Raw genomic sequence first — 72,089 nt, 5'->3', positions numbered from 1 at the left:
GCTGGGGTAGTTTTCTAGAAAAGTACAGTGGTGTTTGGGTAGTGTAGGAAGTTGTGGTGTTGTAGATGTAGGGTTTAGGGTAGTGCAATGGTGTTTGGATAGTGTAGCAGGTCATGCCGGAGTAGTATTTTAGGGTATAGGGTAGTGCAGTGGTCAATGGGTAGTGGGTAGTGTGGGTGGCCATGCTGGAGGTAGATTAAGGATTTTGGGGAGTGCAGAGGTGTTTGTGTGGTGTAGGGAATCATGCTGGGGGTAGTTTCACTGCAAGAGTACATGTGCGTATATGTCTGCAAACAAATCAACCAATCAAATCATTGTCTCCCAAGTTTCCCAATTGGACACTGACTGGTGTAGGAGGTCAAGCTGGGGTAGTGTTCTAAGGTAGTAGATTGCTGTTTGGGTAGTGTAAAAGGTCATGCTGTGGGAGATTCAAGGTTTAGAGTAGTGCAATGGCATTTGGGTAGTGTAAGGGGTCGTGCTGGGGTAGGTTTCAGGTTTAGGGTAGTGCAATTGTGTTTGGGTAGTGTGGGTGGTCGTGCTGGAGGTAAATTAAGAGTTTGTAAGGGTTTGGGTAGTGTAGGAGGTCAAGCTGGGATAGTGTTCTAAGGTAGTACAGTGCTGTTTGGGTATGAGGTTCCGTGACAATTGTAAGTGGTGTTTTCGACTCGTACAAATATGGTCGAGTCTGGTATCTATGAACCGCAAATGACGAGTTTAGTAAGTGTGCGCAGTTTCGCTGTGCTAACCTAAACGATTCGTCTGTTATGTGGGTATTTTTTTATCTGTACCCACGGGTTCCATCTTAGATACGGCATCCATTTTGTCTCTTGCCCTCAAGTAGCCAGCGAACGGACGTTGTCCGCTTCGCGACCCTGGGACTCCCAAGATATTTACGGAAGACACATGTTCTTTGTAAGTGTCTTTATGATGAGGGAGATGCTACTGTAAAGCAGATGGCGCCGCCTGAGGCTCATCTTGCTGCACGGACTTATTGTCTCAGCCGTGCATCTCATTAGGCACGTCCCTTTGATGCCTGTATCTCGTGTTTCCTGATACCTCCCCTTTTACACCCTTTCCGATCTCCCCACTGTCTCCGTCTTCCTCTGCACCTGTTTCTGTTCCTATTTCGATCTGTTTATTACCGATTGGAATGCACTAATGTTGGGAAGATGGGTTTTTGGCAGTTGGGAGCCGCCAAATGCTTCCGCACTTATGTTCCGGACCTTATGTGTATCAAAGTGACCAAAGCGACCCCTCTGGGGGATGATTGTGGGAACCGGGTCATAAACTTTTGTGTTCAATGTAACCCTATGGGGAAATTGTGTATAAAAGGAGCGATTCACAGAACCAATTTGAAGCAGTCTCCCCAAGTTGCACATGTGTTGCTTGTCGTGACTACTGTATTCCCTGCAGTAATAAACCTTGAATCTTTGACGCCGAAGGAAGTGTCCCGTGTCTCTGTGATTCGTACGCCGGAGCAGGTTACCCACGAAGGTTTCAGGTGTTGTGCCCTGGCACCGCTGGGTCCTAAATAACCCAGTCCTTTAGTTGGCGCCCAACGTGGGGCTGCATCAGTGGTACCGGTCCAAGCCCGACGATCGTGAGGAACTTCGTGTGAAATCTCCGAGGGAAGGTGCACCCCGCTTCATCGATCCTGTTGTCGAAATAAGTGGCCCAAAGACTTTTCCCGCGAAGATTCCCGCCTCCTGACGGCTGCGACGGACTGCTGCCCTGACTGTAGACCTGTTTTGGCGCTTGGCGTAGACCTTGGTAGAGCGAGACGATTGACGGGCCTTCCTGGCGACGCCATTGATCTTTGAGTTAAGTATTTGTGGGTCGCTCCCAGAGTCCTTGGTTGTTGACACTTTAGCGAGTGTTTTTGTTGTTGATGCTGCGAGAGTGTTTTTGTCGATGGCACTTTGCTAGCGTTTTTGTTGTTGTGTTGTTTGACGACTGCAGCCGCCAAAAACCGAGGGTTTTGTTCTTTGCTGGGACTTGGTAAATCCCGTAACCCTTGAAGTTTGTGAAACTCGGCTAGCGTGCAAGATGCCTGGTCGCAGTACTTTGTTTAGTTGCTTTAGACCTTGTGGTACGGATTCCCGACTGGAGGACTCGTGTCCGATACCTCCGGCTGGAACTCCCACTTATGAACTATACAGTAAACATGGGCTAGGCCCGATTACTTTTAATGATTATTGGATTAAATATACGAAGAAGGACGGTGACCTTCGTTGGCCACCTCATGGTAGCTTCGAGGCCCCGATCTTAGATAATTTAGATATTAAACTGTTCGAAAGAAAGTCAAGGCCGGCCATGTTTGATGCCTTTCGGTTGTGGCGTAAAGAAGCCCGACAGAAAGAAATCAGACAGACTAAACGAAATCAGCGAGATAATGTTGCCACCATGGTGAAGAAAGCAGAGCAATTTCAGCGTGACAAGGAGGTTAAGGATAAGGAAGTGTTTGATAGACTACAGCGTATGACCGTGGATAAATGTTATCCCGCTTTGCCTACGGAGTCGGAAAAGAAGGAAGAGTCAGTTGAGGATCCCTTAATGTCTTATCTTATGAAGTCGCCACCTCCGTATGTACAGGGTACCGCAGCTCCTGTGGTTCCTGCTGTACCTATTCCTCCGCCTATTCTTCCTGTGCCTGTTCCTCAACCTGCACCCGCTCTTCCGACTATTCCTGCTCCTTTGCCTATTGCTATCCCTACTGCTCCTCCGCTTCCACATACTCCTGCTCCCCCTACTGCTCCTGTTTTATTAACTCCTGCTGTCGCTACTGTTTCTACTCCTTCACTTGTTAGTCCTGTGTCCTATACTTCTCCCTCTACACGTTCTCGTAATTCTCCTCTTGCGGCCAGTTTCTTTCATTCGCTCGGACCTGTTCATGGGTCCGCTGGTTCCGATGGTCCTCAGAGACGTAGTCAGCTTCCTGGAAACAGAGAACGCGTTGCGCTATATAATATGGCGATGGGTTGGATGGTGAACCCTCTTAGAAGTCCGCCACGTGTTGTGCTCAAAACGTTTTGTCAATTCAATATACCAACCCAAAGATACGTGTTCGATGAAATGTGTAAGTTCCTTCGCGATCAGATATCGGCCGATGCACCTGACGAGGTGCTGACCGCTTTGTCTGATCTTCAGCTTCAGTTCTCGAACGGACTGATAGTGGATACCAACGTTCGACGTGCTGTTGAGCGGTTGCTATCTTTCCGTCCCGCTCCCATACCCCAAGCCTTATTTGTTGAGGATGTTGAAAGATTGCCAGATGAATCTTGTCAATTTCCTATGCGCGAAGTTCCGCCGGTATGGATGCCAGCTGACCCTAATGCTCACCCTCCGACATTGGCGCATTTCCAGAGAGTATGGATACATCTCCCATGGAAACGCTCAGAAGTGTTACAGGTGAAGCAATCTTTGCCTGACCCTCGCAAAAATCCTACAGGGTATTACAAAGAATTATCGCAGCTCGTAGATGCTACGATAATGAACCTTGCTGATATTGATATGCTGTTCGGCAATGTTGTTCCGCAACCGGTATGGGCTAAGATTCGTCAGGCAAATCATCCGAATGAATTAGGTGGTGATTGGGCGGCCATTATAGCGGCTGATGGGTTACAAACTGGTGGTGCTAAACCCGACCAGTTGATTGCTGCTCTCCCTCAAAGAATAATAACGTTAATGAAGACTCGTATGCCAGCTATGAGGGTAAATTGGGACAAATTATCAGCTTGTAAGCAAAAGAAGGACGAGAGTGTTTCCGACTTCTTTACGAGGTTCGAGGAAGCATTCATCGACCATAGTGGTCAGGATATGGGCACTGAGGGTGGTCAAAGGTTATTCGTGGACAAATTTGTCTCTAACTTATTGCCCGATTTGAGCAATAAATTAAAGAATTCAGAGAGTGCGTGGGCCGTTTCTACTTCAGCTCAGATATTGGCCACAGCACAATATTATGAGAACAGAGAGAAAGAAGAGAACGACCGCGCTGATAAAAAGACGAAAGAGCTTAAGACTAAAGTGTTGCTTCAACAAGCATATCCTCCACGTTCAAATCAGAATGCATCCCAACAGAATAGATCGCAGTCGCAATCGAATCGATCGCAGCCGCGTAATGATTCCTCCTCCCAAAGATCATCGTTAGGGTACAATCAATGTGCTTATTGTAGACAGGAGGGACACATTAAATTCAATTGCCCTGTTCTGAATGATCGCAATAGTGGTAATTCGTCTAAAGGAGGTCGTGGTGGTTCGCATCAGGTGTCACGCGGTAGGGGTCGTGGTGCTCAGAATGATCGTTCTGACAACTCATCTAATTCTAACAACTGTTTTGATCAACGTGGATCATCGCAAGGACGATCTGCGCAGTACAATGTAGATGATTATTACGTCGATCAGGGAACTGACGACAGTAATTACTAGGACAGCCAAAGACAAGGAGAGGGAGTGGTATCAGTTCCGGTTGATCAGAGAGGGCCTTACGTCGCAGTTGCTACATTGGGCGTCGTTGAGCCTTTTCTGTTGGACACTGGTGCAGCGAAAAGTTCTATTATGCATTCGAAACTCCCTGGCGCACCTTTGTCTGGCTTAACAAATGTTTCCGTTGGATTCTCTGGCGCCCCCGTTAGCAATCCAGTTTCGCGCCCTTTGCCCCTTACAATTGGGCCACGTGAGCTTCAAGCTCCGTTAATTTTGACCACTGGTTGTGGTGAAAATCTTTTGGGCCTGGATTTACTTAAACGTTTATATGCAACTTTGTATTGTTCTCCTGCGGGTGTAAAGCTTACGTTAGGAGAGAGGGTTGTCTCTCCTATGTATTTGTCTCTCGATAAGCTTCCACCGGAATTGAGTTCTCTTCCTGCGTCTTTGTGGGCAACAGGTCCCAACGATGTGGGCCTACTTGACATCTCCCCTTATGTTGTTCAGTTGAAATCTAATGTGCGATTGCCACGTATTCCCCAGTATCGTATCTCTCTTGATGGTGAACGAGCATTGTTAGCGATCATTTATGATCTGATCGAGAAAGATGTTATTGAAGAGACTCGGGGAAACGTGTGCAACAGCCCTGTACTGCCCATCCTTAAACGTACTGATCTTTCAAAACCGCCCGTTTATCGTTTTGTTATCGATTTACGGGAAGTAAATAAAATTGTGGTTCCTCAGTTCCCCGTTGTGCCTGACATCACGGCATTACTGACTCTGATTCCAGCTTCTGCATCGTGGTTTTCGGTGATTGATTTGAAAAATACGTTTTTCAGCATCCCGATTGCCGAGGAGAGCAGAGACCTTTTCGGTTTCTCTCTCGGTGGACGCAGCTTCCGGTTCAAGCGCGCTCCTCAGGGCTACTGTGAAAGTCCATCGATTTACAGTCAAGCCTTGAAGGGTCAACTGGATGCGTTTAGGTTGCCGGTTGGTGCGGCCTTAATCCAATACGTCGATGACTTATTGGTGGCTGCCGATACTCAGGACATTTGCAAAATTGCTACGGTGTCGTTGCTGCAACATCTCTGTGAGTTGAATCATAAGGTGTCCCCTTCTAAACTCCAATATTGTTGTCAAGAAGTAACCTATCTAGGTCACTTATTGTCAAAGGAGGGAAGGAGGTTGACCCCAGAGAGGATTGCAGCGATTGCGCGAATGGCTGTGCCAGAAACCCAAAGAGATGTGCGTGCCTTTCTAGGTATCACGTTGTACTGCAGGCAATGGATTCCTAATTTTTCATTGCTAGCGAAACCATTGGTGGCTCTTACGTGCAAGGATGTTTCAACTCCTTTACCATGGACGGATGAATGTCAGAAAAGTTTTTCTGAACTGCGTGATTCATTGTGTTCGGCTCCTGTGTTGGGTACTCCCGACTATAGCAAGCCGTTTACATTATATGTTCACGAGCGGGAAGGTTGTGCTTTGAGTGTCTTAACGCAACCTTTTGGTGGTAAACAGCGTCCATGTGCATATTTTTCCTCGACCTTGGACCCAGTAGCTAGAGCATTGCCGAGTTGCTTGAGAGCAACAGCGGCAGCTGCGGTCTCTATCCGACAATCAGCAGGACTGGTCATGGATAATATGCTTACGGTGATGGTTCCGCATGCAGTCGACACTCTTTTGAATCGTACGAAAACTCAGCACTTGACGAGTGCGAGATTGTCTGGGTACGAGCTGACGTTGCTGGCAAGTCATATTCAGATAAAACGTTGTAATGTTCTGAACCCGGCAACTTTGTTACCAATTAGCGCAGAGTCAGATGAAGTAGTAGAACATGATTGTTACTTGAGGCCCGAAGAAGAAACAAAAGGTCGAGTGGACCTTAAAAACACTCCATTAGAAGATCCAGATGGTACATTGTATGTGGATGGGTCATGTTTTAAGTTGCCGAATGGCGATGTGACTACCGCCTATGCTGTTGTAACGTTGAATACTGTTGTTGAGACTGCAAGGTTGAATCAGAATTCTGCCCAAGCTGCAGAGTTGATCGCTCTCACTAGAGCGTGTGTGTTAGCAAAAGGGAAACGTGTGAATGTGTTTACCGACAGCCAATATGCATTTGGCGTTGCACATAGTTTTGGACGATTGTGGAGAGAGAGAGGTTTCTTGACGTCGCACGGTACGAAGATACAGCATGGCCAACTTGTGAACGATCTTTTGGATGCACTGACGTTGCCTAAACAAGTGGCGATTGTTAAATGTAGTGCGCATCGTAAGGTGACGGATGATATTGGTCGTGGTAATGCGTTTGCAGACGAGATTGCTAAGGAGACTGCCCGGAACCTTAGTACTCGGATGTATGTGACGAGTTCGGTTAGGTGGCCTACAGAATCGAGCATGTGTGAGGACACTATCGAAAGTGTGAAAGAAATTCAGAACGGGGCCACCGAGACTGAAAAGGTGAAATGGAAAGAAAGCACGGGAAAGTTGGATGCGAGTGGTTGTTGGATTGATTTGTCAGATCAGAAAAGATGGTTGTTGCCTGATGCGTATGTGCTGGCCGTTGTGACAATGGCGCATGGTTTAGCACATATTAGCGCGAAAGGTATTTGTAAGTTGTTGTCCCCTGTGTGGAAGAACGATGGTATTACGAAATGTGCTGAACGCCTGGTCAAAAATTGTATGGTGTGTATGATGTACAATCCTGGCAAAGGAACCCCAACTCCTCCTGGCAGTTTTGCTCCCCCTTCATGTCCCTTTGAGGTGATCCAATTGGACTTCATCCATATGGAGAGATGCAATAACCTGAAATACGTTTTAGTTGTGGTTTGCGCATTCTCCCGATGGATCGAGGCCTATCCTCTCAAAGACAATACTGCTTTGTCTACTGCGAAAATCCTACTGAAGGAATATTTTCCTCGGTACGGAATGCCTAGAGTCGTGTGGTCAGATAACGGAAGTGAGTTTGTGGGTAGTGTGATGAAGAGTGTGTGTAAGGGCCTTGGAATTAATCAGAAATTCCACAGCGCCAATCATCCCCAGTCAGCTGGTTTGGTTGAAGGGTATAACGGCACCCTTAAATTAAAGCTAGCGAAGATTCAGGCTACGACTGGTCTTTCGTGGCCTGACGCTTTACCTTTAGCATTGCTGTCAACTAGGGCGACTGTACACTCCCGAGTAGGGCTTAGTCCCTATGAAATAGTGTTCGGTCGTCCTGCGAATGTGTGGGGGGTTCCTAGGCCAGGAATGTTCTGTGATCTTGAGTACCCAATGTTGATCGATTACCTTCATGACTTGACTGCTAAACTGAGGTTAATTCACCAACAGGTTCACGACGCACTGCCGACGCAGACGGAGGGTCCAGGCCACCAGCTCCAGCCTGGAGATTGGGTGGTGACGCGGAACTTTTCGCGCAAGAAAAACTTGGATCCGAGGTTCACTGGACCCTATCAGGTTCTCCTTGCCACGAGGACTGCTGTTCGTCTCGAGGGGCGTAAGAATTGGGTGCATGCCACCCATACCAAAAAGGTCCCTATCCCTTTGCCGGCAGACCCGTGGGTGAGGAGAGGCATTGCATCAACTGAAACAGAAGGATTGCCGGCGTTTGTACCTTTCAGCGACGCACAGCCTGTTGGAGAATCCTCAGCGCAGCAGAAAGACACTGTTGAACAATTGTCATCAAAAGACTCAAGACCAGAACACTCAACTGATCAACAGGACGCTGTCTCTTCAACGGATCCTTTGTTTGACGAGCAGACACGTCCTGGGAAAACTCGATACTTTTTCCGATCTCGTACTAAAGACTAATAAACGATCCTGTTTTGCTGTATTGACAACTGCATTATCCCGTTTTCCGTGATCAGTTTTGAACGTTTATATTATTGCAATTATCCCTGTGTATATACATTGAGCTTCATTTTATTGCTTCCACAGCCGAGAGACATTGTTTTTGCATATATATATTGTGCATTTAGAGGCCGTAGGGCCGCGCGCGTACTTCCTCCTGGATAGTAGGTCTTGACGCTAGGTTAAAGACCGTCGGTTCCTGGGAACTCCTAGGGATTGACTATTGCTACACAGAACGAAGTGCGTCAAGAAACGTTGCGGACGGTCGTAGGGAATGGCATTTTCAAAGCTGATGGATTCAGATGAAGCTCAAGCTCGAAGATTCAAGCTGCAGCAACTTAGTCGTACCAAATGTTTTATGTTTCAAATATTCGTATTGTTTTTGATTGTTTCTGCATTAATGGCGGGTGGGGTGTATTACATGATATTTTACCTCTTACCTCTTGTTGTACCTACTCCTACCCCTGATCCTAAACTCACCTCCACTGCTTCTCCTCATTCTTTTCATGTCTTAGCCGAACACGAGCAGGCTAGACATGCAGAATTCCGTAATAATTCCTTTATTCAGCTCCTTCATCAGCATCAGTTAGTGGTTAACACTACTAATTGTTGGGTATGTGGGTTGATGCCGCATACTACGGATAAGGGAATTCCATATCTGGTGTTACCATATAGTTCCCAAGGGTCTGCTCGAGCATTTCAAACAATGTTTCGAAGCGCACTGGGTTTCCACCCCATTCGAGAACCACGTTCCCCCTACTCTGGTCCTACCTCGTATCAAAAACCTTTGTCGATAGCAATAGAGGACTTAGACAGCGATATCTATGATCCCTCGCTTATTCCTGAAGAAGAGGTACAAGCTTATAGGGTCCTGAGTAGAGGCGAGTATAGTGTGTTCACAAGTGAAAAGCAGCTTAAAAGCTCACCTCCGATATGGGTCGTACCCCACATTGGTAATTATTGTCTTATGGGTCGTGGCCGAAGATCGCAAGCCCGACTTGGAGCGAGTGCTTGCATTGAAAATTACATTCTGCCGATGTTCTCGTCCCCTGTGTTTCTGGCTGCCAAGGGTACATACTTCATCTGTCATGATCGTGCATATGCATGGTTGCCCGCTGACTTCATGGGCTCATGCTTCATTGCAAATTTGTTGCCTCCGACGTTTACCGTAGATGCCGATTATCACAAGACTAGAGTTGCGAGAGGCGTAATTAGCGAAGAGGATACTGCCGGTCAAGAGGCAGGAGACTTTTTCAAGGGTTTCCTCCCGTTTTGGGGACCTATGGTTAATAGTAGGAACCTGAGACAGTTGACTCGAGTGGTAGAATCGACAGCTAATATTACTGCCAGTGCCCTTGGTAATATCACCACAGAACTTCAGGCGGATAGACTTATGACGTTACAAAACCGTATGGTTTTAGATGTCATCTTAGCAGATCGAGGTGGGGTATGTAAGGTGATCCATTCGAGCTGCTGCATTTTCATTCCTGATAATGCTCCGACCATTTATCAAGCCATCTCGAAGTTGCATAAGATCTCCGAATCCATACACGTGGATGTAGGGGATTGGACGCTGCTTGGATGGTTTTGGGGCCTGATGTCGACTTGGGGTTGGAAGATTCTGATGATTATCGGAGTTATTGTGGCGTTCCTGTTCACGTGTTGCCTTTGTGTGCAGTGCGGTCCTGCCTTATGTGGCCTCTGTGCTACAGCGTGTATGAGACAGCCGCCTGTTACCAATGGGACTCGATTGGACAGAGCTATGCTACAACAACATCTAGATGGTCTGATGAATATCGAGTATGATTCCGACTAGTGCTTGCCTACATGAGGGCAAAAGGAGCGTCTGAGGTTCCGTGACAATTGTAAGTGGTGTTTTCGACTCGTACGAATATGGTCGAGTCTGGTATCTATGAACCGCAAATGACGAGTTTAGTAAGTGTGCGCAGTTTCGCTGTGCTAACCTAAACGATTCGTCTGTTATGTGGGTATTTTTTTATCTGTACCCACGGGTTCCATCTTAGATACGGCATCCATTTTGTCTCTTGCCCTCAAGTAGCCAGCGAACGGACGTTGTCCGCTTCGCGACCCTGGGACTCCCAAGATATTTACGGAAGACACATGTTCTTTGTAAGTGTCTTTATGATGAGGGAGATGCTACTGTAAAGCAGATGGCGCCGCTCGAGGCTCATCTTGCTGCACGGACTTATTGTCTCAGCCGTGCATCTCATTAGGCACGTCCCTTTGATGCCTGTATCTCGTGTTTCCTGATACCTCCCCTTTTACACCCTTTCCGATCTCCCCACTGTCTCCGTCTTCCTCTGCACCTGTTTCTGTTCCTATTTCGATCTGTTTATTACCGATTGGAATGCACTAATGTTGGGAAGATGGATTTTTGGCAGTTGGGAGCCGCCAAATGCTTCCGCACTTATGTTCCGGACCTTATGTGTATCAAAGTGACCAAAGCGACCCCTCTGGGGGATGATTGTGGGAACCGGGTCATAAACTTTTGTGTTCAATGTAACCCTATGGGGAAATTGTGTATAAAAGGAGCGATTCACAGAACCAATTTGAAGCAGTCTCCCCAAGTTGCACGTGTGTTGCTTGTCGTGACTACTGTATTCCCTGCAGTAATAAACCTTGAATCTTTGACGCCGAAGGAAGTGTCCCGTGTCTCTGTGATTCGTACGCCGGAGCAGGTTACCCACGAAGGTTTCAGGTGTTGTGCCCTGGCACCGCTGGGTCCTAAATAACCCAGTCCTTCAGGTAGTGTCAGAGGTCATGCTGTGGTAGATTTAAGGTTTAGGGTAGAGCAATGGTGTTTGGGTAGTGTAGGGGGTTGTGCTGGGGTACTGTTTTAGGGTTTAAGTTAGTGCAGTTGTGTTTGAGTAGTGTACAGGGTCATGCTGGGGTAGTGTTCTAGGAAAGTACTGTGGTGTTTGGGTAGTGTAGGACATCGTGCTGGGGTAGATTTAAGGTTTAAGGTAGTGCAATGGTGTTTGGATAGTGTAGGGGGACGTGTTGGGGTAGTGTTCTAGGGTAGTGCAGATGTGTTTATGTAGTGTTCCGGGTCATGCTAGGGATACTGATTTAGGGTTTAAGTTAGTGCAGTGGTGTTTGTGTAGTTTAGGGAGTCGTGCTGGGGTAGTCTTCTAGGAAAGTGGTGTTTGGGTAGTGTAGGAAGTTGTGCTGTTGTGGATGTAAGGTTTAGGGTAGTGCAATGGTGTTTGAGTAGTATAGCAGCTCATGCTGGGGTACTCTTTTAGTATATAGGGTAGTGCAGTGGTCAATGGGTAGTATGGGTGGTCATGCTGGAGGTAGATTAAGGGTTTTGGGGAGTGCAGTGGAGTTTGTGTAGTGTAGGGAATCATGCTGTGGGTAGTTTCACTGCAATTGTACATGTACCTTTATGTCTGCAAACACATCAACCAATCAAATCATTGTCTCTCAATTTTCCCAAATGGACACTGACTAGTGTAAGAAGTCAAGCTGGTGTAGTGTTCTAAGGTAGTACATTGCTGTTTGGGTAGTGTAAGATGTCATGCTGTGGGAGGTTCAAGGTTTAGAGTAGTGCAATGGTGGTTGGGTAGTGTAAGGGGTCGTGCTGGGGTAGGTTTAAGGTTTAGGGTAGTGCAATGGTGTTTGGGTAGTGTAAGGGGTTATGCTGGGGTACTGTTCTAGCATAGTGCAGTAGGGTTTAAGTTAGTGCAGTGGTGTTTGAGTAATGTAGGGGGTTGTGCTGGGGTAGTACTCTAGGAAAGTACAGTGGTGTTTGGGTAGCTTAGGACGTCGTACTGGGGTAGATTTAAGGTTTGCGGTAGTGCAGTGTATTTGAGTAGTGTAGGGTGTCATGCTGTGGTAGTGTTTTAGGGTTTAGGGTAGTGCAGTGGTATTTGTGTAGTGTAGGGAATCGTGCTGGGGTATTGTCACTGAAAGAGTACATGTACTTATATGTCTGCAAACACATCAACCAACCAAATCATTCTCTCTCAATTTTCCCAAATGGGCATTGACTCACAGTGTGATTCTAGACAAATAACAATATTTCTTATAAATGGAGTAGTACGGTAGTACAGTGGTGTTTGGGTACTGTAAGGGATCATACTAGGGTAGGTTTAAGGTTTAGGGTAGTGCATTGGTGTTGGGGTAGTGTACGAGGTCGTGCTGGGATAGTGCTCTAAGGTACTACAGTGCTGTTTGCGTAGTGTAAGAGGTTGTGCTGTGGTTGATTCAAGGTGTAGAGTAGTGCAATGGTGTTTGGGTAGTGTAGGGGGTTGTGCTGTGGTAGTGTTCTAGGATAGTGCAGTGGTGTTTATGTAGTGTACGGGGTCATGCTAGGGATCGTGTTTTAGAGCTTAAGGTAGTACAGTGGTGTTTGTGTAGTGTAGGGGGTTGTGCTGGGGTAGTGTTCTACAAAAATACAGTAGTGTTTGGGTAGTGTAGGAGGTTGTGCTGGGGCGATTTAAGGTTTAGGGTAGTTCAATGGTATTTAGGCAGTGTAGGGGGTCGTTATTGGGTAGTGTTTTAGGATTTAGGGTAGTGCAGGGGTGAATGGGTACTGTAGGTGGTTGTGCTGGAGGTAGATTAAGGGTTTAGGGTAGTGCAGTGGTGTTTGTGTAGTGTAGGGAATTGTGCTGGGGTAGTGTCACTGCAAGAGTACATGAACTTATTTCTCTGCAAACACATCAAGCATCCATTCCATATATTTCATAACTGCATTTTACTATTAAAGCTAAACTCATTTTGGAAACACATAACCAATGACTATTTTCTAATTCTACCAAATTTTGAGAACACAATACGTTTTTAATCAATTACATGTCAGGAAACCCATGAAGTACCAAAATGCTTCTATCAGAGTGATTCCTAAATGCACACAGACTCACTGTGTGATTTTACACAAGCCACTCTATCCCTTGCATTTTACCAAAACACATTTACTAGTCTACAAGCCTTTAGGTGACACTACACATTGCACAACATTTTCTATTCCACATTAGTATAGAGTGCTTCTATCAAAATGATTCCTAAATGCACACAAGACTCACTGTGTTTGAGTAGTGTAGCAGGTCATGCTAGGGTACTCTTTTAGTATATAGGGTCGTGCAGTTGTCAATGGGTAGTATGGGTGGTCATGCTGGAGGTAGATTAAGGGTTTTGGGGAGTGCAGTGGAGTTTGTGTAGTGTAGGGAATCATGCTGTGGGTAGTTTCACTGCAAGAGTACATGTACTTATATGTCTGCAAACACATCAACCAATCAAATCATTGTCTCTCAATTTTCCCAAATGGACACTGACTAGTGTAAGAAGTCAAGCTGGGATAGTGTTCTAAGGTAGTACATTGCTGTTTGGGTAGTGTAAGAGGTCATGCTGTGGGAGTTTCAAGGTTTAGAGTAGTGCAATGGTGTTTGGGTAGTGTAAGGGGTCGTGCTGGGGTAGGTTTAAGGTTTAGGGTAGTGCAATGGTGTTTGGGTAGTATAAGGGGTTGTGCTAGGGTACTGTTTTAGCATAGTGCAGTGGTGTTTATGTAGTGTACGGGGCCATGCTAGGGATACTGTTTTAGGGTTTAAGTTAGAGCAGTGGTGTTTGAGTAGTGTAGGGGGTCATGCTTGGGTAGTAATCTAGGAAAGTACAGTGGTGTTTGGGTAGTTTAGGACGTCGTACTGGGGTAGATTTAAGGTTTGGGGTAGTGCAGTGTGTTTGAGTAGTGTAGGGTGTCATGCTGTGGTAGTGTTTTAGGGTTTAGGGTAGTGCAGTGGTTGTGCTGGAGGTTGATTAAGGGTTTTGGGGAGTGCAGTGGTATTTGTGCACTATAGGGAATCGTGCTGGGGTAGTGTCACTGCAAGAGTACATGTATTTATATGTCTGCAAACACATCAACCAACCAAATCATTCTCTCTCAATTTTCCCATATGGACACTGATTCACAGTGTGATTCTAGACAAATAACAATATGTCTTATAAATGGAGTAGTACGGTAGTACGGTGGTGTTTGGGTACTGTAAGGGATCATACTAGGGTAGGTTTAAGGTTTAGGGTAGTGCATTGGTGTTGGGGTGGTGTACGAGGTCGTGCTGGGATAGTGTTCTAAGGTACTACAGTGCTGTTTGGGTAGTGTAAGAGGTTGTGCTGTGGTTGATTCAAGGTTTAGAGTAGTGCAATGGTGTTTGGGTAGTGTAGGGGGTTGTGCTGGGGTAGTGTTCTAGGATAGTGCAGTGGTGTTTATGTAGTGTAAGGGGTCATGCTAAGGATCATGTTTTAGAGCTTAAGGTAGTGCAGTGGTGTTTGTGTAGTGTAGGGGGTTGTGCTTGGGTAGTGTTCTACAAAAATACAGTGGTGTTTGGGTAGTGTAGGAGGTCATGCTGGGGTGAATTTAAGGTTTAGTGTAGTTCAATGGTATTTAGGTAGTGTAGGGGGTCGTGATTGGGTAGTGTTTTAGGATTTAGGGTAGTGCAGGGGTGAATGGGTACTGTAGGTGGTTGTGCTGGAGGTAGATTAAGGGTTTAGGGTAGTGCAGTGGTGTTTGTGTAATGTAGGGAATTGTGCTGGGGTAGTGTCACTGCAAGAGTACATGAACTTATTTCTCTGCAAACACATCAAGCATCCATTCCATATATTTCATAACTGCATTTTACTATTAAAGCTAAACTCATTTTGGAAACACATAACCAATGACTATTTTCTAATTCTACCAAATTGTGAGAACACAATACGTTTTTAATCAATTACATGTCAGGAAAACCATGAAGTACCAAAATGCTTCTCTCAGAGTGATTTCTAAATGCACACAGACTCACTGTGTGATTTTACACAAGCAACTCTATCCCTTACATTTAACCAAAACACATTTACTAGTCTACAAGCCTTTAAGTGACACTACGCATTGGACAACATTTTCTACTCCACATTAGTATAGAGTGCTTCTATCAAAATGATTCCTAAATGCACACAAGACTCACTGTGCGATTCTAGACAAACAACACTATCCCTTGCATTTTACCAAAACACATTTCAAAGTCTAGAAGGAATACTGTATTTTAATGTAGAAACGTGAATGTTTTTGCAAATACATAAAAAAATGACTGGTTTCTAATTCTACCAAAACATGAGAACAACATTCTTATCTGTCTGCAAACACATAAAATACACAAATGCTTATCTCAGAATGGTTTCTAAATGCCCACACACTCACAATAAAATTCTAGAGAAAAAAAGTATTCCCTTCTCTTTAGCAAGTGAAACACATCAGTCTGATTAAAATCAAAATGCACCACATACATCCCCTCACAAATTAATAACTCACCTTTCAAATTGTTTTGTAGAATAAGAAGTATGTCAGTCACACACCAGATTTTCAAATACAGAATCTCTGTTTTGTACACCTCTCACCAGAAACAAAGAATGGCAAAGTTTCCCTCTCATTTTGAGCACATATACACCTAAACATCAAATCACATTGCTTCCCACATTAATTCAAAAGCAAACACACACTTCTATTGGTTACACATTTCAACCCTTTCCATATTACATACATTTCAACTCTACCCCCAATCTGCCTTCTCCCTGTTACCATAGAAACAGTTCATGGAACACTTAACTGAGCACACAAGTCAAAAGTTCATCACACAATGTTGCTAACACAAAAAGCAAATGTCAGTTTGTCTTATGTAATATTCCTTTCAATCACTTTTTGTTCAACAATAAGAATCATGCTTTTAAAAAACAGAAACATGCCACCTAATTTTCAGTGTAGAATGTTGTCAAACAACCAATCATTTATTTTCTTTTTTCAAAACTGCATCTTATCCACCATCTTAGAAGAGACAGAGACCATCTGAGTGCATCCAGACCTCTCTTCAAGATGCTTAGAGTGTGGATTGTGGGACACAGCTATATTTTCTGGAGCCAAAGGTATGCAGAAAACAAAGGAATTCGCAAAGACCTCAAGTTTACCAAATGTAGACATTAAATGGATTGGACAGAGAGGATTAAAGTGGCACCAATTAATGCCATTGGTTAAATCCTTTTTGCATCTCCAACACCCTGACCTCATAATTGTGCACTGTGGTGGCAATGACCTAGGCACTTTGACTGGGGTAGGTCTGGAAATGCTTGTGAAGCACACCTTTGGAGAATTGATGTCACGTTTTCCCCAAACTGCCTTTGTCTATTCTAGCGTATGCCAAAGGCAGAAATGGAACCGGTCCAATCAATTTTGTCCACAGGTTGAGAAAGCTAGGAACATGTGAATAAATCTGTTTCTGCTTTTCTCCGAGACTATAGAACGGGGTCCATTTACCACAACAATATACGTTTCAATATGCATGGCACCTGTAGGAGAGATGATATATATTTTACAGATGAGGGGAACAGAGTCTTCCTCTTGAACTTTAGACTCTGCATCGGTACTTACTTGTAGGTACAAAAATCTCTTAATAAACACAAGGGCTCTTTTTAGAGACAGAACTAAACACATAAGCTTGATGTATATCTGAAAAATAATATTTGCTTTTTAGCTTGTAGTCGAGCACCCAACGTGCCAAAGTCAGGTAGCCAACGCGCCAAAGTCATGCACCAAACGCACTGGAGTTGGGCACCCTACGGGTTAGAAGCCATACATCCAATGCGTGCACACCGGGGGCGCACTAAGCGCGTAAAAAAAACTAGGGGCATAAAAAAAATATCCCCTATCCTAATTTTTATTATCCCTGGAGACCCCATCCCCCGGGGCTTACATACAACATTGGGGACTGTGAGGGGATCCCCAATGCCCTTGCAGTTCCCATCTGGCTCCCCACATCCTTCGGGAGCTGGCATTGCTTTTCCACATGGAGAGCTACAAACATGCAGCTCTCCATATGGAAAAGCAGTATGGTTTGCATTTTGAAAGAGAGAGCAGATTTTCCTGCTCTCTCTTTCAAAATCCAAACCACGTTTGTTATAGGGGGGCAGCAGCCACGAGGCTCCCGCCCTCTCATAGTAAATAGCAGTGTCCAGGGGGTGGCCACTCCAAGACACTGCAGGAGCCGGACCTTGGGGGTGGCGGTCCCCAGAGACCTCGAGAGCTCCAGGCCACACAGCCCCCCTTCCACAATTCATAAAGCCCCAGGGGGTGGTTGTCCCTGGGGCTTGGGGGGCCGTTGAGCCCCTCCACACATTAAACTCCCCACTGGGCCCCACATAAAATTGAATAATTTTGCCCCCCGGTATTTAACGCCCCGGAGACAAATTATTAAAACAACTCTGTTTTATTTTTATTTTTTTACAGCACAGTCCATGCACCTGCCGCATTTAAAAAAAAAATGTGGGCCCTGGGGGCCCTACTGGGACCCCCTAAGCAGGTCTAAAGGGTAACATTATTTCTACCCTGCCACCTTTCTCCGTTTTGCACACATATTCCACTGACTTCCTCAGCTTTGCTACTACTGACACACAAAATGGCTGCCAACAAGTCCTGGTTTTGAATGTTTACTTCCACTTGACAGCCAATTAGCATTCAGCGCGTGATCGGAAGGGTGCGCTTCTGGTACAATGACAATCCTCGCACACTCTGCGGATCCACCGCGCCCATTGATATATAAATGAATTTAACTGTAATTTTCTCAGGAACTACTTAACAGATTGACATATTATAAGCAAAATACACAAGTCTGAACTGAGGACTACCTCTTTGCCAAATTTGGCATAATGCCGCTCAGCCGTTCGGGCCCGAGCTGATGCTAAAGGTCCTATGGGAAATTGCATGGGGAAAACACGTTTTGAGACCCCTCTTTTTTCTCAGCCCTCACTTGACCAATCACCCTGAAACATTCAGGATAGGAGCGAATCAGAGCTGGCCAAAAGTTTAGAAAATGTCGCTAAGATTCATCAATCGGCACTAAAGTTATTGGAAATAATAGAATTTTGCAAATTTCCTATGGATAATAGGTCCTAACTATAACTATCTACTGGTGACCGCCAGTACGATATATATATATGTTGAATTAATGTATTTTCTAGCATACACATACTTGAATAGTGGGTTTGTTTTTGGGATCTATCCCAACACCGGCAAACTAAAAACAATGCTAAAAATGATTAAAATGTTAAATGTTCGTTTAACGCGATGAATGCAAGTGACATGTAGTATTTTTACTATGTCTATCACACTGTAGCACTTTACGCTATTCTGGTTGGTTACCATTGATTGCTTTTGCACTTTAAATTCTGCCATCCCCTTGTATAACACCATGTGACCAAGGCCTGTGAGAGGCCGAAACGTTATGCTGCTGTTTGTTGCGGAATAAAATAACAACTCACGGAATACCTGGGTCTGCTGTTTTCTTGAGGTAGCGTGGCTGCATGATGCTCCGAGTGCCTTGCTGAGAACCCGTGTGGATTTCGTAGCCGGTTGGGTGCTTCTCTGGCGTAGCAGGACCCCTCCTTCATTTGCTGGCTTGGCGGCAGGAAGCCACGACCTCCGGTGACCCGGAGGCACTGTTTCTCTCGTTGGGGAGTGACTGCGGAGCCCCGGAATATCCAGTAACATCGCCGGTCCGAAAGCGGGTTCCGACTCGGCGTGCCGACGGCGGTCGCACGCCCGGGTTGTTGAGCCCATTGAGGAGTGTGAGCGTCTATTGGACACTTTCCGTGAAGGAGTAATTCCAGGATTGTCGGCAGGCTGCATTCGTCTTCGAACCGACAATAAGTGAGTGACGCAAGATAGCGCGTTGAAATAATATTCCCTTTACACGCAACATGGCAGCTGGTGTGAGAAGAGGGAGGGAGGTGGCGGCCCTCGATGTGTTTGACGACTCCCCGGCTGGGGGGTCGGCTGTGACAGGTTCCACTGTGGAAGTCAATGAGGGTGCCTTAAACTTACGTGGCCTATACAGGAAATTGGAGAAATTGATTAAACGCGAACAGGCCAAGTGGTGGGAGCACCGTTCCCTGAGTAGATACCTGGAGGTCAATCGCATACTGAGGGGGTTAAGAGTACTATTGGCCCCGAGTTACGATCAACCTGACCCTGAGATGCTCAGAGAGTGGGCAGAATGCAACTTGGAATCCTCGAGGAGACTAGTACAAATACTAGTACGTTATGCAGAGTCGGACCGGATTAAGATACAAACACAAATAGATGAATTGAACCTCGAAATTGAAAGTCTGGGTACTGACAAAGCTGCGGAGAGCATGAAACTCCGAGAGGAAATGATGGTCCGGGTTCAAAAAGAGGAGGACATCATCATTAAAAGAAAACAGTACAAGTTCCAACGGGACAAAACAGACTACTTGGAAGGGCGCATCTTCACGTTTGCGCGTAAATATGACGCCAGAAAATTGTCCCAACCACCCAAGAATCAAGCTGCTCCTAAAGAACGAGGGGCTCAACGGGCAACATCGCCAGCTAGTTCTTCAAATGCAGATCTGAGCTCGAATGTTGATAGTGGTTCGGAATATGAAGGAGGCAGAACCCGTTCGGGTTTGGGGTTTACCCGGTTCACGATGGCGCAGGAGTTGGAATTAGTGAACCAGGACAACAGAGATATACTGCACCCCAGAGTCGATCGCCAAAAGGCTTCAAAAACCCCAACACCAAACGAAGACAGCGCCGGAAAAAGCCAGCGCAAGACGACGCCCCAAAGCGCAAACCATACAAGAGGCAGTGGAGCAAGAAGAAGAAGCAACCGTAGAACAATCAGGTGTGTCCAATTTCTCTATTATTAATCTAACCTCTATGCAATTCTCAGATTCCGAAATGAAAACACTATCTATGGGTTTATCCTTTTGTCCACCTCACAACCTAAATTATGCGGATACCCGTATCGACTTGTTTAAATTTACAAGAAAATTAAAACTGAAAAAGCATTTTGTGACTAACAAGTCTCGGAGTCCAGAGGTTAGAACTGATTCCAACATCTCCATAGCCCGACACTCATTGGCCATGATTTACCATTGGTTCAAGACTTGGAGAGTTTGAGATATGAACAATCGTTGACACAACAAACTGATGATGGTTTTCCTTCTTCCCCTGCCACTTCAACGGGCAGCCTTACCAAATTTAAACCGAAATCCACATACACCCCTCAGATGCTGCATGATAATATCGATATCTTCCAAGAAGCTGCAGTTAAGGACATTAAGGCACTATATTCACAGACACTAAGGAACAACAAATATAAGAACAATTGCAACAAGAAATACACTGATCTAGTGGCTAAGATCCAGAAAAATGGCAATGTGATTGTCCGCCAATCGGACAAGGGGGGCAATATTGTTTTATGGGCGAGAGAACTGTACATAGAGGAGGCGACTGCTCAGCTGAATGACACCACTTGTTACAGACATTGTGATCTGGCGGTCATCAAAAAAGCCCAAAGTACATTCTATTCCATGCTAATGGGTTGGAGGTCATCTGGACTCATCAGTATGGATGAACTCAAATACCTCAAGAACGATTTTCCCATAATGCCCGTCCTCTATCTGATCCCCAAAATTCACAAAAACTCGGAAAAACCCCCAGGCAGACCTATTATCTCCGCATGTGGGGGTTTACTTGAGAAAACTACGATCTATGTGGATTCATTTTTGCAGGAATACGTAGGAGGACTACCCTCGTACGTTCAAGACTCAAGTGACTTTTTAAGAAAACTAAGCACTGTTGAGTGGGATCCATCTTACCTGCTGATTACACTCGATGTTACCGCCCTATACACCAGCATCATCCATGTGGATGGACTTAGGGCAGTGGCACACTATTTGGGGTACCGTCCGATTATGTTTGTGGAACATAACAAGATGCTGTTGTCCATGATAAATTTCTGTTTAAATAATAACTATTTCATGTTTAACAAACAGTATTTCCAGCAGATCAGAGGGGTAGCCATGGGGGCCTGTTTTTCTCCCAGTTACGCCTGTCTCCATATGGGGTACTGGGAGAGACAGGTCCTCAGTGGCAAGTACTCTGCTATCTGTAGGGACCACATTGTTCGGTGGTTTAGATACATCGATGATGTTTGCATGATCTGGAAGGGAACCACCGAACAAGCTACAGAATTTATCGCAAGGTTGAATGTCCACAATTACAACTTGTCATTTACCTCAGACATCAGCAACACACATGCCACCTTCCTAGATGTAGCAATTGACATCAACAATGGAGAAATTCAAACATCTTTGTTCAGAAAACCCACGGCAGGCAACACAGTGCTGCATGCCCAGAGTCATCACCCTCCACATCTGATTCGCAGCATTCCCTACGGGGAAATGCTGAGAATTAGAAGGGCGTGCAGCACTGAAGCTCAAAATCGAATAGCGCAGGAAGCTTGCAGACAGCGTTTCTTGGCTCGGGGCTATTAGGATAAGGTGGTTTTAGCAGCAATCAGGAAAGCTAATGCTATACCCCGGCCTGAAGCTCTAGCATATAGGGGGTCACGTAATTCCACCAAGACCCCAACTCAACAACCTGTCAGACTCATTTGGTCTTTCAACAACCAACACGGTGCTTTGCGTAAAATCGTTAACAAGTATTGGGGCTTAGTTAAGTGTGATCCAATCATAGGCAGTGATATGCCCGCAAAACCAGCAATAACATACAGAAAAGCTTTTTCATTGCAGGACGCACTGGTCAAATCAAGCCCCGAACTTGTAACTAGGCAAGACTGGTTAGCTGGCAGTAGAGGCTTCAGAAAATGTGCTTCGTGTAAGGCCTGCATACAAGGGGTTAACAAGACAGAGTATAGCATTTCCTTCTCAGATGCCCCATGTAAGATCAAGAAGAAACTCACTTGTAAAAGTGAATTCTCGGTGCATGTTTTGGAATGCCCATGTGGCCTAAGATACGTGGGCAGCTCCAAACTACAGGTGCACAAACGGGTCCTTCAACACCTACGGGCCATAAAGACCAATGACCCAGTGTACCCAGTGGCTAGGCACTTTAGGGAGAAACATAACAGCAACAGTGCGCTACTGAAGTACTATGCTATAGACTCCATTGCACCTATGAGAAGGGGTGGGAACAGAGATGCTGCGCTGAGGAAATTAGAAACTAGATACATCCTCATGCTAGACAGCAAGTCCCCCAATGGGTTGAATGCATAGGAGGACTTCTATACCTGCCTGTAAAGTATGTAATTTTTCTCCATGTTGTGTTCCCCATGGGCAAGATATTAGGTCAATTTCAAAAGATCTCATGGTTATGTATTGTATTTCCAGCTTGGCCAGTGGGTTCTTTCTGACTGAAGTCTTGTCCATCACTCTGTTGGATATGTTCAGTGATCCTATCCGGTTGTTTGACAGATCTGATTATAATTAATTTAACATCATGGTCATATTTATAATCAGTCTGTACTGTCCGTCTCATGATTTTAATCACATTCACTTTGCTCTTTATGTCCATATTCTGGTAATGCAACCAATGTAGCGCTTTGTTTAGCTTTGTTTGCCGTTCCTAAACAAATCAAAATATAGTGTATGACAATGTTCCCCATGTACAACAGTGTATTAGGCACTTTTTATGGTCTCAATGGTTACACTCGTGTAACTAACGGTACTGCCTTATAATTAACATGGATTCATCCACAAATGGCAGTTAACAACATACCCAGACCATAAGGTTGTATTCACGAAAAGATAGAATGACTCGTTATTTATTGGTCTGTTTATTTCATTCTGCTAAACCAAAGACCCATAACGGATTTATCCGGACATTGTTGAATTTATGTATTTTCTAGCATACACATACTTGAATAGTGGGTTTGTTTTTGTGATTTATCCCAAAACCGGCAAACTAAAAACAATAATAAAAATGATTAAAATGTTAAATGTTCGTTTAACGCGATGAATGCAAGTGACATGTAGTATTTTTACTATGTCTATCGCACTGTAGCACTTTACGCTATTCTGGTTGGTTACCATTGATTGCTTTTGCACTTTAAATTCTGCCATCCCCTTGTATAACACCATGTGACCAAGGCCTGTGAGAGGCCGAAACGTTATGCTGCTTTTTGTTGCGGAATAAAATAACAACTCACGGAATACCTGGGTCTGCTGTTTTCTTGAGGTAGCGTGGCTGCATGATGCTCCGAGTGCCTTGCTGAGAACCCGTGTGGATATATATATATATATATATATATATATATATATATATATATATATATATCTTCAAAAAAACTTGGCAAGGTTCCCACCACAGTTTCCACAGCACAGAGGGAGTCCAGAACTTTTTCTACTTTCTTCAGGTAATTTATTACATTTTTTTACACCGTGTGCAAACAAAACAGGACGGTCGACGCATTTCGGCTGTTGCCTTCGACTGGACCATATATATATATATATATATATATATTAATTTATATCAAAGGACTACCCTCCAAAAATGAACAGGCAGAGGCCAGAGGGGTTTCCAAGGAGAAGCAGTTTTTTTAACAGGCAATGCAATGCAGTTTCCAGGCATATGCATTTCGGCGAGTTGCCTTCCTCAGCGCCCTGCCTTGCGTAGTCAGCTTCACTGAATAGTCCCACTGCTGCGCCCCTTTGAGTACAGGTCCGGAGGCTCCTCCCCCAAGCAAGTTGGGCTCACCTGTTGATCACCACGAAAATTGCCGTACTCCAACTCCCAGAATGCACAGAGTGAGTGCTTCTGGGCTGGCGGTGTGGGTGGTGTTGGAAAATAGGCTGGAGCTATATACGGATGGTGCAGGTGGGAGATGAGGCTGTGCACAGGCGTCTGCCAAAGTTCACCAGCCCCTCCTTGGGTCCCCTCGTTCCCCTGCTACCTTCAAGTCCAGGTAGGCATTCGGGCAGGGACGGCCATAGAGCATAGCGTCCTGTCGGAGGTAGAATTCCTCGCTCCACCCGTGCCGCGCCGTAATCAAAGGTGGACTCTGGAACTCCAGTACCCCGGGTTGTGACTTCGCTGAGCCCAGTGATGGTGCGCTAGTTAAAGTCCAGGTCTCTTCTGCAGTAGGGCCATCTGGAATGCTTCTCTGGCTGAAGCATAAAACATCAAAGGACTCCCCTCCAAAAATGAACGGGCAGAGGCCAGAGGGGTTTCCAAGGAGAACGCAGCTTTATTTAACAGGCAATGCAATGTAGTTTCCAGGCGTATGCATTTCGGCAAGTAGCCTTCCTCAGCGCCCTGCCTTGCGTATCCAGCTTCACTAAATAGTCCCACTGCTGCGCCCTTTTGAGTACAGGTCCAGAGGCTCCTCCCCAAGCAAGTTGTGCTCACCTGTTGAACGCCACGACAATTGCCGGACTCCAACTCCCAGAATGCACAGAGTGAGTGCTTCTGGGCTGGCGGTGTGGGGGGTGTTGGAATATATATATATATATATATATATATATATATATATATATATATATATATATATATATTACCTACTGGCGTGTCGCCAGTAGGTATATATAGTTAGGATTATTTGTCTATGGAACTTTTGAAAATTCTATGTCTAATAACTTTGGCGTTTGTGGACGGAATCAGCTGAAATTTTCAGGAAAATGGCACATTTTGTTTCTGAGCAGCCCCCAAAAATTTGGGGGGGTTTCGTCAAGGGGGGGCCGAGAAAAAAGGGGGTCCCAAAACGCGTTTTTCCCATGTTAATTTCCATAGGGCCTTTGGCCTCACTTTTAGCTCGAACGGCTGAATGGATTTGCACGAAACTTGGCAAAATTGTAGGGACTGTTAGCCCGATGTGCCTTTGCTAGGTCTCAATATATGTGCTTCAGTGGATTTTGAGAAATTAACGTTCAAAACAAGATATATATCTGTAACAGAGCTCCGGGCTGCGCTCCGGTCCGCTTACTTTTTGCGAAACCGAACTTTGCGATGCGAAGCTGATTGGCTCCCCGGTGTCTGTCAACATTCTAAACAGTCCGGAGCGGCCGCCATCTTATCTCTCGGTAGGATCGAGAGAGAAGAAGAGGTGAAAAACGAAGGGGGAATTTAATGAAAGGGGGCAAGGTATACCCCTCTTGACCCCCTAGGAATGTTGTTGGGGTTTTTAAAGGGTCCCGTGGGGAAAATAAAAAAAATATATTTTTCACGGTAGAAGCGCTTCCCGGGCCGCGAACTGGGCCGCAAACTGGTAGCGAAACGGGAATTCGCCATTTTGTGCTTTGTTTTAATTAAATTACTAGGTATAAGGGGGTGCGGGAGACCATTTTGTGCTTCGTTTTAATTAAATTACTAGGTATAAGGGGGTGCGGGAGACGTATCCTAATCCCTTATGTTTTCTGAGGGTGGCTGAGGAGGCTCATATATGTTGATACATGTCTTCCAGCGGCTGTGCGTGAGCTTTTTTTTTTTTTTTGCTGCGTGACGTCTGTTAACGTTCGATTCGAAGGAAATCAGGAAGTGTTGACCACCAATTTGTCAGTGTGATAAAATATTTTGTTATAAATGAATCCTTATTGATAAACATTGTCTGCGCCATCTTGCCTTTTTTCCAATGCCACAATTTTGTTGTGCACGGCAGCCATTTTAGATGCCAGGCCGGTCCCAGGCTATCACCTAGCCCTGCGGATGTAGTTTATGGCCCTAGCTGTAGAGAATCCAGACATGCCAACCCTCCCGATTCAGGCGTGAGACTACTGATTTCAGTGCTAGTCTCCCGCCTCCCGATTCCTGCAAGCAAAAACCCGGGGGCATATTACCAACAACTAGCGATAATTTTTGTCTCTAATTTTTAGCGCAGATAAACCTTGCTATTAGCAAGGTTTATCGCAAATGCGATAAAAAACGGCCGCAATGCATGAATATCGCTGAAAAGTCAGCGATATTCATGCATTATCCAGCAAATGCTCTTAGCCATGTTATCCACCTCCCATTGGATAACATGGCTAAGAACTGCTCGCAAATGCGATAATAAACGGCCGCAATGCATGAATATCGCTGAAAAGTCAGCGATATTCATGCATTATCCAGCAAATGTTCTTAGCCATGTTATCTACCTCCCATTGGATAACATGGCTAAGAACTGCTCGCAAATGCGATAAAAAACGGCCACAATGCATGAATATCGCTGAAAAGTCAGCGATATTCATGCATTATCCAGCAAATGCTCTTAGTCATGTTATCCACCTCCCATTGGATAACATGGCTAAGAACTGCTCAGGGCAGGTGTTAGCTTGTGGAGATATTCGCGCTTAGCGCGAATATCTCCAAAATTTGGTAATAGGAGATAGCGATGTAAGGGACTGTTTCCAGTCGCTAACATCTTGGCACACCCACTTTGCATGTCATTAGTGATAGATATCACTGACATGCAAAGCGGGGCCCAAGATGGTCGCTATCTCCTTTTAGCTGTCACTAACTGGTGTTAGCGACAGCTTGGTAATAGGGAGATAATTTTATCTCCGCTTTCTTGGCTTTTAAAGCCAAAAAAGCGGAATTAAACCCCCTTGATAATATGCCCCACGATTCCTCGGGGGTTTCAGCTGACAGGGCTTGGTATTGTGTTACGTGCTAATTCTTCCAGGAAACGTCAGAGGGTCGATGCAGGGGTTCTAGAAGGGGTGATAAACCATTTAAGCCTCATGAACAAGCGCATGGTCTTTTAAAGATCTGTGAAGTACTCGGGGCGGCGGTGTGTGTGTGCCCTCTTTCAGGAGCGGGCGGGGGGGGGGGGGGCACTGCCAGCAACTTGCCAGGCCAGGCAGTGTTCAACACTTGCATCACCCTTTCTCTGCCTGCTATTGCGCTCCATGCTTCGGAAAGGTAAGAAAAAGAACGTGCATTTGAGTTTGAAATGTCCGATCCTGTAGCAGTACACTTGCAAAGCCCACACATGACAATAACCCGATTCAAGGCCCCATTAACCCGATTTTTTAATAATATATAGTACTCCAAAAAAGTAGGATTATAAAACTTTATTAACTTTTAAATATAACGAACGTAACAAAAACTGTAAATATATTTAAACATTTTTTGACAAAAAAAAACAACAATGGTCCGAAGCTGTCTTTTGTGCGAATAGTCCCAAGGCAGCACAACGTGCTGAGTTGTGGACGGCACCCAGGTGAAGAACCATCCCTTCTTTAAACCCCATGGTGACCAACTAAGTGCAGGTTTTACATAAAGTAGTGTTTACCTAGAGTGGTGCTGTGTAGGACACTCTGAATGGAAATTAACCAGAACTATAACGATAACAACAACAACAACAATAATATAACTTTTATGCCCAAATTACGCAAACATTTTGCTAATCTGCTAAAGGGGGGAGTCGCCATTTCTTTTGATAATTTATTCACCCATCCGTAGCCTCTCTATTCTCCATTACAATGTGTTTCTTGCTGAAATTAACCAGAACTATAACCATAACAACAACAACAACAATAATATAACTTTAATGTCCAAATTACGCAAAGATTTAGCTAATCTGCTAAAGGGGGGAGTAGCCATTTCTTTTGATAATTTATTTATCCATCCGTAGCCTCTCTAATCTCCATTACAATGTGTTTCTTGCTGTCGCTAGCTGATGAAAAAACTAAAGTGATAACTTCCTCATCCTTATTTTGTCTTTCTTTGTTCCTTAAGATGTTATCTGTGTCAACCTCTTCCGAGAATGCTGATGCGTTAGGGATTTCCTTGTGTTTCTTAATAGCATTGGTGTCTGCACACTTCTTTGTCAATTCTGTGAACATGATAACTGCTTCATAAACAGACGATATCTTTGTTTAGTCATTAGTGTTAAGTGTGTCTGAAACTACAGTGCCGTTCTGTTTTTCTTTCTTCAGGCTCTACAGAGTTTTGTGTGTTGTTCTTTTGAGCGACAATTATTCCAGAGGTTTCAGGTTCACTTGTTTTGTCCTGCAGTGAGTTAACAGCTTTAGAGACTTCATGTTTATTTGCTATGTCCTGCTGTGCGTCAACTGCTTCAGAGACGTCAGCCTCATTTGTTATGTTTGACTAGATCCTGGACCTGCCCGGCCGCGCCCAAAATGGCTCCGGTGTAAATGGGACTCGTAACTGTTTGTTGTGTACTGGTTGCCCAACCTTGATATCACGAGATACGTATGCAGTTGTGAAGCACATGGCGGAGGCTCGTCTGCTGTAGTTGGGCGCCCCTTTATCGTTTCAGTTGCCATTCCGCCCGCTTTTGCTACACTGTGCCTTTTCCGCCATTCAGCTGTTTACCGCCCGCTCTTACGGCTACAGCGTCTCGCTCACCATGTAGTTGAGTTGCTCCCACTCTTGCGGTGCAGCGATAGGCAGCTGCCACAGGACTCTTAAAATGGCGGCCGGCTCTTCGGATTTGGGCCTGGTCCAGTAAAATGGCCCTGGGACACTTTGGAACTCGGACGCTTGTCTGCCAGGGCTTGGGTCCCATTCTCGAAAGCGTCCCCTCAGCCTTGAAGATTCTACAAAAGTCTTGGGGGACCTCGACTCCCGCAGGCTTTCGGTGGGGAGCAGCTGCCATGATTGCTTGCGGAATGGCCACGACGGAGCTACGAGATGGTGGTGCTCTCATGGTGACGCCAGCTTCAGTCTGAAACATCCAGAAACAAGGTGGGGCTTTCATCGTTTGGGAAAAAAAATGTTTTAATCCAATGAAAAGTGTTATTTTTAGGTCACATGACCTAGTCTTACATCATTAGGGAAAACAAAAGTAAAATGAACCAATGAAAAGTTTTATTAACAATTCACATGACCTGTTATGCTTACGTTACGCGCTGCGCGGCGCGCTCTGGATCGTTTCCGGGAAGCTGCGCCTTCCGCACCGGAGCACTTCCGGGTGCGCTAACGCGGCGCGTCATTTCACGCATTACGCGACAACGCAGGTCCAGAATATAGTCAAAATGTCTCCACCAACCAGCGGTCGGAATACAACCGCTTTCAGCAGTCCAAAAAGTTCTGTTAAATCTTAAGAGCGGGAGCAACTCAACTACATGGTGAGCGAGACGCTGTAGTCGCAAAAGCGGGCAGTAAACAGCTGAATGGCGGAAGAGGCACAGAGTACCAAAAGCGGGCGGAATGGCAACTAAAACGGTAAAGGGGCGCCCCACTACAGCGTGTCTTCAGGTCAAACGGATTGTGGGACAAGGTCCAGAATGGAAGAGTCATCAAAAGGCAAAAAATTCCGCCGGACCCCGGAAGCCGGCCGCCTATGTCGGGGGCGATCTCAGGCCACACCAGGGCAACACGACTTGGGGAGGGGGCAGGAGCCAAGCGCCCCCTCCCAGTCCGTACCATCTCACCGCCCCTCGGGGGCCTCCGTCAAGCGGTTTAGGGAGGCACCGTATCACATTGTTTTCCAATGCAGTCAGGTCCACAAACGGACCCCACTTACTTTGAATAGTGAAGCTGCAGCAGGTGCAAATAAGGTTTAGACAGTGTTACAAGCGCTGCTTAGAACTCTGAAGTATGGCACTCAACATCCAGGACTTATGCCATTTGTGTAAGGCAGTGACATCGAAGCAACTCAGGGACCAAAAGCATGAACGAACACTCACGTATGAAAATCTTATTTGGGGAAGGGGCAGGATCCAAACGCCCCCTCCCAGTTCGCGCCACTACACCGTATGTAGAAAATCTGAAGCCATCGTTCTACAAACTCTCAACGCTTGCTATCAGTGCATGAGTTTCATGCTCGATCGATTGAGCTAGCCGGATCGGGCAACAAAAAGTATAAAATAGTTATGTAAATAGTTATTTAATAAAATGTTTTACCCTGTTTCTTTGCTGGTGTGTTGTCTATATTTATAATATTTGCATAGGGTTTGTCGTTATTTTGGGCGGGGTGGGTGGCGGAGTCGAGCTGTCTTGCAGCCCTCATGTTGTGGAGCTCAGTTCATTTCACTATTTTCGTATTTCTCATGAAGGGTTGTTCCTAATGTTTGTATTTTACCGAGGTCAAAAAGAGATCGAATTAGTGGTCTACTGATTTTGCTCGATTACTTTTATTTTTTTACATGATTTTTCACTATCTGCAAAGACTAAACAGAGTATTGCGACGTTGTGCTTGTTTGTAAATAGAGAATGATCCAAAGAGAACCAATTCTAAAACAGTAAATGCTTGGATAACAATCAATCAAATGGAGAGACAAGCAGGTACGACGGATTACAACGGGGGTAAAGGTCTGCGTTAACTACCCTTCACTATCTGCAAAGAGAGAGTACTACTAAGAGAAAAGAGGGGAGGGGGGGGCAGCGTTCAAAGCACATCAGCGTGCATAAACACGAAAACGTTTTTACCTATCACGTACTTGACATTTGACAGCTTTTGATATTTGCTATTAAAAAACCATTGAAATTCACAGAAAAAACCATAGGTTATAGTCCATATATAGTTAGGAATTTGCATTTACAAAACCTTGAAAATTCAATGAAAAAACCATTGGTTATAGAACATATATAGTTAGGAATTTGCATTTACAAAACCTTATTTTACTCGCATAAAACCATTGAAATTCCATATATAGTTAGATGCGCTAACTATATATCGCGCACCCGCAATCCACTGCTGATGATGTCACATATTACATCATTCATGACATGGTCAGTGACATCACTGATGACATCACTGATGACAACTCAAATGACATCACTGACAACATCACAGATGACATCATTCATGTGTTAATACGATGAACCTCTACAGACTCTGATATAACCTTAGATACACTCAGTGAAAACAGACACTCACAGATTGTCACTCATCCATGGAGTTACTCATACACCTAGACAGTCATGCAAAGAATCAATCACACCTCCAATTCCTCAACTATACAGTTATACACACCTTACTTATTGAAACATATTCTAACACATATTTACTCTCTTATACAATCACTGATACAAGTTTTCAATGATCCATGCAGCCATTCACACATTCACTGGCTCTTAAACACAGTAATTTATATATGTCAACTCTCGCATGTACTGTGTTTTACATATGTACTTACTTTGACATGTAGCATTGAGATATCCAATCACTCACCAATACACTCATGCACACAGTCAACCAACCATACAGCTGTTTCCACATGCAGTTTTGAACCCATACATCTAGTGAATCAGCTGTTCACACATCTATGCACAGAGTCACACACCTCCCAGCCACTCACACACATACTCAGTCTCCCATACAAATACTTGGGCAACCAATCAATAACCCATATAGTTACTCATATAGCTACTGATCAACACATGCAGCAGTTTACAGAACAACAGATATAATGATGCACAAATTGAGACAGTTTAGTCACTAACCCATGCACTCAGTGAGACACATTTAATCACTCTCTCATACAATCAGTCATGCACCTACTAAATCCTTCATCCAGACATTTATACATCCACTCATTCTTCAATATGTAAGACATATTTTAACTTTACAGAAACATACAGTCACTGGATGTTGTCATCAGTGATGTCATTTGAGTTGTCATCAGTGATGTCATCAGTGATGTCACTGACCATGTCATGAATGATGTAATATGTGACATCATCAGCAGTGGATTGCGGGTGCGCGATATATAGTTAGCGCATCTAACTATATATGGAATTTCAATGGTTTTATGCGAGTAAAATAAGGTTTTGTAAATGCAAATTCCTAACTATATATGTTCTATAACCAATGGTTTTTTCATTGAATATATATATATATATATATATATATATATATATATATATATATATATATATATATATATATATATATAACCTACTGGCGGTCGCCAGTAGGTATATATAGTTAGGATTTTTTTCTCTATGGAACTTTTTAAAATTCTATGTCCAATAACTTTGGCGTTTGTGGACGGAATCGGCTGAAATTTTCAGGAAAATGGCACATTTTGTTTCTAAGCAGCCCCTTAAAATTTGGAAGGGTTTCGTCAAGGGGGGGGAGAAAAAAGGGGGTTCCCAAAACACGTTTTTTCCATTCATTTTTCCATAGGGCGTTTGGCCTCACTTTTAGCTCAAACGGCTGAATGGATTTACACAAAACTTGGCAAAATTGTAGGGACTGTTAGCCCGATGTGCCTTTGCTGGGTCTCAATATATGTGCTCCAGTGGATTTTGAGAAATTAACGTTTAAAAAAACAGATATATCTGTGACAGCGTCCCGGATAGCGCTCCAGATCGCGCACTTTTCGCTTAACGGAGCTTTGCGAAGCGAAGCTGATTGGCTCTCCGGTGTCTGTCAACATTCTTAACAGTCCGGTGCGGCTGCCATCTTGTCTCTCGGTAGGATCGAGAGACAAGAGGAGGAGAAAAACGGAGGGGGAATTTAATGAAAGGGGGCAAGGTAGACCCCTCTTGACCCCCTAGGAATGATGTTGGAGTTATTGAAGGGTCCCGTGGGGCAAAAAAAAAAATTTAATTTTTCTCGGTAGAAGCGCTTCCCGGTTTGCGAACCGGGTCGCAAACTGGTAGCGAAACGGGAATTCGCCATTTTGTGTTTCGATTTAATTAAATTACAAGATGGAGGAAAAACAATGTGAGAAATGGGTATAAGGGGGTACGGGAGACGTATCCTGACCCCCTATGTTTTCTGAGGGTGGTTGAGGAGGCTCATATATGTTGATACTTGTCTTCCAGCGGCTGCGCGTGAGCATTTTTTATTTTTTTTTGCTGCGTGACGTCTGTTGACGTTCGATTCAAAGGAAATCAGGAAGTGTTGACCGTCATTTTGACACTGCGAGTAAATATGTTGTTAAAAATTATTGTTAGAAATTAATCCGTATTGATAAACATTGTGTGCGCCATCTTGCTTTTTTCCCAATGCCACACTTTTGTCGTGCACAGCAGCCATTTTAGATGCTTTGACCAGACCCACTCTCTGCACGCTGCCGATCCTCAGCATGGCTCCCCACCCTTGCAAGCATCTCCCCCACGCACTGGTCACCCCCGCTCTCTGTCTTACGCATGGGCCATAAACCTCCCCCCATTTGCGCTGCTCTTCCCTGAGAATCACACCCTGTGCTCGTCCGACACCTCCCTTTCACCCTATTCACTACCGCACCCTCTGACACTCCTCTTTCTCTGTGTCCGATTGTCCAGGCCGGTCCCAGGCTATCACCTAGCCCTGCGGATGTAGTTTATGGCCTCAACTGTAAAGAATCACCCCTCTTCAAAGGAGTTACAGTAGATCAAGGCCCCCACCCGATGAGATCCGTCACACTACACACGTTCCTACAATCTGATAACCATCCTGTATTGTGATTGGGGAGGGGATTCTCACTGTGAGGGTGTGTGGGACCGAGCCTGAAGCGGAAGAATCCAGGGATGCCTTTTTGTACTTCAAAGTCTTCACAATTATGATCTGCGAGTCTATATCGGCACATACGCAATTACCACGTTCCATTTTGACCAGGGTCCTGCTTTCAGCTCTCGAGCTTATAGGGAGGCCATGGCCAGCATGGGAATTGGGTTGCGGTATTCTTGTCCGTCGCACCCCGAAGGGAATAGTGTGGTAGAAAGAAAAAGCCGGGACATAAAGCGATCTATAACAGCGAAGGTATTAGGTTCAGGCGCTGGGTGGGTCAAACATCTAATAAGTGTCCAGACCAGTCTTAATAACTTGCCAAGAAATTTTCTAAAAGGTTTCAGCCCATACGAACTATTGTTCGGAATTAGAATGAACATTCAGGACCTCGATAGTCAGATGTCAGTGGTACAAGAAAAAACAACAGACTTTGACATCAAAGATCGTTTGGCTGTTTTACAGGAACTGAATGAAACAAGAAAAAAATCCTTAAGAAACATAAAGTTAAAACAGGAACTGAATGAAACAAGAAAATCCTTAAGCAACATAAAGTTAAAACAACAGCCAGATACCACTGACGAGGCACCACAAGCAACAGCCCCAGCAAGGCCTGTCTGGATTCCAAAGATTGGGGATCTAGTCAGAGAAAAAATCGCGGTGAAGAAGGAATTTGGGCCTTCTTACAGAAAAGCAGTACCTGTCTTGGCAGTCATCGGAACAAGATCAGTAGTACTACCGCCCCTTGCTGGTAAAAAGGAGAACAGAGTCGTGTCTATCGACCTGGTAAAACCACAACCATGTGGCCTATAATCAACAGTAGGCCCAGTGGACTCCCAAGAAACAACAGAATACCCAAACTTGCAACAATCCAAGAGGTTCAAACTGAAAGACAAATCACATTTGATCAGCCTGCAGTGCACAGAGAAGGACTATGCAATAATGCCATGGAACTCGTGCCTCTTGAGACACAGATTGAAACAGTTCATCAAGAAACACCAGTCTACAATAATGTGGCATCAGAGAGCGCTACCGAGAGACAGATTGAACGAACAATCCCAACAATTGACAGAACTGCCTCTGGTTATTTCATCAACTTCAACAACTTCTCTGAAGATCAAAACGACCCCGAAGTGATGCCAGAAACAAAAAAGTTTTCTAAAGAAAATACAACAGGACTCCTTCAACAAATCAAAGAATTATATCTGGATTCACCGTTGATTGAGCATTGGATTATTTCAGGGGTATTCATACTCCTACTATGCCTAACTTTAGTTTTAATTTTAGGAAAGTTTATTACAATTGAATGGACACAGCAAGTCAGAACATCAACCTAGTCCTCAAACCACACAGATCATCCCACGTGAAGAAAAGAGAACTGTCAACAGTAAATGTCACAGCAATTCCAATACCTGGTGGGGTAGTATGGGAGAAAACTGACTATGAGATCTATGGTCCGGTCGAAATCCTGAAGTATCCTCATCAACTGAAGGTTTCCTTAAGTGACTTTGTAAAGCCTAGTACATTCTCTGATGATTGGGACTTTAACAGTATTAATGACATGATGTCTGATTTAGTAATGTCAGCTAGATTCACAGATCATGATTATTTACAAGGTTCATCTAGTTATGAGCAATTATTCTGCTACACACATTATGGCGATCATTACTTGCATAAATCTGCACAGCCTAGAAATGTTTTTATGTATAATCAATGGGAACATTGTGCTACACCACCTAAAAGCAGTTCTAAAGCATTTTTTGAGAAATTCAAATACTTCTCAGGGTTTAACACCAGTGATGCAGAAACGTTTTATTACAAACTGTTAGATAAAACAGGAATGAAAACAATGCTGACTAATTCTAAATTGATATATTCAGAAGCATTTTATGACAAAATGATGACATTTGGTTTTGATTATTGGAAAAATAACATTGAAACAAAAACAATTTGGGGTACGAAAGATTGGCAGGTACAAGGCCTTGAAGCACTATTCAGAACCTGCATGATACCAGAACAAATGATGTTTTTAAATGACACAATACACCAAACATCCTGTCTTGGCCTAGCTAAGATCAAAGACCTAAACAAACCGTCTATTCCAAAGCCAATACCTGAAAATACAACTACAGATATTGAGTTAGACGTGTCACAAATGAACACATCCTGATTGGAAAAAGTGGTTAATCTGGCCTACTGACACAAACAGCTGTCAAGATAGATTCCTGAATAAAACACGGGGGTTAAAAATGACCAGACAAGACCCTAGATACTCCTAGAGACAACATCCAGGGATAGTAACAACATACAGAGTAGGGAAACTCTGCCTCGAATGGCTAGGATCATCCACACTGGCTAAAATTAAGCAACACTTATCTTTACTAAAAGATGGTGCTGATTTGCGCGACTTCATTCTTGGACCACGCAAACAGCGTCAAAAGCGTTTCATAGCAACCAGTATCTATGCTGCATACAACGAGGCTTGGAAAGTCACACAAATTGAAACAGCAGAAAAAATACGAGAAATTGATCGTATTAATTTGGAAAAATCACTTTCTGTAGTGGACAATGGGTTAATGACTCTGTCTTCCAGAATATATTCGTTGGACAATATTGTATCCTCTGCCTTTGATGTGATAGACAGAGACTTGCTAATGTTACAACATGGCCAGTCACAATTACGTTCTATTATACAATTAGGCTGGACGCTGCAAAATCTTCATTCAGGCTATGTGCATTGGCGTTTAATCAACACAACGTCATTATTTTCCATTTTTAACCTTACTGACAAACAAATCAGTTTGGCACAGAAAGGAGCAGACTATACAATCCTGAGCATCGAAAAACTTGAGAGATTACCATTGACAATGTCAGAGAGTCCTGTCATTGAATGGATAATACACGGAATTATCACAATTCCGATAACAACTTTCCGATTTAAAAAGTGCCTTGAATACATACCTACTGGCCAGAATGAACGATTGGGTAAAGGATATGTAAAATCTGAATGGAAATTACCATACACACATTCTTGCTATAGTGACAGCGACAAAAATGTATTTCTTAGTGGTGAAAACTGTAAACATTCACTAAGCGGTATACTTTTGTGCCAGGGTATTAATTTACACGGCGCCTGTGATGGGAATTCTAACAACCTTTCATGCCACCAGCTAGTCAGACCTGCAACTCAGATAGAGCCCTTCTTTATGCAACTTGCTAACGGGAGTTACATTCTTAGAACGGATCACAGATGTTGTGGCCTTGTGCCAGGGAAAAGTTATCTAGTAAGAGTAACATCCATGGTCAGATGCTGTATGCAGGCATTGTTTCCGAGCGGGCCTGCAGACACAGAGACTGCCATCTGGCCTCGTCTGAATCTCTATTCTATACGAATTGATACTTTAAGCAAAATGAAGTCTGTGCTTTTACAGACAACAGTGCCCATAATGTCATCAAAAGAGACGTATGATCTTCTAGTTGCAAGGACAGCTACTGAAGTTCATGAACTTTTATCAACAAATTGCCCCGTGCATTTCGTAGAAATGCTTAGCCAACTCCTTAACATGTCTAGTGCCACAGGCATCCCAGGCATATTTAAGACGATTTTTACGGGACTGCTAACACCTTTTCAAGCAATTTTGGGAATCGTTCCTAATTTTGTCCACTCTGTTTTTGGCGGCATACCCTTATTTTTGGGACTTGTAGCAGGGATTTTATTTTTGACCGTCCTGCTTCGTTATGGCAAGCCAAAGCTCAGACATAGCTCCCATGGGAATGGAAGAGACAATCCTAGCAATGCGCTACCGTTACAGGATAACTAACGTCCTTGGATTGGCCAGTCTGAGAGATCTAAACATGACCTGGTTCCTTTCATTCAGACCTATATGGCAGAACTGTATCTTACCGGTACTACGATGTATGCTATGCGGAGATGAGTGCGTGTTGGACATCTGTCTTTCACTTCCATCAGCAGTACCAATGGACGTCGATACTTTGCTCAGTCCAATAACGGCTCACGCATTGTGTTGTCCCCAGCGGCTACCAATCCTGATGACGGCATTCGTTGAGACTCCTGTGCTACGACTAGGTGGTAACAGTGGAGCAAGTGACAAAAGCAACATCACCCAGGTACGACCTTCTGTGAGCATTGCTGATCCCGACTATGATGACAGCAATCATTTTCACACCTGCCAAGTTACAGCACTATCGAATTTGGTTGAACTGTCACCTGATTTTGTAGACCAATGCTTTGAGAGCCTGTCTGATATGATGTTCTCACCCGAACAGAAATAATAACTTTGGAGAAGCTTTCCGACACACAGCGTTCCCATGAACTCTGAATTCGGCCTTCAGTTTTGATCAACAAAAACTGCTAAAAGCGTTGGAACTCTATTTTCCCCGTTCAAGCATTAATTCTTTTGAATTGAACACTTTTAATATTCACCCTTTTTTGGCACGATTTTTTTTTTGCTTAAAGTAAAAACTATTCTTAGAGAACAGAAGCTTCAAACTTCTATTTCTAAACACATCTAGAGACATAACAACCTTACACCAGCCTCTAGCACATTTATTGCAATGCATTTATATGTGATGATTTATCTCGCCCTTCTTCTGTTTCAGAGATATTTCATGTGTAATTCTTTTTGCATAATCGTTCATTGATTTCATATGCAATAATTTTTGAATGATTTCTATGCTTTAAAAAGCGTACAGTACCTATAAATTTCACGTATTACAATATACGCCTATTTCAAATGCATTTCTGTATTTTGGGGTGGGCAATGTTACACATGCATCTTATTGCTCTAGTTTGAGTAATTTGATGGACATGAACCCGTTTAGTGGGTGTTGCGTGCTTATCTAGGATCCTGATCGATACTGTGACCTTATGCCCCTATTCGGCTATAAATCCATTTATTCCTTATATTGGCATAACCGTTCAAGTGCGATATTCAGAAAGTCATCTCTGGCCTCACACGAACAGAGCCACATTCCAGAATAGCTTTCTCTGCCACTTCCTTTGCAACCAATTAGTGCAATGACAGAGCAGAAGTCACTATCTGAGATTCTTAGATTAACACTCTGAGTTCTTCAACAAGATAAAAACTCAGCAAACCTGGAAATCCCCGCTTGCTGTGTTTTGATTAGTAATAGAACTCTAATGAGCAACTGATAGCGATCACTTCCTAGTGACATCTTTAATTGACGTCTTATGTCCAGCAAACTTACGTCAAACCAGGCACCTGTCAGGTATAAATATTACCAACGTTGCCTTAAGCAATAGCCTGTTGCCCGTCGCTTGATGAAGCTGCTGTATGCAAGCCGCTGATACCATTATCGCTGCTAAAGCGCGAACGATGGTGTGGTGAAACTAGGAGCTGAACAGCCGTCCCTCTGCGAAGAGCCCAGCAGATGCCAGCTGCCCGTGGACGCTGTCCCCCCTCCTCCTCCTCGACGCGCTAAAGAGAGACGCTGCCTTTCTCCTGCAGAGAAATCCAGCTCCAGCGTTTCTGGTCTACCCTCGCGGGTGACTGGGATACCGAGTTTCCCCTGAAGGAGATACCAGACCTCCATCATTCTATTCAGAGGTATGGTGTTGACTAAACCCTTAGTGAGAATTCTTGAAGCAAACCTTGGCAAAACCAACTTAACTTAAAGCTACTTACCTTCTCCCCTCCCACGTATTAGGCTTAGGTCAGGTACACTGGGGTAGGCGTAGTTAGAAGCACCAGTTGAGTATTTTAGCCTAATGTATATATGAATGTATATATGTTTTATTACTTTTAAACCATTGTATGGCTAAGAAACCATATCAATGCTTTTACAGTATTATCTCGCAATACTTATCTTACTGTACGTACTTTTTATAATAACAAGTCTTGCAATTGTGGCAATACATTTCTCTTGTACGAGAAGAAAGACTGTTCAATAAATGTTAACCCTTTATTGACAAACGCCCGTCTCTCTATACTCTACATATCGTGAAAGTAAACTGCACCAACCTGACTGAGTAAAATAACTGTCTATTGTTTCACACGACCCTAGAGATTGACTCTTGATCTGAGGAGCAAAGTTGTCATGTTGCACGGTTGTTGGAAAACTGAATCCCTTCTTGTCTGTGCCAGGGAAGCTGATCACTTCCTATTCAGTCAAGAAAGTTTCCAGTGACCTCTGAGCTAGTTGGTAACAAACCCAATTAAGTTTAGCATAGTCAGTAGAGGCCTGGAAGATCCGCACTTCTACGTCGATACTACTGTTTATGTTATTTCAATGCGCAGGGCCTATAGGGAAAATAGGAACTACGCTACAATTCCATTCATGCAAGAGTCAGTGACATACTATTCCTATATGTTGTAGGCAGCATATGTGAGATACTAGATATTATCAGTGATATCAAGAGTAATGTCACTAACCATGTGATGAGTGATGTAATATGTAACATCATCAGCAGTGCATTGCGGGCGCGCGAGTTATAGTTAGCTGAAGTAACTATAACGGGGAATTTCATTGGTTTTATATGAGTGAAATGTCCAGCTAACTATAACATGTGTCAAACCTATGGTTTTTTCAGTGAATTTCATAGGTTTTTCAAATGCTACTTCCTAACTATAACGTGTGTAAAACCTATGGTTTTTTCAGTGAATTTCATAGGTTTTTTAAATGCTACTTCCTAACTATAACGTGTGTAAAACCTATGGTTTTTTTCAGTGAATTTCATAGGTTTTTTGAATGCTAGTTCCTAAGTATGAAGGATATACCTGAAATAAATATCGACATACCAATCTTACGTGCACGACCGAGTGCGCGCACCCACCTATTTATTTTGTGAAAGCTTTGCAATTTAAACCTAATAAATTTCTTCATAGACCAATGAAAGAACTTATAGTACGTTAAAGACACTGAACCTAGGCTTTTTTTTTGTTGTCATATAAACCTTTTAATTAAATGGAGCCGAATTTCTTTTTAATCGTTCATGCGTGACTGGTTGACAACACCTTAATATTTTTTTTTAAAAATATAAAAGGTTTTATAATTTAACAATTGTATACTTAAATCGAGCTCTAAAAATATGTAAAATCCGTACGTGTTTGAATTCACTTCTTTTCACGTTTTCAAACTTCGCTGAAGAACATCGCTACTTCCAAATCACGTTTGTAACTAGATAGTGTCACAGCCTACACGTCCTGAGAAGCGCATGTGAAGTCATGTGACATGAAAACAACACTTCCAATTGGTTCTTAGTAGTTTCTATTCTGGAATTTACACGCAGCACTCCACCCACTTTCCTCACTATCTTTTCTACTCTCAAGAGACAACAACGTCGAACATCTTCCGTAAGACTTTGCTGAAATGGCTGCCGTTCCGCATTCATCTTCCGAATCTGAAGGAAATGAGCGACCACCTTTAAGAAGAAAAAAGGAATCTTTCATTTGGCAATTTTTCACTTATCCTGAAGATCAAAAGAAAGTGAATGCGCCAAAAGTAACCTGCACGATATGCAATTCGGAGCTCTCAAGGGGAAATCCAAATAGAAAATATTCCTTTTCTATACATACCATGCAGCGGCATGTTAAACAAAGGCACCCTGAGCATTATGCAAAAGCATCGACAAGAGCCCTGGCCACGCTATTACCATCAGAGGTGGCCAGCACATCGTCTGGTGGACGACCTGTATCTCCATCGAGTGCTGAGATGGACTTGAGACCATATCTTGCGAAGGTGCACATGAAATGCAACGAGTGTGGAGAAATTCTTTTGTACGGAGAGCAGAGCCTCATTCTTATTAAACTCAAAATTTAAAGTCATAAATGCCCCAAGAAAAGATACATTTCTTCACTTCATTTTGATAGTATGACATATTAAAAAATGTCTTAGCAACTTTAAGAAATCGAAAGCATCATAACACTTGTTTCCCAAAAAAAAAAAAAAAAAAAGTTCTTTTCAGAACTAACTCTTTCTACCAAAACGAGCTCCAAGAGCATATTATGAGATGTTTTTCGCCGCTTTCTTTTAGTGCGCGACCGGGTGCGCGCACCCACCTATCGCATACAGGACCTGAGACTCGCATGTGAAGTCATGTGACTTCAAAACAACACTTCCAATTGGTTCTTAGTAGTTTCTATTCTGGAATTTAGACGCAGCACTCCACCCACTTCCATCACTTTCTTTTCTACTCTCAAGAGAGAACAACGTCGAACATCTTCCCGAAGACTTTGCTGAAATGGCTGCCGTTATGCATTCATCTTCCGAATCTGAAGGAAATGAGCGACCACTTTTAAGAAGAAAAAAGGAATCTTTCATTTGGCAATTTTTCACTTATCCTGAAGATCAAAAGAAAGTGAATGCGCCAAAAGTAACCTGCACGATATGCAAATCGGAGCTCTTAAGAGGAAATCCAAGGAAAAAATATTCCTTTTCCATACATACCATGAAGCGGCATGTCAAACAAAGGCACCCTATAGAGTTTGCAAAGGCATCGACAACAGCTCTGGCCACCCTATTACCATCAGAAATGGCCAGCACATCTTCTGCAGGACGACCTGTATCTCCATCGAGTGCTGAGATGGACTTGAGACCATATCTTGCGAAGGTGCACATGAAATGCAATGAATGTGCAGAACTTCTTCTATACGGAGAGCAGAGCCTTATTCTAATTAAACTCAAAATTGAAAGTCATAAATGCTCTGAGAAAAGATACATTTCTTCACTTCATTTTGATAGTATGACATACTAAAAAATGTTGTTGTAACTTTAAGAAATACAAAGCATCATAACACTTGTTTCCAAAAAAAAAAAAAAAAAAAAAAGTTCTTTTCAGAACTAACTCTTTGTACCAAAATGAGCTCCAAGAGCATATTATGAGATGTTTTTCGCCGCTTTCTTGTAGTGCGCGACCGGGTGCGCGCACCCACCTATTGCGTACAGGACCTGAGGCGCGCATGTGAAGTCATGTGACTTCAAAACAACACTTCCAATTGGTTCTTAGTAGTTTCTATTCTGGAATTTACACGCAGCACTCCACCCACTTCCCACACTTTCTTTTCTACTCTCAAGAGAGAACAACGTTGAAAATCTTCCCGAAGACTTTGCTGAAATGGCTGCTGTTCCGCATTCATCTTCCGAATATGAAGGAAATGAGCGACCACCTTTGAGAAGAAAAAAGGAGGCCACGCTATTACCATCAGAAGTGGCCAGCACATCTTCTGCAGGACGACCTGTATCTCCATCGAGTGCTGAGATGGACTTGAGACCATATCTTGCGAACGTGCACATGAAATGCAAGGACTGTGGAAAACTTCTTCTATACGGAGAGCAAAGCCTTATTCTAATTAAACTCAAAATTGAGAGTCATAAATGCTCCGAGAAAAGATACATTTCTTCACTTTATTTTGATAGTATGACATACTAAAAAGTGTCGTAGCAATTTTAAGAAATCAAAAGCATCATAACACTTGTTTCCAAAAAACAAACAAAAAAAAAAGTTCTTTTTAGAACTAACTCTTTGTACCAAAACGAGCTCCAAGAGCATATTATGAGATGTTTTTTCGCCGCTTTCTTTTAGTGCGCGACCGGCACCCACCTATCGCGTACAGGCATCGAGACGCGCATGTGAAGTCATGTGACTTCAAAACAACACTTCCAATTGGTTCTTAGTAGTTTCTATTCTCCAATTTACACGGAACACTCCACCCACTTCCCTGGAGAAAAAGTTTATCGAAAAACTTTTAAACCCTCCTCTTATCAAACATTCGACATCGTTCACATAGCAGTGTAGTAAATAACACTAGATGCACTCCGTCCCTTAATTACAAGGGACATATTGCTATGTGAAAACAACTTTTGTTTTCACGCGATAATGTGAAATACTGAGCCTGTTACAGAATTTTCTTTCACATATATGTTACCATTCTCCTTCAAGCACTAACACCGTAAAAAATACCACCGATAGCGGTGATATTTTTTACACCGAGAACGGGCGATTTGTATCGCTTAGAGCCCTTGCTATTATAAAGTTTTATTTCCTAAGTCTCTGATCCCCAACTGTGCAACGCGGCTCCCCTGTGTGTTGTAATGAGGTGCTAAGAGCACCACGCACACTCTACTGTGACTAAGCATCCATAAATTCCACGGACATCTCTACCCTGCTATCTGCAATTGTAAACATCAAAAGGAGCTATGCTGCGCCCCTTGGAGATGCCTCACTCTCACTCCTACAACGGCTTGGCAGTCGCCAAGATCCACAAGAAAACCGTCTCGGATCCATTGAACTTCTGTGACGGTCTCAATGAAAATATGCACTGTAGAATATTCAAGTATGTAGTAATACTCCTGCTACAGCATACAGAATGCATTCTGTTAGATATAAAGAAAGAAAACACGCACGCCACAATCTTGCAACATTATATATCTACATAGAATAACAGAATAAAAACATAACACTGCAAAGGCCGAAATCTCTACTAAATGCAGATTTGTAACATAAAGAACACATTTATGTTAACTACTTCATACCCAGATATCCACCAGTTAATGTACACCACAATATGCTGTTGCTCCGTAACCCATGGTGTGCCACATTTAAAATGAGGCGCACCATGGCAGAAAGACAGCATACATGTATAATATATCTGTGCAGAAAAAGCAATACATTACTAGAGTTGTATGGCAAATGTAATGCAGCTTCAACAAGGCTCACCAGTGCACTTTGGGGCATATTATCAAGCAATAGCGAAAATTATCTCTATTGCTTGGTTACAGACTAATAATTTGCCGCACCGCTGCGGCGATTTTTACCGCAAACAAACCTTGGTATTGACATGGTTTAACGGAAATGCGGTAAAAATCGTTGCAAGCATGAATATCGCAGAAAAGTCAGCATTATTCATGCAATACCGACCTAATGCTATTAGCCATGTTATCCACCTCCCATTGGATAAGAATGCTAAGAACTGCTCAGGGCAGGTGTTACCTTTTAGAGATCTTCCCACTTAGCGCAAATATCTCCAAAAGCTAGTAATAGGAAATAGCAAGGTTAGAGACTATTTTCAGTTGCTGACATCTTGGCACGCCCACTTTGCATCTCATTAGATATAAATATAACTGACATGCAAAGTGGGGTCCAAAATGGTCGCTATCTCCTACTAGCTGTCGCTAACTGGTGTTAGCGGCAGCTAGGTAATAGAGAAATAATTTTATCTCTGCTTTCTTGGCTTTTAAAGCCAAAAAACACAGATAAACCCCCTTTAAAATATACCCCTATATTCAAATTGCTGCGCCGAGACCTACGCCTGTTTCAAGCACATGCACAGTTTTGAAACAGCATGGGCCTGAAAGTCACTGAGTAAAATCTCATAAATTACTGTCAGCCACTTTCAAGACGCATTACTTCAGAGGAACACTTCTTTATGATACAAGGCTTTAGAATGACACATATCTCCTCTTTATAGAGACCCCTCAGGTTTTTTTAACAGCTGTTAAATCCTTCCATACTCATCACAAAGCCGCTCCATCACGAGCATTGCCTCAGCTGTCCTCAAGACGGACAACATTTGTGATGAACTTGCCACTGTGCTTGCGCAACACTAACATTGCGCTTCCGTGACACGTTCTATTCACTAAGCAGAAGCATGACGGAACCACTCTATCATGAACACACCTCAACCATGGCTCAGAAAGGAGAAGCTCTATCATGACCATACAAGTACCACTAAGCCTCCCAGCCCCCTAATCTTGAGGCAGAATTAGCACTGCAACACAGGATTTTAAGTCCTGCAAAGAACACCATGTAACATTTCATATCATATCCACCATTGTTTTCATATATCAATATTGCTAATGTCACTCAGTGAAATGTCGCTCATTTTATTAAATCACTTTTAAAGCATGCCTTCTAACAATGCACCCAATCCTATGTGGAAGTGTTTAATATAAAAGATGACATTGCTTTAACGAGGATAGACAAAGAAATAACACAATGATGTAAAAGTTTCTTTATTATATATACTTACCTAAAAAAAAAAAAGTAAAATTCTTTTTAAAACGTAGCACCTGTGGAAGAAAATTAAAAATAAGATTATAAAGTATATTTATTAAAAAAAAAAATAGGAGACAATAAGAGAGATGCAGAGAAAACGCTCAAATATTATTAATTGAACTTACCTGATAAATATAATATCTGTGGAGGAGAGTAAAAAAAAATCTGTTATAATACATATTTCTGAATGCAATGTAACAAAATAAGTGAAACAACATATTAAATGGTTTATTTTTGCTGTCCTCAGAATACATTGATTTTCACTATCAAGAGTGATTTCAATATTAATCATCATATAACAGCGGGGAAAAAAAACACAATCAAAATGATTGTGTTTAAAAAACCCATACAAAATCTGCATACATATTATAAATACCTGAAAAAAAAAAAGTCTTAAATGTTTTCCTCAAATTCGCAATTTCTTGAGTAAGCACACTACATCTTCCACAGTTACAAACTAATTAAAGTATACCACTTATTTTTCAAGATATCTCAACAAAGCCCCGTGCAGGTAGCTCCTATAAAAAATCTATTTGAAAGACACAGTTTCTTCTCTCATACCTTTGCGCGTGTCCAAATTGTATAAGCTAACTCATTATCTTTTAAATACCTCTCCCAAAAACTTGCGTCCATATAAGTTTTACAATAATTTTCAAAAGTACTCATTTTCTTCTCTCATAGTTTTCCATGTGGCCAAATTCTATGAGTTAAGTAGTTTTTTTGCTGAAATTATTTAATCTTAGTCTTATCTATTATTTTCTGAACCTTCACAATTAAAATTTGTAACATGTTTTATACCATCAAACATCAAGTAAATTTGTACCTGATGTTATCACTATGCCAAACACAAATTTCATTTATAGGTTTGTACACCCTCATTTACATGATATTTGTAAACTAGTAAGTTTCAGATCTTTACAGTATACATCTTCCTACAGCAAGTCATTCTACTGAAATTTGGATTCCAAAAATAACAAATAAGAGTTACTTAAGGCAAAAGGCAAACGTTTTTTAAAAGTCAATTGGGTATCATTGCAAAGCGTCCAGCCACTAGCACACTTCAAATAAGCTGTATAATGTCCTGATAATGTAGAAGGCCCTTCATGAAAAATGATGGCTACAGTTACAAATGTTCTTCTAGAAATAGAAACTTGAGAAGCCACAAAATTTTTAATTAAAGTTGACAATTTACTCCCATCAGCTCTGCATCGTTGAAACATTAAAATTACATATTGTCCGTATCTATGGATAAATAAAGTTGATAACATTTCAGAGTTGCATTGAGAACAGACCATGTTCTGATGCACATCTTTAACTAGTTTATTAAAATGCACTTCTTTGCAGTCTGGTAATGTCAAATATAAAAATCTTTCATTGGGTATCTCAGTACTACTTAAAAATGAGCAATTATCACACTTATGTTCCCATTTATAAGAAAGGCCAAAAAGACTATCAATATCTACACCTTCATCTTCCAAAACTGTAAACATATACATGATAAATTCCTGACAATCTTGCTGAATATTCTGAGAAAATTGATTTACTCCTGCACATATGTCTAAAACATTCCTTAGTTCTGAAACACTTGCTACTTCACTATCACCACTACTACACATTTCAAATATAGAATTTAAAGAATAGCAAAATGTATGCTCCTGATTTTCTATAATCTGTTCCTTAACATTTTTCAAAAAGAAAACAACATTAACTATTACATTTGCATAGCAGTTGACACCACACCTATTTTCAAACTTAAATCCAACAAACTCTTCAATACTAACAGTTTTGCTACGGCTACCAACAACAGCTACATCTTTTTTTCGTCGTTTCTCAACTACTTCAGCACATTTGTCCTCATTTTTCCTTTTCTGACCAACTATACGCCTTTAAATTAAAGGATATTGAGGTAAACTTGGAGCATATTCTCTTCTTAACCTATTATACTCCTTCACACAATTTAAATCTGCACTAATCTTTGTCTCATCATAATCAATTACATAAAGCCCACATAAAGTTCTAACTCGCGATAGAGCAACATACGCCATACCCTCTTTGAATACAGTGCTTCCAATATTTACCAAAGCACAATCTACACTTAAACCTTGAGATTTATGTATAGTCACCGCATATGCCAAACAAATTGGAAATTGCTTACGACGGACATATAAGTCTTTCACAAGCAAAAAACGAGTTGAACATCGACTAATTTGTTGAACCTCCTCAATCCCATCAAATTTTATCCTCAAAAATTCAATCTCATCTCTATTTGTATAATTGACAAAACCAACAACATTACCCATTGCTCCATTTACCAATCCTCTTTCTACATGTAAATTTCTCCTTAAGATTATCCGACAATTTAAACATACATACAGATTTTTCTCTAAACCAGCAGTTTTAGATATAGTTTTTTGAAGAGAATCCAATTTTAATTTCAACTTTTCAGACCAGACAATAGTACTACCTTCATGCTCTATTCTATCTTTAGCTTCCAGTTTCTTAATTTCTTGATTTTCTAAATTCAACATTTTCTCATTAAAAACTGAACATTCTTTCTGAGTTGGCATCAAGCATATCACTGACTTATCTGCTACCTCTTTACTATAAATTTTCTCAGGTACATTATCTTCATTAGGAAACAGCTCGGAAAGTAATCGGGTTCGTAGAGTGTGTTTTGCATCTTCAGTTAATTTTCCAATCCTAATATCTTGAAGAATACTTCCATATTTAGTATCCTTTGCCTGTCGCATATTTTGAATCAGTTCAGTATATTTGAAATGTGACCATATATTTACATTTCCAATACTGCCCAGGCACTTTCTGGTCTCCTCATGTGTAACAGTTTCAAATACAGGTTGTCCTTTCACAGGAGTTAGCTGCAGTAGATCTCCCAAAACTATGACATGTTTACTTCCAAATAACACATCATACTCTGTCTTAAGTGTCTGTTGCATTCTTAAATGCACAAACGCAGGCATTAAATTGGATACCATGCTTACTTCATCAATAATAAGAAGTTTCATTTTTTTAAGGACTCTAGAAACTTCAAAACAAGCTTCTCCAGATAGCTTCTGATATTGTAATTTATTTTCATGTTCAACTGGCAGCATCAGTAAACGATGTAAAGTAACACCTTTAATATTATGTGCTGCCAATTCAGTTGGAGCAGTAACAACACATGACAGTGTTGACTGAGTTGTTTGCTGTAAATATGTAGTAATTCCTTTAATTAAGAAACTTTTATCAGTCCCTGCTTCTCCACTTACATATAATCGAATAGGTTCAAATGACATACATGAGCAATCTTTTCTCTCATGACGAAATCCATGCTCAATGTGCTCTGTCACTTCATCATATATCTGTCTTTACTCAACATTAAACTGCTTCTTTAATTCTTCTAAGTCGATTACTTCCTCTTGACCTTGCTGCATTGCTCTTTCCACCTCATCCATGGCAGTGGCTGCTTCATTTTGAATAATTGGTTGTCCCAGTGGATCTTGACTTAATGAAGCAGAACTTTGAATACCTTGTGAACTATCTCTAGCAATCTCTGCTGCCATTGTCGCTTCTTGCTCTATTTCATCATTCAACATTTGGAGATAATTACTCAAAATAGGACATTCAATACTACTTTTAGATGCGTTGAATGAATCTTCATAACTATCAAATTCTCCAAGTAGTTCCTCTTCTCTACGCCATGGTTTAAAGAGTTGCAAAAGAGCAAAATAGTAAAATTCTCTTTTATCAGGTGTTTCGCAACTCAGTTTCCGATGATTTATCAAGTGTCCTTTTCTTTGTTTTACCAGACATCCTTCATGTCCAATTACAGCATGTACACCTTTATCAATGTTCTCCGTAACATTTCTTTTAAAAGTATAATTTTGAAGTATTTCATACAGACAAATGTTTTCAAGCGGAGTACTTCTATTTGGATAGTATGTATCCAACATATTTGTTTTCAAAATGTCTGTACTGTTTGGTTCTTTCTGGGCTAAATACTCAATTTCTTGCACAGGTTTCAGAACACGGTTTCGTGTTTCTGCTAGGCCCAAACTCACCCAGAGAATAGTCCTTGATTTTGCATAAAGACTTGCTGATGATTATCTGTCACAACATTCATATGCTCCAATTTCTCGATGAGACAGCATCTTCAAACTGTACGTATACAATTTCTTGCTCAGGCTCTTTTCATGAGAAATGTCTTCCCACATCTCCTTCAGTTCCGTCTTTTCAGATTTCGTGATGTAAGACGTTACATATCGAGCCACAGCAATAGAGTTGTCTGCAACATATTGTATGTCCATGTTAGCATTCCACATGGACAAAATGACTGGGTTATAGTCATTAATATATTTGGATTCTTCACCTCTTCTTAAATTGTACGTATTTTTAGGTGACCTCCTTCTGATATTATGTCGCAAACATGACATCAAATTGTTGACTCTTCCTTTTGAAAGTACCGGTCGTGCAAATCCAAAGCGACATTTGGTGTAAAATTTGCTCTTTGATTTGAATTTTCGCCGACAATATTTTCCACAGCGATGACTTTGAAAACGTAACACTTTTCCTCTTAAGTCCTTATCAGTTGTACTATTAGGTATGTCACAAGTGGCATACTGTTCAATAAAAGACAGTACAGTCTCATCCGAGTCTATTCCAAATTTAGGAGCATCCTTGATCCATAGCAGCATATGAATATGAGGAGCACCTCTTGCTTGATATTCTTTTCTCCAAAAGAAATCCAGTACTTCACCAAGAGGCGGATTTTTCTTGTTTGTAATGAAAGACATCATAGCTTCAAATCTATGATTAAAATATCTGCAAACATTAACTGGATCTAATGAACACAGTTCTCCAGGTGTCTTATAGTTTATGTTTTCTATGTTTGCATTCGCCTCCCGAAGAAATTCAATTAAATCTTCCCAAGCATACTCTGCACAGCTTAGAGTTAAAAACCATGTTGGTTCTCCTAAGTTTCTAAACATGCACTTCAAATCTCCATGACGACGGTACCAATACTCATTAGTACCCCGCTGACAAGCCATTAAATTAATTAGATGTGAATCCAAAACACTATCTTTCCGTTTGCACTTTATCCATAAATTCCTTTGCTGAAATATTTTACAATGTACACCACTTTTTAAGATATGATTTACTGCATAAGACAAACCAGATAAGTCACTCTCAAACAGAAGATGAAACAAATATGGAATGCATTGGCGAAACATTGGATCTTCTGCATATAATCTTGTTGTCAGGAATCTGCATAGGTCGATCATCATATCGTGTACCTTCACCTGTAGGAAATAACTGTGGAAAACAACGACCTTCCAAACTTTCTTCCCACACACTAATAGGATTTCCTTTCGCCTTTTTCATCTGAAATAATTCAATAGCATTCCCTATTGCTTCTTTGGAATGCAGTGGATGAACACTGTAATGTTCATAAATTTCTTCAGATCTGGATACATCAACTTTTTCAATTTGTCCACTAAACAAATCACTATCCTCTTCTTCACTTACATCTTCTTGTTCTACGTATACATCTTTGTAATACTTATTATTTTGCACTAAATACAACGTTGCCTTTTTCACTTTCCTAACATCCACTAAATCTTGCCAGATTTTCTTACTCTTTGTAGGTACACCATTAACTAGAATAACTAGAGGTTCCTCTTCTACATTTTCAACACCAATTGTTTCCATATTTTTTTTTAAATCAAGAGGCAAATACACAACTCTACCCTTTAATCCTCTTAGTAAATCTGAAGGATTTAATTTACCAGTCTTAGGCTCCATTCGAACAATAGCCTGAAAAGGATGTACACATTGAATCAGAATCGTCTCATAAGTATTTAAATCCATCAATTCTGATGGAATATTTACCAACTCTAGATTATTATGAACAGCTCTAGCAGGCATTTTATTTTCATTTAATTTATTATAACAATATTTACAAACATGTTGCTCAAAACCCAAATCAAAATAGTTTTCCACCAACAAATAAGTTGCAAAATCTTTCCATTGACCATTACTTTCATCATAGCGGGAACGAGAAAAATAGATAGATAAATAGGGTTAGAAATCAGTTTCAATTAATTGGAGATGCTAATAAGATGTAATTAAAAATGTATGTAAATATATCAAATATTTATCAAATTCTTATCATGTATGTAATAATTGTTGAAATTTGTCCATTTATGTACCATTTTTATCAATAAAAAATTTAAAAAAATAAAAATAAAAGACATGCATGGCAGAATTGGTTACATGTTAGAATAGTAACTCCTCATTGGAATTGGAAGCTTAACCCATACAGAGTAAAGCAGCCTGTTTTGATACTTCCTCAGATTCATTCAGCCCCTTTCCAACTGTGTCTAAAAAAAAAAAAAAAAAAAAAAGACCATTACTTTCATCTTCACTTTTTAAATATAAATCAACTAACCTAGTTTGACTTTTGTAATTAATGCGTCGACAACAGACACAAGAACAATTTGGTTTCTCACCTGCAATTACCTTAAACTTTATTATTTCCTGTTCAAAATGTTCAATATTTACATTTCCAACATTTTCTAACACATTTCCTTCTATAATTATATCAGTTTCTGTATTATCTTCCTCTGGACCAAAATACCTTACCTCAATTTCTGCACAAATCTTCTTAACATCTAATTCACATCCATACAAAAGAGCACTATTTAACTGTTTAAGTTTAAGTGCAGGACTTTTTGCATAGTACAACTTTCTCACTAATTTTCTCATTTTAGTATGATGCACTGCTAACATCCGGAAGTGATGAAAGACACTCTGGCATATTTTTTTAGAAAGACAAGCCAGAGAATGGCCTTGCAGACCTATTTTCTCTCGCACTCTGCATTGATCTAATTCTTGCAAAATGTAAATTTTTTTTTAGACTTTCTTTAGTGTACTTACGTAAGAAATTGCGAAAGAAATCAATTGAATCCTGTTGTACACTACAAATGCTACTACAATTCCAACTGTAAACAGGAGCATTAGGACGGACGTCCCTCTAAAGCTTCTCTAGCCATAACATCTTCTGCATTTCTAACCACAATTTTCTCTTTCTCAATAACACAACCATCCTTCACCTCATACGCTCGATCACTGGTGTCAACTGCATGCAACAGATCGTTACTTTGAAAGTAACTCTCTTCATTAAAAAATGGCTCAGAAGTTGAAGTATGCATCCACTTCCCAGAAAACACTTTACAAAAATTACTCCTATTTATGTGTCTCTTCCATTTACTTTTACCTTTGAAAACTCGAATCGCCTTATTTAAAATATTTATTCTATTAAGTATTAAAATAAATAATTTTCTTTTTGTCTCAAATGCGCGCTCAACGATACCCTCTATATATTGTTTCTTCTTTAAAAAAGCAGATCTTCTTTTAGAAACTTTCTCCTTTTGTAATAAATTCGAAACAACTCTGTTGTAAAACATACTCTTCCTGATTTGGCTGAATTGATTACTCCGGGTTTTACTGTACACACTTTCATCTCTCCTAATTCCAGAAACATTTTTATCTTTGATTCCATATCTCCTTTTAGATAGTGATATCGTTTTCTCCTTCTGAACTTCAATATTTACATTTTTCCTTCCCAAAATTCTTTTAAAAAACTTTTTAGTTTGCTTACCAGGAGCAGTCTTCTTTGTATCCGTCCTCTCCTTCTTTGAAAATAATTCTATACTTTTCTTCTTCAAACTGTAAGTACGTTTGTAGAGTTTCTTTTTTTCAATTCTGGTCGGCATCTTAGTTTAAAATTTTGATGAAATTGTGAATCTGTAAAACACAAAAATAACAAATATTATAGTTCACTACTAGCATATACCGTACAAATTAAAACCACACATTCATTTTCTAATGAAATACAGATAATAACAGAAAATCTCTGAACAAAGTAGTAAATCCTGTAGTGAATGTTTCTTGTAAATTTATCACACTCTATATTTGTTTTAACTTTATAGACAATTTTTTTAAAAAAATGTTAAAGCATACAAACAGTACACTTTTTTCAAGAACTATCGGTCATCATAAGTGTTTTAATCTTTTTTTCTACGATCTCTTTTACACTTCATGAGAACATATCTTATCACTCTCATGAAGCACTTCATCGACGAATATATCAAGAAAACTGTCATCACGAATGCTTTGCTATCAATTTTTTTTTATTTATTCAAAAGTTCATAATTTAAAAGAACTTCCAACATTAGTTCATCAGGGACTTCTTCAAGTCCATTGTCCTCATCTTCTTCTATCAGCTCTAAATAGGCTGAATCTAAGGATATGTCCATAAAATAATAATTTTCATCAGCTTCCTCTTGAACAACCGCGTCTAAAATTTCCTCCATCAGTTCATTAATGATGTCAAAATGAATTTGATTCTCTTCTGACCAATTCTCCATAGTTATTTTGATTAAATTCTTCTTTATCCTTTTAAAAAAATATAGAGACTAAATTATATCTTTTTCCATAAGTGTATAACTGAAAACTACCTTTACTAATTTTTAAACTACATATAATTTTAAAATCTCTAACTTATTAACTCTATATATTGTAAGATACCACATTCCTCTTGTTTTGAAAAAGAAATTGGCAATATAACTTTAAACATTGACACTGAGCTTTTTTTTCCATTAAAAAATTACTGTTGATAAAAGACATTTCACTGTAAAATTTATTTTTAGATTTTCTAGATATTTGAAATATTTATTACCTGTACAATAATTTTTAGAGACCCATTTTTTTATTTCATCACTACAAAGTGCAATATAAATGTATGCACTCTGAAGAAAAGGATCACACTATACAAACCATTTAATTCACTTCACAGATTACTACTTCCCACAGAGACAGTTTCATTTATGTTACAACAGCATACTCACCATGTCAATGTCTTAGCATATGCAAAATGTCATACTAACCATGAACAACCACCTCATAATAAAGCTCTATATTAATATGTAAAAAAGTGCCTATACATAGTATATTCACAGATATGCAGGAAACAAGAGCATTACATTTAGATCCATATCATAATACCTCTCTGTAAATAAAGGTGAAACACTGCCAAACATAATACAACAAGATTTCAAAAATAATGAGCACTTCACAAGTATTAATTAAAAGAAACCTGAAAGAATTATACTCCAATGATTTCTAAATCTGAACTCCTTGCAAAAGAACACATGCACCAAGCTCATTAAAAGATAATTTGAACTGTCAATGGAGAACATCTCAAAAAACATATGTAGTATAAGCAGATAGAACCACATGTGAAAATTTTAAGATATTTTCATCACCACCCACAGAAATTGCCAAAGCAAAAAAAGGAACTGAAAAAAAGAATATATACTCTCAATTTATCAATTAAAATGGCAGGTTGTTCATTTCAGGCACCAAACACTCTAAAAATGGAAATAATAAAATTGTATTAACTTATTACAAACTTATTTCCTACACAATATACAATCATTATAGCATTGAACAAGCATAACTAATAAGTTCCCCAAAATCCTCTCCATTAAAAATAAATACAAAGTTTCTCATTTATAAAAGCATTGTGCCACAGATATGTCACTTTTTCCCATGTTAAAATTCATGCACCTACAACAGTAGGCTTTCATAACTAAAAGGCCAAGTCACAAAAAAACAAAAGCCTTATTTATGAAAACCTTGCGCCGCCAGTGCGTCACTTTTAGCATGGAAAAAGTGACGCACGGGTGGCGCAAGACTGTCATAAATAAGGCCCCATGTCCATAGACAAAAACTACAGGGCCAGCATTATACACATGCAAGCAGTACACTTGCACAGAACCACAAAACCCTAAGGGCCACCATGTTAATATATATCCTTAATATAATAAACCTCTGAGAATGGATACATGTTTGCGTGGCAGCCCATAACAGAAATTTGGCGTCCTCTGACTCTGATCCACTACCAAACACCCTAACCCCCCCCTTCCCTCTTCACTAAACTCCGCACTCCACCCCAACCGGACCCCCTATTAGAAACCCCCTACCTACCCTCCCTGCCCAAGGCCACCATGAGCCTCGAACCGCCCCTGGTAAAGTTATAAGACACAGCATTACTAAAACTCAAAGAATAGGCAACAGGCCGATAAACTAAATAGTACATAAAGACACATATTTTTTACATAATACTTTTGAAAAACATGTAGTATTTTTTTTAAATCTATCATGCAACTGGCCCTCTAGAACCGCTTTAAAAACGCCAACTATAAACCTTTACATTTCATTTTTAAACCACACACTTTCAATTACATTATTTATTTATTTACAATTCCTGTAATGTTACACACCTTTTCTAAAATACACCAGTCCCTGTTATTTATAAGGATTTATTTTCATTCTTCATCAGTGATAATTTCTTAACAAATAATGAAAATCACTGTAACGTTTCAAACAACAATGCTAACGCGGTAAAAATAACTCTCCATTTGCTTTCCTTTAAGAATGTAGATTATCTACCCCACGCATGCGATTCATGATATTTGCATTTGGCAGCGAATACCGACCTTGAATCGGAAGACATGAACAAGAGCTCCATTGTCACATTTAAAACTGAACGTAGCATCTGCTCGCACACATATCTTTCACTTAGCTAACATTCACAGAAAACAGCATTGGTGTAAAAAAAAATTGACCTTCCGTTACAATTTGCTGAAATGACTCCCTTATTTTTTAACGCATCCTCCACTTCAAGACAGGCTATTTTTTTGATAACTACTAAGCAATATTTAAGTGACTAGACTGCTAGAAAATTTATCAAGTCATTCTGCTCCTCTCCACTGCATAGCCGGCGACCTATTTCTGTGGAGTTGCTATAGAACCGGCAGTGCTGCGCCGTTTCCTTTACCATCTTGGTAAATTCAAAATGGATGTCCCTCCTGCCTTTGCAAACGAGCCGGACCACTTAGAACTATTTTGACAGAGAATGCTTCTCTACTACGGCACCTTAGCACTCTCAACTTTGAATACTTTCTATCGATTATCATTTCGATATTCGTAATTCACCTGTGTGCAGCCTGTATTTCATTGCCTGAGCTGTGATTTCACGTGGGCCCTGGACTTATGTCTCTGCAATTTGGTACCTCCTGAAGTGAATTAAAATCACCTCATGAATTAAAATCACCTCATGAATCCGTTAATTGATCATGAACAGCTTTGTTACAACGGAGGGTTTATGGCCTTTGCAGCGATACAAGGAGTTCTGGGTCATTGGAATATATTCGCAGCGGCACAAGATTTCCTAACAGAGAGCTACATCGAAAACCCACCGAGCTGTCCTCTGATGGTAAAAGACGCTCCGATAATGACAGATCATGAATGCTCCTTTCCTCTTCTCAATTGGATGGCTGACATGTTTTCAGATAATAACAGTGATTTCCTGTTAGAAGCACTTGCTGCCTACTTTGCCTACACAATGGACGGTTAACTCTTTCCTAACAGAGAGCTACATCGAAAACCCACCGAGCTGTCCTCTGATGGTAAAAGAAGCTCCGATAATAACAGATCATGAATACTGCTTTACTCTTTTCCATTGGATAGCTGACATGCTTTCAAATGATAACAGTGATTTCCTGTTAGAAGAAGAAGCTACCTACTTTGCCTAAACAATGCTTCGATAACTCTTATGCAAGCCATTGACGTTCTCATTTCCTTTTGCCTCCCTATATTCTTCACGTTCTTTTCCATATTTTCTAATGAAGAACAGATCTATTGGCTTTACTAACAGTGGACATTATGATTTCGTGCTGGTTAAATTTTGGTCTTTTATGTGGACTACATTTTTTTCTTCAGCTACTCGATTTTCAACTTTATTTTTTTACACTCTAATCTCAACAATTCTATTGCATATCTTATCTTATGTTATTTCAAACGTACTCGATGCAAAACTCGCTAATATATGCTACATGTGCCCTAATTAATGTGTAAATATTAAACAAGTTTTTTATAACTGTAAACGCCATTTCGCCTCTCAACTGCTTATTTCCGCCTCACACGCCTCTGCTCCTTTAATTTTCTATAAAATTATTTTTTTTAAATACTTTACAGAAAAATATGTTCTTTCAACAATATTTCCATTGTTACTTGTGCTGTATTTCAAATGCAATACTGCAACCTTCAAAAGATATCTCAATACAGTAGTTCTCCTCAATAGTGATTTGCGCACCATCCAACAGATTACATACATGCACCTCTCACCATTTTGTCGCTTTTGGCGCCTTTTTTCCCCCTCACACAGTAACATAACAAAAACTTAATAGTGCTTCGCATGTACACAGCTGATTGATAAACTGATGATGTATAACCACTAGCATTTTCATATATAGTTCCTAAACTGAAAGGCCAGAGACCTTCTTCCATTTATTAAAATATAATATACTTCCTTATAAGAGTGTACAATTTTTTTTCCAAACTATATTCATTTTTCTTCAACTAAAGCGTTTGTATTCCATGTACTACTGACAATACCAATTACTGTGTTTTTTGCAATTTCTGTACTCATATTACATAATGATTTGCCTTCAAAACAGTGCATTTCTGAATAAACATTTCAAATATTCACGTTCTCTCTTTTAATCCATAATCTCAACTGAAATGATTATATATTGAAAAACTATTCATGTGTTCTACGTAACCTCAACTGTACTAACTGAGGACCTTATTTATGAAGACCTTGCGCCGCCGGTGCGTCATTTTTTAAAATGGGAAAAAGTGACGCACCGGTGGCTCAAGGCCTTCATAAATAAAGCCCTGAATGTTTTCTTTTCTCGACCTCACTTACTGATACTAGAACCTGCAAGCCAATTACGGCCCGTGAACTCTTTCTTAGTAGGTCGCGCACCGTACAGACAGTTGTACCTCTGTTAAAAAAAATGTATTACTGTTACCAAGCACCGCCACAGTTCCGCTTCACTCAGAGTTAATCACTGCTCCCACGCTTCTACAGGCCAGACGCTATGTCGTATTTCTCTCCTTATCACCCTTTCATCTCCACAATAACAAACAGTTCTCCGCCAGCCACCAGAGAACAGAGTCAGATGCAGAGGCACCAACAAGTGAAATACGACATACCCTCTGCTCTGAGAAAGCAACCAAGCGGTAATTGTGAAAGAAAACGTTCAGTAGCGCTTTAAAAATACCAATGCAATTATATAATTATTTTTTTGAAAACGTTCCAATTACTTTGATAGGGCTATCTGTGTGTGCCTCCACAGCAAACTTCCTCAGCCCGGACTGAAGGCAGACACAGACAGACACACAGACAATAAGATAACACAGGGCAACGGAGATGGAAAACAGAAGGGACATGAAGATGCAGTCAAACAGCAGGACTGAGAGAGATATTTATATACTCCGTTTGCTACCTCAATGTACGAACACATTTACTGCACAAATCTCTGTACAACCTCATGGTCAAAACTTTTCATTTTATTTCACTCGACCACCTTCCTTTCTCACCCCACCAGTGCAAACCGCGACGACAAACCGCACTTTAATTTTGTCGTCTAACAAAAACTTTGTGAATACCTTAATCATTACCACTTTAGGCCCCTTCCCCCTCCCTCTCGCCCCACCCCCACCAGTGCAGGCCACGGCCACCAACCAGCCTGAAATTTTGTCGACTGACAAAAAGTTTACGAATTCATTAACCATTAGCATTTTTTGACGACGGTATCACTAGTAATTTACCATTTCTCTCTCTTTCTGCATTATCTGTCTGTCTGCTAATATCATTTCTTCACTTCCTGAATAACTTCTCTCATTATATATAAACGCTTCAAAATTTCAAAAATAATTACTCTCTATATTAAAAATATTTTTTACTGCGTATTCAACATTTAAATGAAAGAAATTACTTTTAGAAATACAACACATTATGACAGCCAAAAATTAGTTATTACGAGGAAAATCAATCATTGTTTGTGATTAAACTATATTTTACGGTACATGACAAAACAAACTGTTACAGACTTACCTTTACCAATGCTTTGTACGATGTACAACAGTGACAGACACAAAACAGATATTCGTTTGACGGAACTGTCTATTAAGCTTCTATCACTGCAACCAAAATTCAATGGCACAGATATCCAGTCAATACACACTCATATAACTCTCTTCAGCCAATCACATTTCCTCACGCAAAATTGTAAAATCAAATTTACATTTCAATTGGTTGTCCTTCACAATATTTTCAATCTCACGTGAGAGTCACCCATCACCAACTGCCATCTCCGGCTGTTTCCATGGTAACACCTCATTCCACACCTGGCTGAAGGCACAGGTCAAAGGTTCATGTCTCAAAGTTCTACAGCAAACTAAGAAGACTGTTTTCCCTCCAGAAACACCTGCCAATCCACAGCTCTGTTACATGTCATTTTTTTTCACACACAATAGTACTTTTCGTTTAACATAAACATTAACATGCAACGTACTCTTCAATCTCCACTTATTACAATCAACCAATCATTTTTATTTTTTCAACCACACCCAGCCTCATCCTTTTTTTTTATCCTGACTTTCAGCTTCTAACTACCATTCCACTTCCAGAACCGATCGGAGGACGACTACAAATCCCTTGAAAATGAAGGTCTGGCTAATAGGACACAGTTATATTCACTGGAGTGAAAAATATGCAGCAAGCAGACGAATTTGCAACCTTGGTTTAACAAATGTACACATAACGTGGATTGGGAAAAGAGGATTGAAATGTCACCAATTGATTCCATTGGTGAAAACTTTTATGCATCTCCCAGAACCAGACCTTATAATTGTGCACTGTGGTGGGAACGATCTAGGCACAATCACTGGGGTAGGTCTGGAAATGCTTCTAAAAGACACCTTTCGACAAATGATGACACTTTTTCCTCGAACTGCCTTGGTATATTCCAATATATGCCAAAGACAGAAATGGAATTGGTCCAATCAACATTGTGCACAAATTGAGAAAGCAGGGAGACATGTAAATAAATCTGTTTCTGCTTTCCTCAGAGATTATAGCATGGGTTCTATTTACCACAACAACTTGCGTTACCACATGCAAGACGTCTATAGGAGAGACGGTGTTCATTTCACGAATGAGGGAAACAGAATCTTCCTCTGCAACATCAGGCTCTGCATCGGTACTTACTTATAAATGCAGAAAACACTCAATTAACACAAGGGCTCTTTTCAGAGCCACCTTATATCTAAGCACTCAAACTTCTGATTTATCTCCATTTTCAAACTCTTGTAAATAGGTGTGCACGACCGGGTGCGCGCATCCCGCAACTTAAAAAAAAATATATATATATCTTTTTGCGTTTAAGAGCCTTACTGCACACCCCGAGAAAACCTATGCAGCAAGACTATCTCTACCTTCTCCCCTTTCCATGTTTCAACGCTTTGAAATGAACAATATATTTACTCGCAGTGACAAAATGCGGTCAACACTTCCTGATTTCCTTCGAATCGAACGTTAACAGACGTCACGCAGCAGAAAAAAATTTCGATCACGCGCAGCCGCTTGGGTGCGCGCACCCGTGCGCGTGTATAGATATATAATTGACTTTAACTTTAATTTTCTCAGCAACTACTGAACGGATTTACACCATTCCAAAAAAAGCATAATCTGCGAACCGGACTCTACAGTTTTGCCAAATTTCTTATAAATCCATTCAGCCGTTCGACCTGTAGCCGACTCTAAAGGTCCTATGGAAAATAACATGGAGAAAACACGTTTTGGGACCCCCCTTTTATCTCAGCCCCCACTTGACCAATCCCCCCCTTTCAGGGAAGGAGCGCAGCGGACCGAGCCATCTTCTTTGAGAAATTCGCTAAGATTCTTCAACCAGGGCCAAAGTTATTCCAAATAGAATGTTGAGGATTTCTTATGGAAACTAGGTCCTAACTATAACTACCTACTGGCGACCGCCAGTAGGTAATATATATATATATATATATATATATATATATATATATATATATATATATTACCTACTGGCGATAGCCAGTAGGTATATATAGTTAGGATTTTTTTCCTATGAGACTTTTGAAAATTCTATGTCTAATAACTTTGGCGTTTGTGGACGGAATCGGCTGAAATTTTCAGGAAAATGGCACATTTTGTTTCTGAGCAGCTCCTGAAAATTTGGGGGGGGTTCGTCAAGGGGGGGCCGAGAAAAAAGGGGGGTCCCAAAACGCGTTTTTCCCATGTTAATTTCCATAGGGCGGTTGGACTCACTTTTAGCCCGAACGGCTGAATGGATTTCCACGAAACTTGGCAAAATTGTAGGGACTGTTAGCCCGATGTGCCTTTGCTAGGTCTCAATATATGTGCTTCAGTGGATTTTGAGAAATTAACGTTTAAATCAAGATATATATCTGTAACAGCGCTCCGGGCAGCGCTCCGGTTCGCGAACTTTTCGCGTATCGGAACTTTGCAAAGCGAAGCTGATTGGCTCTCCGGTGTCTGTCAACATTCTAAACAGTCCGGTGCGGCCGCCATCTTGTCTCTCGGTAGGATCGAGAGACAAGAGGAGGCCAAAACAAAGGGGGAAATGAAGGAAAGGGGGCAAGGTAGACCCCTCCTGACCCCCTGGGATTGATGAGGGGGATATTATAGAGCCACGCCGGGCCCAAAAAAAAAAAAAAAAACATCCGATTTTTTCGCCGTAGAGACGCGTCTTGGTTCGCGAACCGGGCAGCTAACCGGGCAGCTAACCGGGAAGCTAACCGTCAGTGTAACCAAAAAAAAAAAAAAAATCCGATTTTTTCGCCGTAGAGACGCGTCTTGGTTCGCGAACCGGGCAGCTAACCGGGCAGCTAACCGGGAAGCTAACCGGCAGTGTAACCCAAAAAAAAAATCAGATTTTTTCGCCGTAGAGACGCGTCTTGGTACGCGAACCGGGCAGCTAACCGGGCAGCTAACCGGGAAGCTAACCGGCAGTGTAACGGGAGTCTGAGGAGTAGCTGATTGGCTGTCAATATTGTAAACAGTCCGGAGCGGCCGCCATCTTGTCTCTCGGTAGGATCGAGAGACAAGAGGAGGCCAAAACAAAGGGGGAAATGAAGGAAAGAGGGCAAGGTAGACCCCTTCTGACCCCCTAGGATTTATGAGGGGGATATTATAAAACCACGTGGGGCCAAAAAAAAAAAAACAAAAAAATCCGATTTTTTCGCCGTAGAGACGCGTCTTGGTACGCGAACTGGGCAGCTAACCGGGCAGCTACCGGGAAGCTACCGGGAAGCTAATCGGCAGTGTAACGGGAGTCTGAGGAGAAGCTGATTGGCTGTTATCATTGTAAACAGTCTGGAGCGGCCGCCATCTTGTCTCTCTGTGGGATCGAGAGACAAGAGGTGGGAAAAAAAAAGGTGTAAATGAATGAAAGGGGTAAGGCAGACCCCTCCTGAACCCCTAGGATTGATGAGGGGGCTATTAAAGTTCCCTGGGGGGTGAAAAAAAAAAATTTGCGATTTTCGCGGTAAAGGTGCTTCCTGGTACGTTAACCGGGCAGCTAACCGGCAGCGTAACGGGAGTCCGACATATTGTGTTTTTTGAACGTTTGTGATATGTGCACGTGTGGATTTTGTCTAATTAAGGTTAAAAAATATATATATATCTTTAAGCGTGTTCTGGCGCGCTTACGTTTTGGGTTTGGTTTGCGCTGCAGAGACGATACGTCACGGTTATGCGATGCATCATGAGGCGTCTCACGGGCTACGTGATACGTCACTTAATAAAGAATATATTTTACAGCTATAGATATTAGCTTTTAAAAAACCAATGAAATTCACAGAAAAAACCATAGGTTATAGACCATATATAGTTAGGAATTTGCATTTACAAAACCTTGAAAATTCACTGAAAAAACCATAGGTTATAGACCATATATAGTTAGGGATTAGCATTTAAAAAACCTTATTTTATTTGCACAAAACCATTGAAATTCCATATATAGTTAGTTGCACTAACTATATATCGCGGACCCGCAATCCACTGCTAATGATGTCACATATTACATCATTCATGACATGGTCAGTGACATCACTGATGACATCACTGATGACAACACCCAGTGACTGTATGTTTCTGTAAAGTTAAAATATGTCTTACATATTGAAGAATGAGTGGATGTATAAGTGTCTGGATGAAGGATTTAGTAGGTGCATGACTGACTGTATGAGAGAATGATTAAATGTGTCTCACTGAGTGCATGGGTTAGTGATTAAAGTGTCTTAATTTGGCAATCAATATTTATGTTCTTCTGTAAACTGCTGCATGTTTAAATCAGTAGCTATATCAGTAACTATATGGGTTATTGAATGGTTGCCCAAGTATTTGTATGGGAGACTGAGTGTGTGTGTGGGTGGCTGGGAGGTGTATAACTCTGTGCATAGATGTGTGAGCGGTTGATTCCCTAGGTGTATGGGTTCAAAAGTGCATGTAGAAACAGCTGTATGGACAGTTGACTGTGTGCATGAGTATATTGGTGAGTGAATGGATATCTCAGTTCTACATGTCAAAGTAAGTACATATGTAAAGCACACTCCATGTGAGAGTTGACATATATAAATAACTGAACATAAGAGTCAGTGAATGTGAGAGTGGCTGTATGAATCATTGTGAACTTGTATCAAGGATTGTATAAGAGAGTAAATATGTGTTAGTATATGTTTGAATAAGTAAGGTGTGTATAACTGTATAGTTAAGGAAATGGAGATGTGATTGATTCTTTGCATGACTGAATAGGTGTGTGAGTAACTCCATGGATGTGTGACAGTCTGTGAGTGCCTGTTTACACTGAGTGTATCAAAGGTTATATTAGAGTCTGAAGATGTATTATCACATAAATGATATCATCAGTGATGTAATCAGTAATGTCAAATGAGATGTCAGTGATGTCATCAGTGATGTCATTTGAGATGTCATCAGTGATGTCATCAGTGATGTCATTTGAGATGTCATCAGTGATGTCATCAGTGATGTCACTGACCATGTCATGAATGATGTAATATGTGACATCATTAGCAGTGGATTGCGGGTCCGCGATATATAGTTAGTGCAACTAACTATATATGGAATTTCAATGGTTTTGTGCAAATAAAATAAGGTTTTTTAAATGCTAATCCCTAACTATATATGGTCTATAACCTATGGTTTTTTCAGTGAATTTTCAAGGTTTTGTAAATGCAAATTCCTAACTATATATGGTCTATAACCTATGGTTTTTTCTGTGAATATATATATATATATATATATAGTCTGTTTTTGCCAGTAGAGACGGTGAGATGGTATGAGCACAGACACAGATAGGGCAAGCAGACGCAGACATGGTAGATTACATGTAAAATCCTGGTGTAAAACTGTGCTTATTTTACTAAAACCATTTATCAGTCATTTCTTTAAGACAGAGAACACAGCCCATGTGTTGAATATTAGACAGATTTGTTGGCATGAGCTGGAAGCCATTTTGTATTTCTGGCACCCTTTTTGTTTCCTATGTGCTCTCTCCTACCTTTCTGTTAACTGTCTTTGCAGCCTGTCTAGAGACAAAGTATGTTTAACATACTCCACTTCACTCATGCCCAGAAGGGCCTAACTAACAGATTGCACCTACTTCTCTAGTATAACTCTCAAACTATTTCGACCAGGATCACAGAGAGTGTCTGGGTGAAAGAATGAATTATATTTGCACGTTTTTCTGTAATCTGTAAAGATGGTGCAGAGAGACGGTGAGATGGTATGAGCAGAGTTATGGGTTGTTTCATCAAAATAAACTACGCTCTCAAATGCAAGACCTGTATAATGGTTTAAGGGTAGTGGAAGAAGAGTTGATTAAAGAAATTGGGAAACAGGATAATTTATTGAATATATCTGGGGCTGAGGGCAGAGTAGCAAGATGTTGGGTGAGTATAACTAGGGTATGGACTGAAGATATAGCGCGGAAATATTTAGTAAATAGAAGGCACACTAATGAATATGGAGAGGCTATTGGCCGGTCTTTGGCTTTAAGATTAAAAATGAAGGCAACTTCTCGGTTGATCCCCAAACTACAAGATCAGTCTGGGGTGATTCATGAGGACCCGAGGGAAATATTAGATATAATCCAGCAGTTCTACATGGAACTTTATACTCATCAATCAAACTCAGTAGTAGGTCAGGAATGGGAAGAGGGCATAGTTAATAAATTAAAAGATAGTGAGGTGGAACTTTTGGACAGCCCGTTTTCTATGGAGGAATTAGAGGAGGCAGTAAGAAGTATACCAAATGGTAAGGTGGCAGGCCCCGATTTCATTCCTGGGGAGGTGTATAAATGTTTTTTTGAACCACTGAAAAAGGTTATGCTGGAAACTTTCAGAATGGCACAAAAGGGGAACGCTCTAAATAGGTGGAACAATGCCTCAATCGTTGTATTTAGTAAAAAAAGGAAACCTCCTGAGTTACCTGGATCTTATCGTCCAATATCTCTGCTTAACTGTGACAGCAAGCTATATTCAAAAATGATTGCGAATCGTTTATCTAAGGTCATTACACCACTTGTTGCTATAAATCAACATGGTTTTATTCCAAAAAGAGGTACGGTCAAACATATTAACATGGTTATCACTTTATTCGATATAGCGGAAGTGGAAAAAAGTATCTTAGCATTGATATTGCTTGATGCTGAGAAAGCTTTTGACCGGGTGGAGTGGTTATATTTATGGGAAGTGATGAGAAGGATGGGATTTGGGAAAGCTTTTTTGACTACAATTCAGGTTCTATATAAGACACCCAACGCTAGAATAGCTGCTATGGGTTTAAAATCTGAAAAAATTATTATAACGAGAAGGACACAGCAAGGTTGTATATACAACAACTTCAGTCCATGTGCCTGAAATTTTTCTGGGCCCCGGGAAAAACTCGACGTGCTATGAAATGGTTGACGCTACCGGAAGAAAGGGGTGGACGAGGTTTACTGGATTTTTTATTTTATTATTATGTTTGTTTTATGCAAAGAATGAGGTTTATGCTGACAGGATAGCCTATGGAGGACGAAGCGGATTCACCTTCGATATTTTTTCTGTTATTGTGAGAATATGCAAAAGGATGTTTATTTAGGGGGCTGGAGGGTAATTATTACAAGCATACACGTCTCAAGGTAATAGATCCAGCTTTTAAAGTATGGAGAAGTGTCAGGAAAGTTACACATTTGGGTAGGATTACATATTATACCCCTTTCAGTGCTGACAAAGTACTTCCTTCTGTTTTTTGAGACAACATGGCAAAGGGCTGGTCAAAATAAGGGGTATGCAAAATTGGAGATTTATATGATATAAACGCAATATTTGTTACATTTGGAAATCTTGTTGAAAAATGTAAACTGCCCCAATCATCATTTTTTAAATACCTCCAAATGCGAGATTTTTCTTTAAAAAAAGAAATTAAGCCTTCACCTAATAAATTAGTGGAGGGGATTCGCCTTAAGAAAAGGATAGGCTCACTTTACTTGATTTTGATGGAGTTTAGAGATGACGATATGCAAAAATATAATATGTACTGGCAAAATCAGTTAGGAGACCTTGAACTGGATATTCAAGACACGTTATGTATGGCTAAGGAGATATGTTTGGCTGCTAATTTAAAAGCTCAAACATATAAGATGGTTTTTAGGCTATATTATACTCCTAAGCGGATGGTAACCTGGGGTAACAAATATGATGGAAAATGTTTCCGCTGTGCTGATCTGGATGCTGATATGTTGCATATTTTTTTTTCAATGTAATAAGCTGTCGCCCTTCTTGACTAGCTTTGAGACATTTATTTCAGCGGTGCTGCATAGTCCGCTTAAGATCTCTCCGGCACTTATGCTATTGGGAGTAGGACAAGATGTTGGTAACAATTCTATATTAAGTGAGCACAAATATTTTTTATTTTTAGCTATGATCGTAGCACGTTTATCTATTGCAATGGAATGGTTACAGCCAGAGGCTCCAACATTTGAATTTTGGAGGACCAAGCTCTACAATATTTATGAATTGGAATGGAGCTTATATGCTTTGAAGGGGGTCATAAAAAACGAATTGGTTTGTTAATTTGGGGTGCTCTTACAGATTACTTGGAGGTATGACGTGCTTAGTAATATTTAGTTTTTACTTTAAATGTTAAATGTTTGATGATTACTGAATTTGCACTGTCCCTTAAAGATGTGTCTTGTGCTTTGTTTTATTTTGTTTTATTGATAATTGTATCAAGTGAATGAGTTTAACTGCCAGTGTCATAATTGTATCAATTACTTGAATGTTATCGGTACTGTCACTAATATAACCGTGGAAATAAAAGAAATTTGAAAGAAAAAAAAGAGATGGTATGAGCAGAGACACACATAGTGGAAGCAGAGACAGACATGGTAGATTACATGTAACATACTGGTCATGTGTCTAAGATCACAATGTGAGGGAAGCTTGATTTTAAATGAAACTGGGTGAATAATTTGATTAGTTGCTGTGTTTAAAAATATGGGAATACATGTATTCTTGAAGTCAGTTAGGCTTTAGGATATGTACTGCTAGAGATTCTTAGACAGCATGCCTGTCAGACCTCTTAGTTCCCAAATAGGCTCTATGCTGTGCAATAAAGATCCAGAAAAAGGAATGTTATGTCTTGCTTATACATATATATATATAGTCTGTTTTTTGCCAGTAGAGACGGTGAGATGGTATGAGCACAGACACAGATAGGGCAAGCATACACAGACATGCTAGATTACATGTAAAATTCTAGAGAAAAACTTTAAAAGTGCTCATTTAACTAAAACCATTTATCACAGTCATTTCTTTAAGACAGAGAACACAGCCCATGTGTTGAATATTAGACAGATTTGTTGGCATGAGCTGGAAGCCATTTTGTATTTCTGGCACCCATTTTGTTTCCCATGTGCTCTGTCCTACCTTTCTGTTTCCTGTCTTTACAGCCCGTCTAGAGACAAAGTATGTTTAACATACTCTACTTTACTCATGCCCAGAAGGGCCTAACTAACAGAATGCACCTACTTTTCTAGTATAACTCTCAGACTATTTCAACCAGGATCACAGAGAGTGTCTGGGTGAAAGAATGAATTATATTCGCAAGTTTTTCTGTAATCTTTAAAGATGGTGCAGAGAGACGGTGAGATGGTATGAGCAGAGACACACATAGTGGAATCAGAGACAGACATGGTACATTACATGTAACATCCTGGGCATGTGTCTAAGATCACACTGTGAGTGAAGCTTGATTTTAAATTAAACTGGGTGAAGGATTTGATTAGTTGATGTGTTTAAAAATATGGGAATACATGTAGTCTTGAAGTCAGTTAGGCTTTAGGATATATACTGCTAGAGAATCGTAGGCAGCATGCCTGTCAGGCCTCTTAGTTCCCAAATAGTCTCTATGCTGTGCAATAAAGATCTAGGGTGTGCTATTGAAATGAAAAAGGAATGTTATGTCTTGCTTATATATATATATTCACTGAAAAAACCATAGGTTTCACACAAGTTATAGTTAGGAATTAGCATTTAAAAAACTTTGCAAATTCATTAAAAAAAACCATAGGTTTCATATCAGTTAAAGTAAGCCGGACAATTTATTCATACAAAACCATTGAAATTCCCACATTATAGTTAGTTGTACTCACTATAACTGGCGCGCCCGCAATGCACTGCTAATGACGTCACATATTACATCACTCATGACATAGTCAGTGACATCACTCATGACATCACTGATGACATCTCAAATGACATCACTGATGACATCATCCAGTGAATGTGTGTCTTTCTGAAAAAAATATGTTTTATATATGTGTACCTAAACGCCGATGGAAGAACAAATGGTTAAATACATGTCTAAATGGATGTTTTTTTTAATTGATTGTATAACTGACTTATTAAGTGTATCTTACTAAATACATGTATTAGAAATTATTGTTTAAATTTGTAAAAATCTGTATCACTGTCTCACTTTATCTATAGATGGCTGCTTGGGTTGGTGAGTACCTACATAAGTGTCTATATGGGTTATTAGTTGTTATTTGAGTATTAGTATGAGTGTCTGTATGGTTTGGTGGGGGGTATTACTTTGTGCCTAGATGAATGAATGAGTGGCTTATTGTTTGTATATGTTTTGAAGACAGCATGTGTGCAGGTCTGTATGGGTGGATGAGTGTGTGTATGGGTGTGTTAGTGAGTGAATGACTGTCTCAATCCTATCTTTATGAGTTAACTACATATGTTTTAAATTAGTATGTGTGAGAATTGATGTAAGTATGTGTGAGAGTCAGAGATTGTAACAGTTCCTGAATAAATAGGTTTTTGTTCCTATAAGTGATTGTTTTAGAAAAAAAGTATGTGTACGTTTTTGTAGAAGTAAGATTAGTGGTGTATGTATAGCTGTATAAACAAGTGAATGGTTGTTTTATAATTTATTTGCATGTGTGAGTATGTGTGTGAGTAACTCTAAGGATGAGTGTCGTTGTGTAACAAAATGTATAGGTGAATGAGTACATATGATGATTGAGTATGTGTATGAGTAACTATATAGAAATGTTGGTGAATGAGTAAATGTGTATGTAGATTTTTGAATTTCTGAATAGGTTGTTCTAACTGGAATTAATTCTCCATTGTTTTAACATTTTTTGATTCTATTTTTCAATGTGTGTTTTCAAACTTATATCACACTGAGAGAGGGTCTGCCACTCTTTCACAAGGATGATGTCATCAGTGATGTCATTTGAGATGTCATCAGTGATGTCATAAGTGATGTCACTGACTATGTCATGAATGATGTAACATGTGATGTCATTAGCAGTGCATTGCGGGCGCGCCAGTTATAGTGAGTACAACTAACTATAACGTGGGAATTTCAATGGTTTTGTATGAGTAAATTGTCCGGCTAACTATAACTGATATGAGTCAGTGGTCTCGCTCGCCTGTCCCCACAGCGGCCACCATTAAGTAGTGGTTGGGGAGGTCTGGACAGCTGGGAGGCAGGAGCAGGTAAGGGAGCTGGATTGGGCCGGTCGCGTTGGTCGTGCTGGGGGGAGATTGAAATCAGTAAAAAACGAGTGAAAATGGAGGAAAGACACAGAGGGGGAGTGTAAGGGGGATATTGAAATCAGTGGCATGGCAGTATGGCAGTATGGGACAGAGCATGAGGGAGACGTGGTTTTAGCAAAAAGTCAAAAAAGCCAATTTAGGATGAATTGAAAACAGTTTAAGTTGGTCTTTAGTATAGAGGAGTAGTAAATATTGAGGTTGTGTGCATGGTCCGTGGGGATGGGTGGGCTTTCCGAGGGCAGGGGGACACCAGGTGTTGTTCCACGCATCAGGGTTTGGGCCCACGATGAGTACTTCTGTTTTGTTGGACTTTAGTTGTAGGCAGCTGGTTTTCATGCATTTGGCAACGGCTTCCATGTCTTCTCGAAAATTGTTTCCGGTGATATTGGGTTTGTTGGATAGGGAGAGGATGAGTTGGATGTTGTCTGCGTATGACACAATGTTGAGTCCGTAGGGTCTGACGATGGGGGAAAGCGGAGCCATGTAGATGTTGAAGAGTGTAGTGCTGAGGAGGACCCCTGGGGGACTCCGCAGGTGGTAGGTGTAGGGTCGTAGATGAAAAAGGGGAGTCTGACTCACTGTGTTCTGCAGGAGAGGGAGCAGATTTAGTTGAGGGCCTTGTCTTGGATCCCTACGTCATGGAGTCTGCGTATTAGGGTGCGGTGAGACACTGTGTTTAATGCCACTGAGAGGTCGAGGAGGATGAGGGCTGCTGTTTCTCCTTTGTCCAGTAGGGTGCGGATGTCGTCTGTTACAGCGAGAAGGGCGGTCTCCGTACTGTGTTTTTTTCTGAAACCGTATTGGGTGGAGTCGAGTATGTTGTGCTCTTTGATGAATGTGGCGAGTTGGCTCTTGATGGTTTTCTCAATGACTTTCGCTGGGAACGGAAGCAGGGAGATGGGTCTGCAGTTTATGAGGTCGGTGGGGTCCACAGATGGTTTCTTCAGGAGGGGGTTGACCTGGGCATGTTTCCAGTCATCTGGGAACGTGGCAGTTGCCAGGAAGCGGTTGATGGTGTGGCAGAAAATGGGTGCAATGGTGTTGGCGGCTCTGTTGAAAATGTGGTGGGGGCAGGGGTCCCTGAGGGCCCCAAAGTGGATTGACTTCATCGTCTTCACTGTGTTTTTGGTAGTGAGGGCTGTGCAGTTGTTGATCGCGGGCTTCAGGATGTCGGGGGTGATTGGTGAGGGTTCAGTGTGTTGGTTGTCTTCGTCAAAGGAGGAGCAGGTAAAACCTGCAGGTGGAGAAGGGCCTTGAGCACAAGCACTTGAGAGTGCAGGGGCTTAGGGGAAGGCCTCACTTGTTGATGGAGCTGCGAGGGGGGAGAGCATTTCACTGACAATGAGTCAGTGGTCTCGCTCGCCTGTCCCCACAGCGGCCACCATTAAGAAATGGTCGGGAAGGTCTGGACAGCTGGGAGGCAGGAGCAGGTAAGGGAGCTGGATTGGGCCGGTCGCATTGGTTGTGGCGGGGGGAAGGGCCACGGGGGCAGCAGC

The sequence above is a fragment of the Lissotriton vulgaris genome, chromosome 4_1 (genome assembly GCF_964263255.1).
Source record: "Lissotriton vulgaris chromosome 4_1, aLisVul1.2, whole genome shotgun sequence".
Classification (NCBI taxonomy): Eukaryota; Metazoa; Chordata; class Amphibia; order Caudata; family Salamandridae; genus Lissotriton; species Lissotriton vulgaris.
This window is presented reverse-complemented; position numbering follows the sequence as displayed.